The sequence below is a fragment of the Akebia trifoliata genome, chromosome 11 (genome assembly GCF_017979445.1).
Source record: "Akebia trifoliata isolate Shusen 1 chromosome 11, ASM1797944v1, whole genome shotgun sequence".
NCBI classification, from domain to species: domain Eukaryota; kingdom Viridiplantae; phylum Streptophyta; class Magnoliopsida; order Ranunculales; family Lardizabalaceae; genus Akebia; species Akebia trifoliata.
The window spans coordinates 48,952,688-49,024,776 of NC_141385.1; the positions used below are offsets into that span (position 1 = coordinate 48,952,688).

At 32.9% G+C, this 72,089-nt stretch overlaps 2 protein-coding genes, 2 long non-coding RNA genes and 2 pseudogenes across 12 annotated transcripts in view; 4 read left to right on the forward strand and 2 right to left on the reverse strand.

The window, feature by feature from the left end:
* The first annotated feature begins 16,716 nt into the window (after positions 1-16,716).
* LOC147392345 (putative LRR receptor-like serine/threonine-protein kinase At1g07650 pseudogene) lies at positions 16,717-17,324 on the forward strand (annotated as a pseudogene).
* Positions 17,325-19,210: 1,886 nt separating this feature from the next.
* On the reverse strand, positions 19,211-20,339 carry LOC147392346 (uncharacterized). The gene is made up of 2 exons (XR_015182989.1): positions 20,239-20,339; positions 19,211-19,528 (listed from the first exon to the last, which is right to left on the reverse strand). It is a non-coding gene; the product is annotated as an uncharacterized LOC147392346 (long non-coding RNA).
* Positions 20,340-20,343: 4 nt separating this feature from the next.
* Positions 20,344-25,601, reverse strand: LOC147392347 (uncharacterized). 6 transcript variants are annotated; one of them, XR_015182987.1, is made up of 8 exons: positions 25,004-25,601; positions 23,412-23,518; positions 22,067-23,235; positions 21,869-21,963; positions 21,184-21,300; positions 21,041-21,090; positions 20,857-20,943; positions 20,344-20,713 (listed from the first exon to the last, which is right to left on the reverse strand). It is a non-coding gene; the product is annotated as an uncharacterized LOC147392347 (long non-coding RNA). The 6 variants fall into 6 exon arrangements; XR_015182986.1 differs by having other exon boundaries at positions 20,857-20,960; XR_015182988.1 differs by having other exon boundaries at positions 20,857-20,960; positions 21,041-21,300; positions 23,166-23,235; positions 23,412-23,454.
* A 4,202-nt stretch (positions 25,602-29,803) lies between these two features.
* LOC147392348 (putative LRR receptor-like serine/threonine-protein kinase At1g07650) lies at positions 29,804-49,993 on the forward strand (annotated as a pseudogene). The gene is made up of 21 exons (XR_015182960.1): positions 29,804-30,164; positions 30,419-30,578; positions 34,445-34,516; positions 34,642-34,710; positions 34,801-34,872; positions 34,964-35,032; positions 35,159-35,230; positions 35,788-35,859; positions 35,959-36,030; positions 36,132-36,197; positions 36,283-36,354; positions 38,499-38,567; positions 38,691-38,751; positions 43,384-43,918; positions 43,994-44,206; positions 46,448-46,556; positions 47,387-47,507; positions 47,628-47,839; positions 47,945-48,186; positions 49,289-49,439; positions 49,593-49,993. The product of XR_015182960.1 is annotated as a putative LRR receptor-like serine/threonine-protein kinase At1g07650 (transcript).
* Positions 49,994-57,725: 7,732 nt separating this feature from the next.
* LOC147392349 (acetyl-CoA carboxylase 2-like) lies at positions 57,726-64,701 on the forward strand. 3 transcript variants are annotated; one of them, XR_015182982.1, is made up of 7 exons: positions 57,726-58,327; positions 58,446-58,797; positions 59,322-59,426; positions 60,491-60,775; positions 61,375-61,585; positions 62,786-62,845; positions 63,449-64,698. XR_015182982.1 is itself a non-coding variant. In XM_086459260.1 (7 exons), the coding sequence occupies exons 2-5, from the start codon at positions 58,714-58,716 to the stop codon at positions 61,382-61,384; spliced, it is 246 nt and encodes an 81-aa protein (XP_086315386.1). In that variant the 5' UTR covers positions 57,726-58,327; positions 58,446-58,713; the 3' UTR covers positions 61,385-61,585; positions 62,786-62,845; positions 63,449-64,700. The 3 variants fall into 3 exon arrangements, 2 of the variants coding, with proteins under 2 accessions (XP_086315386.1, XP_086315385.1); XM_086459260.1 differs by having other exon boundaries at positions 60,491-60,537; positions 63,449-64,700; XM_086459259.1 differs by having other exon boundaries at positions 60,491-61,585; positions 63,449-64,701.
* Positions 64,702-68,707: 4,006 nt separating this feature from the next.
* LOC147392350 (putative leucine-rich repeat receptor-like serine/threonine-protein kinase At3g14840) overlaps positions 68,708-72,089 on the forward strand; it is a 19,713-nt gene continuing 16,331 nt past the window's right edge. The window contains exons 1-2 of the mRNA XM_086459175.1: positions 68,708-68,954; positions 69,265-69,430. Coding sequence (XP_086315301.1) covers positions 68,858-68,954; positions 69,265-69,430 — 263 coding nt within the window. The 5' untranslated portion in view covers positions 68,708-68,857. The remainder of the gene's footprint in view (positions 68,955-69,264; positions 69,431-72,089) is intronic.

Sequence of the window (72,089 nt, forward strand, 5' to 3'; positions counted from 1 at the left end):
TAATCTCAGGGGTGTCATAGTCTTTTCGATTTTTATTTTTTATTTAATTGGTTTACTTTACACTTTACACTTTACAGTGGATGCTCTAAAACAAATAGCGAAAACGTTAGCAAAGAAGTGGGACTTCGACGTACCGGATGGGAGTGGTCTGATGATGAGAACGCCGTTACATGTAATTGCACGTTTCGTAACAGTGCCTTCTGTCACGTGGTCAGCATGTACATGAAGCTAAGAATTTTTCGCTGACTAATGATTTTTTAAGTCAACCTGACAGCACGACTCAAAACTCACTGACGTGTCATCCGCAAAGAACACAAGATTCTTTTGCTCATTGTACCTTGGGATACACCAGATGCCAGATCAGTCAGGTCGGATGTGTATCCCGAGGGACAGAATCTATGATTCTTTAACCATGCCACGTCAGTGAGTTTTTGAGTTTCCCTGTACTGGTTGAGTTCAAACTCAGCACTCGTTTTTTTGTTCACACCAATCTAAATTAAGGATGAGTAATGATTTTCTCACTCCTCCATGTGTCATATTAAAAAATACTCTCCACTGATGTGTCATGTGCTAGAATCATAGATATTTTTGTTGGGGATACACTCTCCTTATGTGACATGTGCAAATGTGTATCCCGAGGCATAAAATATATGGTTTTAGCACATGACACGTCAAGAGAGTATTTTGAATATGCTACCTGAAAGGAGTTCCATGTGCTATAGAGGATCCACTCCCCTTGTGTTTTCAAATTGATGACATACCACCTCTTATTGACCCTTTATTTGTAGAGTGCTGATTTTCTAACTCAACTTGATAGAATAACTCAAAAACTCACAGGTGTGAGATATACAAGAATCGTAGATTTTTTCCCTTGGGAAACATAATTGTATATGTTTTATGGGGATGTGCAATGTTCGGTGTAGATTATCAATAGAAATAGCAGAACAAAAATATATAAAATTCATAGTAAACAAGGATCAATCCACAAAGACAACGTCGATCCAGTAATTTTTCTTGTGACTTAAAACAATTAATTACGATTTTTAAAATATTTAAGAAAACTAATATAAAAACGAATCTAAGGTAAAAAAGAATGTGAGTCACAATGTTAAAACTAGATCAGTAAAAAAGAATGTGTTCCGCAATTAGTTAAATGCACTTAATTGTCTTCAATCTCTAGTCAAAACTCACTCCATTTTCTCTGAAAAAATTTAGTGTCTTCGAGTTATTAACGGTAAATTATTTTTAACCTATTCGATCTTTCTTACGTTCATGTCTTTAATGGATTGCTAAAAAAGTTCTCAATTTTTCTACACAAGCATCCATTCTTCTCCCTAAAAAAATCTATGTTATTTTTGTCATTTAAAGGTTGAAGGAAATAGAATCTTTAGTCTGAGGGTAATATTCTAATGTTAAAGATGACTGGTTTTGAAAAGAAATTCAAAGGAATTCAGCTCTAGATATTGAAGATGATGGTATTTAAGTCATTTTAATTAGTCACTTAGAGAAGGCACAGGTTAAGGGTAAATAATCACTTTGTTCGTCCGATGCTTAGTGTCCAATGTCGGTGTACCGTGGAAGAGCATAAACTATGATACCAATGTGAATGTCTTATATTAAAGTCGGAAGTGCTACGTGGAATATTCTTCCGGGCCGATCGATTTATGCATGTTTAGTACACCTTTCAGTGTAGACTAATCTTCGCAACTACGTGGCTGATCATAGTCGTTCAAATTTCGGGCACAATAGGATGAGTCAATCAACGTCCATATAATTATGGTCACTGAACAGTGAGACCACAAGATTATTCCACGTGGCACTTTAAAAATTTATCAAATACTCAAATTGCAAGGTCTATTAATTTTGATTTTGGTTTTGACGTTTAGTTTAATTTAAACAGAGATTGCAAGCCTATCTATTGCATCTTTTATTATAAAAAACTTTCTTATTTTATTAAATTTGTCACAAACAAATCTCATAGTGGGTCCCACAATCTTTTCAAAAGATTAAATACTTATAATACACCTAGTTCTTTTAATTGATACATGTTGTATCCTCTCTCTTATGGCCATTGAAAACATGATGAGGATATAAAAGGTATTTCATTAAAAGAATTGAGGGTATTATAGGTACTAAATGGAGACATGTGCAATTGCACATATATTAAAAAGGTATATTTGTAATTTAAATATTAATTAAAGAGGTTTTTGAAGATTGCATGATATAAGGGATGTTTTTGTAATTTACAAAATTAACTGAAATGATTATGGAATTGTATGATTGAAATTTTGTTAGTTAAAATAAAAAAATCCAATTATATAAAATTTAAATGTAAAGGTGGGGGGGCATTTGTGAGATTCAAATAACTCTCCCAGATTTATTAAGTAAGGGAAACACTTTCTTTACTAAGTAATTTTTATGATTAAATTTTAATTTTAAATATGAGAGTTCAGTAGCTCTTCATTTTTGACACCTTGGATCAAGTTTAAAAATAAAAAAAATAAAAAATAAAAAATTTCAATTATTATTTTTTTATATAAAAAAATTTAAGTTTTTCTTGAAATCTTGAAGGTTGTGGTGTTGGATTGCTAATATGATAATTCAGTGTGGGCCCAATGACTCTTAGTGTAATTTCAAATCTTACAAAGTTAGGCAAACTAGTCTGATTAAAAAAATAAGGTTTTTTTGATAATAAACTTAATAAAGTAAGGGAGTTTTTTTTAGTAAAAATTGAATAAATAGGTCTGCCATGGTAAAGCTCTGAAAACTAAAATGATGTTGAAATTACTCATAAACCCTCAAAATACAAGGAATTTCAATTGTTGAAATTATATAAATATATTTATTTTGGATAACCTGATGATAGCCATACAAAAACTCTTTGACTGTATCTAGCTGATTGTATCTAGAGTTTGTTTCTGATCTGAGTATGTCTAGGGATGCGTTGAAATTTGAGGCCTTCAAGAACCATTTTCAGCAAAACCAAAATCCAAGCACGAATGAGAGTCAGACCCAGAGTATGTTAGATGGTCCATGGAGTGGGTCTTCCACGTCGGTCAAAGATCTCTACCCCTACAATCCGGATTCCAATTATTGGAATAATCGAGAATAGAGCAATGTGCACTATTTTGATTGTCTTGTTTATATGTATACTTATACCACAATATAATAGAAGCCCAAATTTGACGGTCTTGGATTGTCAAATTTCATAAAATTAGATGGACGAAGAGGTCGGATTTTTCATTGTCAAATTTTTTTTTTTCAACTTACCAAAGCTATCGAATTAATGAAGGATGAGAGAAATCGACAGTTCTAAACCATCAAATCTGGGAACATCAAGAATTTTGACGATCTTAGACTGTCAAAATTCAATTTCTAAAATTCGTTGGGTCTTAGCCCGTCAATATTTTCTGTCTAAATTTCCAGTTTTCACGTAGTGTATGGACGTATTTATCCTTTTAATTATGCTCAACATGAATGTAAGTTTATGAAAACAAAGCTTTTATTTGAATAAAAGATACATGGTGTGATTGTGGGTTTGAACATTTTATCTCCCTATGAAGTTCACAATTAAAACAAGGGCTATTGGAGCTTTCTTACCATGGGGTACAGACGAACAAATCTATGGTTATAAGGCTTTGTTTTTTGTTGTTGTTGTTGTCATCATCATCGTTGATGGTTTCAGAGCATTCCATTAATGAATTTTGTGTTATACTAACCCTAATCTCTTTCCAATGCTAGGCCAAAATGGTGTAACTTCAACCTAATGTTTTAAAATCAAATTGATGGTTGCACCGAATTTTTTTCAAATTAGTCAGATCAACCACCATTGGATCTTGATTCAATCTTGTTGGATTAGTTTATAGTTACTAAAAATAAATAAATGTGTACACTGTTTTACTAAATTAACTTTATTTATTTTAATGTAATTTGAAGTTCAAAAGAATTGAGGATTCATTAATTGAACCAATTTTATTACAGAATCCAATGAAACACAAACAAACCAGCAATTGGAACTGATTTTGAAACACTGCTTCAACCTCTATTATAACTTATTTTTAAGCAATTCTATTTCATCTTCAACCAATTTTATTTTTTTTCAGAAAATCCTTTACTTTCTAGCCAAAAATCTAACTTTTGCTCCTTAAAAATCCTTATCCAACTTTTAAGAATTGAAGATAGAGGTGCAGTGACCAGGAAAATAAAGCCATGATCTATTTCATTTAAATATCATTATCGAATGAAAATATCAAATTATTACATGAATCAATATCCAAAATGGTGTTCCCGTTCCTATAGAATATGAATGGTGTCTACGTGGTACGTTTTGGACTCCTAATTATGCCGTTTGTTGGGATAGTAATCAAATAAATCTTCTTAAGGGCATTTTGTCCTAGACATTTGGGGGACTTTTTGGTATTTTTGTATATCTCTAGAGTGTGTTTCAAGAGAGGGTTTTTTAGAGTGAATGAGGGTTTTCTTGGTTGGGGTTTTATTTGTCTCAAATACATAGACATTGTTGAAACTCTTTGAGAGTGTTTTAATCTACAAACTTGTGGGAATAAAGTTGAAGCAAGAAGGTAGATGTATTTTGATGGCATGTGTTGGTATGGGAGGTTCTTGTTGATTTTCTCTCCATTGTAAGGCATTCTCTATAAACTAGGGTTGATGACAGATTAGGTGTGGGTCCAATTTGAAGCATACACACCCATACCCAAATTTTAGAATAATATCTAAATCCAAATTTTTACCCAAGTTTTAGGTAGATAACCCTACCCGATTCTTGGGTCACCCAAATTTTTACTCGTCTGAATTTTTTTTCCCTTTGTTAACAAAAATTATATAATAAATACTTAATTATTTACATATATTTATATATAGAATATGAAATTATACTTTTGTTGTCGGATGACGGGCAATCGGGTAGGATATGTATATTCATATCCGACCTTACAAAACTTTTGGGTAATAGGTATCGGGGTAATATTACCCGAATTCTTAATTGGGTAGAAAAATGTTGTCCATATCTGATTTATTCGGGTTAGATGAGTTGAGTAGATGGGTATTATATGACTCATTGTCAAGTACCCTAAGATAAAATCAATCTTGTAATTTTCTCCAAGATTGATAGTGATAATTTTCTAATTGGATTGCCCGTGGATGTAGTTTTTATTGGGTGAACCACGTAACTCTTTGTGTTGTGGTTGTTTTTCCTAATTTTCTCTTGCCTCAAGTAATTTCTCTCAAAGATATTTTGCTTGTTATTGATTTTGTGACATTTTAATATTATTGTTGTGGGAGTTCTTTACAACATATTTTTTTTCATTGCACACAGTCTGATATATTTACTTTAAGTAAAAAAATGTGCCACGTAGACACCATATTATGCTATAGAAACGGGACATCGTTTTGGTTCGTCACTCATTATTATATTACTTAAAAAGTTTCTAATTCCTAATTCCTGCCCTAGCAACTTGGTTCTAACAATCTGACTAGAAGAGTCATGCTACATAGACATCCTTAGGGTCGACTGAAGCATAACCAGTTAGGCAATTTCCTAAGACCTCACCATTGAACAAACCCCTAAATATTTTTTTCTCCAAGGTTATCTTGAAAATTTTACCCCATTTCATTTTTTTTCGTTCTTTTTTTTTTCTATGAAAGACCCTAGCCTAGGTTGAGAGAAAGACTCAAATAATGACTTTAACGGTGAAACCAATGGTTTCAAAACTCGTTCAAGATCGAGACGTATCGCCCCAGTCTTCTCGATATCAGGCATGGACGAGATGGACAGACAAATCAATGTATAAAACGAGATTTAAAATCACACATTCATTTTTTTTAATTGTTGAACAAGACATCTCAAACATATTGGAAAACTTGTTCGAGATGACTCGATATCTTGATGGACGAGAAGAGATGTGAAACCGAGTTTTTAAAACCATGGTGGAACCCCACTCCCCACTTATTGATGAATCCTTGCCCCATGTTAAACATTCTCCCCCCTCCCCTCCTTAAACAAATGAATTTTTTAATAGATTTCTTATTTGAAATTTAGACTTTAAAGAAAAACATGTTAATTAAGATCTCTTATAAGAAACTGATAGTTTCAAAGAAATCAAAAAAATCTTTAATTAAATCTCCATCCCCACCACTTTGAAATTTCAAGGATAAAAAATAAAATAATCAAAGGCCCTCTTTATCTTAAGAAATCTTACCCACATTAGATGACACATCCTACAACACTTTCAATGGCACTGTTTGTGCAAGAATCTTTATTCCTCGAGTTTTCTCCCCAATGATATTGTGTTTATTGGTCGGAATCGGGCACAATAAGCCACGTGGAGAGAAAAAACTATCCTCGACTTTTCTCCCCAATCGTATTGTGTTCATTGGTTAGAATCAAGCACAATAAGCCAGGGGGGAGAAAGATCTTTAAGTCGGGATAACCAAACTCCCCCACATGGCATACTCAAAGTACTCTCCTAACGTGGCATGTGCTAGAGTGAGAGATTGTATGTCCACACCTCTACCTGAATAAAGAATATCTATGGTTATGTGCGCAACTCCACGTCAGGAATGTGAGAATTGCAATAAATTCCAATGTCACCTCAGCATTACTCTTTAGATATTTGGTAAAGAATAATGTCTAAGTGACCTTAGACTGGAACCACATGTCGCACTTCTTGCGATGAAAGTGTATGGAAACTAAATGCTTTTAAAAAATTTAGTTGATTTGTGCAAGAATATGGCACATACCCATAAATCTTTTTTGTGTATCCCGAGGAAGGAAATCTATGGATCTATGCATAATCACATTAGGAGAGTAGAGGAGTTAGAAAATCCTGATTCTTCCTTCAAATTTCTACGATTTCACAGCGAATTTTAACTAAAACTGCTCAATTTAACCAACTTGATGGATCTAATACACGACTACTTGAATTCTCTAAAACTTAAAAAATTAATAAATAAAAAAACTGCAATTAAATACATTTAAACTAGGAGATTGAAAGCAACAGAGATGTTTAGCCATTTCAGTGAAAAACAGAGTTAAATGATGAATATCAGAAATTTTAGATTAAAATGATCTTAGAATATTTAAAAAAACGTATCTACGGGCATACGCGCACCACCACATCAAGATGTCCCCCACTGAGGTCACTCCAACATTAATCTTCATTTTTTTAGATTTCAAATCTTAAAAAGAGTCATTGGTCCCACATTCATCATCACATTATTGAGAATCCAACAACATAGTCTTTAGATTTCATAAAAATATTCATATTAAAAAAAAATATTATTTTTCGAGCTTGATCCAAGGTATCAAAAATGGACGACCAACGAGCACCCAAATTTAAAAATAAAATTCAACTGTAAAAATAACTATTTTTTTTTTTTAAATATAATTTTGTCCCCTACAATTCCATTGCATCAGATCATGTTTTTAAATGTCATAAGGTGATCAGATGATCAGATCAAAAAGTTTTTATGTTTTATGTTTTTTTTTTTTTTTTTTTTTCACTCTGGATAGGAGAGAGAGAAAGGGCGCCAGGAACTTGCACCAAAAACAACGTCATATTATCAAAATTCATATTTTTATTCATTTATATGTATGCCCTATTTGATTGTCTGCCAGAATAGTTATGGAATTTTTTTTTAACTCTTGTAATGAGAGAATGGGTTTCAACACCAAAATTTAAATTTCAAAAATGACCCTACCTTACCATTTAAACTTAATATAATCAGATCATTTTGATAATAAAAAAAAATCAAGAAAGTTGCATTCTCTCATCTTGAAAATTGCAGTTCCACATTTTAAAAATCACATTGGTTACTTTATAAAATATAAAAATATATTTTCTAACTATATAATCTTCAAAACCATCCTTTAATTAATATTTTAATTTACAAATGAATCTTTGAGAGACATGTACAGGCCACCTTCTAGTTTACTTTTATATATATATATATATATAAAAAAGGGATAAATGAAATTTGAAGATTTGTATGAATGTGTATTTTAATGGGAAAATCATTAGTAGTAACATAATCACAAAACTCATCAAACTTTTGGAATAAATTGAAAGTTTTTTGTAAAATAAGAGGTAAATCGATTTAACAGTTGAATAATTGATTAAAATGCTAATGCACTGATTATATCAGTGATTCAGCAATTATTTAAAAAAAGGCTGAAAAATTCATGTAGAGACTTTCACAAAGAGTGTAATTTTGTAGATCCACCGAGACCACATATTCCTATTACTCCACATATATTGAAGGACATCCCAAAATTACAAAAATACCTATGTTATTCACGGTAGGATGCCCTTCAATACAAATGGACCAATATTAAGAATGTGTGGTCTTGGTACAGTCTGTAAAATGTCTGTATCCAATATTCCCACAAAGTCCGCACTCGACGCAATGTAAAACAAACCATTCTATTTTCTTACACTTCTAACTCTAAACTTTTGAAATTATAAAGAAATTTTAGAAAATTCCTCAAGAATAAAGTTATTTTCTTGTCCATCCAAAATGTGAATGTACAAAGTATATGAATTCTATCTTGACTTGAACAAGTCAATCCTAAATAATTGGTCACAGTAAATTCCAATGTCACCTCAGCATTACTCTTTAGATATTTGTCAAAAATAATGCTGAAGTGACCTAAGACTGGAATCACATATCGCACTTCTTGACCTGAAAGTGTATGAAACCATAAATGCTTTTAAAAAGTTTAGTTGATTTGTGCAAGAATATGACACATACAAATAAATCTCTTTTTATGTATCACGAGGAAGAAAATCTATAATTCTATGCATAACCACGAGGAGAGTAGAGGGGGAATTAGAAAATCCTGATTCTTCCTTCAAATTTCTACAATTTCACAACGAATTTTAACTAAAACTGCTCAATTTAACCAACTCGATGGATCTAATACACGACTACTTGAATTCTCTAAAACTTAAAAAATTAATAAATTAAAAAACAGAGTTAACATGATGAATATCATAAATTTTAGATTAAAATGATCTTAGAATGTTTAAAAAAAACTGCCTCTTCTTCATTTTCATTTTCTTTTTTTTAAACAAATAAGATGGATCTAATACACGAAAATAAAATTATTGCGATTTCTGCAATTTTATCCATTTGAAGTAATATAAATTTAAAGAAAATTAAGATGTTTCGGAAGAAGAAGTGATGATGACTCCATGACAAATGCTTCAACTCTTCGAATTGTTTCTGTAAAAGGGTTTCCAAAGAATACAACGCAACAACCACAAGGAATTTAGAGAGATATCCGCAATTGATGTTGATTTTTGATATCTTAGAGAGAAGGAGATATTTGATGCTATAAATAGAAAAGATCATGAAAAGAAATCTGACACCAGGGAAAACTTCAACTAAAAATAGATAGATTTCGTGGAAAACTTCAGCAGTTTTAATTATTGGGGAAGTAGACAATAATTAAATAACAATTGTTGGGCTCGATGATAAAAATATTGAACTTAAAAATAAAAATTATCGACCTCGGCGATGTAAAATTTACCCGATTTCTTTTTTTTCAAGTTTTTCTAACAAAAATACATGGAAAAATTGACTTGAAACTTGACATAACGACTTGTGTAAATGATTTCAAATCAAAAGAACCAACTTTAAACGATTTTTATCCAAAAAAGAAGTAAAAGAATTAAAAAAAACCCTAATTTCATTGTTATTATAAAAAAACAATACATTTAAAAATTAAGAATGAGAAGTATATCATTTTCGTTCATCATTCACGATCAAACATTGTTGAAAATGATGTGAATCATTGTTGGAAAATCTATGTATGTGAAGAAGAAGAAAAAAGGGTAGTTTCAGTATTTCAAAAATATTATAACCGAAGATGAGGTAGAGGGACTGATTAGAAAAGAGAAATTTGCTAAATAGACTAATTAGCTCACCCCTAAAAGTCAAGGATTAATCAAGAAAAAAATGTTTGCATTAAGTAGATTTGAACATTGATATAAATCAATGATCCTTATAAAATGTCATCGATTGCAATCAAAAGCATATGGATGATGGAATTTAAAAAAAAAAAAAATTACTTTCAAACCCCTCGTGGAAGGGTATCTTTCTAAATAGTCCCTAAGCTTTTCTCATTAGCTCGAAAGGACATTTTGTAAACTTTTTTCTTTATTAATGGTTCTTTGTACTGTCGAGTTCATAATTTTTACTGTTGAACTCGACGCTTTTTTATTTAGTGTCGAGTTCACATTTTTTACTGTTGAACTCACCACTAACTACTATCAAGTTCTCCACTTTTTATTTACTGTTGAATGCGATGCTTTTGTAATTACTGTTGAGTTCACCATTTTTTTAAAATAAAAAGTGGTGAACTTGACACTGGTAAAACCCTCCCATTTTTTATTTTCAAGTTTTTTCGATTAAAATACATGGAAAGATTGACTAAAAACTCAAAATAACGATTTGCTTAAATGATTTCAACCCAAAAGAATCATTATTGATCGATTTTCATCCAAAAACTAAGAAGAAGAAAAAAACAATGAAAAATCCTAATTTTTTTACATAGATCTTCAAAATATTTGAAAAATCCTTAAAAATGACTTCTTCTTCTTTCTTAAATCATTTCTGACAAAATGGAGTCTCTAAAACTCGACTGAGTGGCCAAAAATTCAATTTTTGGATGAAAATAATGAATTTGAATTGTTAGAGCATGCAATCGTGATAAATGTGTGAGGGATGAGGTCCAAGGACCATTTAGAAAGAAAAAATTTACTAAATGTCATGCCAAGCAACCATTGATTCATTGAAAACTTAGGGACTATTTATAAAGAAGTCCCTCCATGAGGCTTCTTTTAAGTAATTTTTACCTCTTCTTTACCTTAACATCCATTCATTTGTCACATATTATATTATTTCAAAAACAAATACATGGCATGTACCGTTATTTTCTATGATTTTATTTTCAATTGCTTAAAGAATTCAGTGTTGTTTCTAACTTCCAATTGAGGAATTACAAGTTAAATTATTATATTTATTAATAATTTTCTATTTTATCGAATACTTGTTTTTTTTTTTTTCTTATTAAACAAATAATTATCTATCTTAATGGGTTCACGATGAGTACTTGATGATGAGTATCGGGTATTGAAGGGTAGGCTCTGGTTTAAAAGTTTTCATATATAGAATCAAAACCCATAGGACTTGAAACTGAAATTTTATTTTGGTCCGGCTATGGGTATATGTGGAACCAACCAAGGACCCCTACTCTCATTTTCGTTTAACATCATAGCTACCCAACAACAAATTCCCACTTGTTTGTGTACGCTACAATCGTACCTCATGAACTACTAAAAATATCGAGGGTTCAACTTTTGAATTAAGTAAATTTGACCATTGATGTAAGTCGATGGTCATTATAAAGAATCAACGGTTGCAATTAAAAGTATATGGATGATGATATTTTTTTCTTTCATGCAGGTGAGGAATCATTAATTGCATACGAACGTAAAAAGTCGTAATTGATGGATGAGCCCACAAACTTTAAGAGTTGGAGATACAGCTGATTGGTCTCTTTCTCCTTTGATTTGAATGACGCTCTTTATGTTTATGTTTAGATTACTGATAATATGACACGGTTTTTGCGCACACCTATGATGTGAACAAACGATTTGACATGTGGCACGAATGACATCAACAATAGAAAGACCTTATCTTTCTTGCCCTTTGCTCAAAGATTTAATTTTGAATCATGTTGAATCTCAGAGAAAATGCATCTATGGCATGCGTGCGTCACCATGTCAAGATGTCTCTCATTGAGGTCACTCTAGCATTAATCTTTATTTTTTTAGATTTCAAACCTTAAAAAAAAGTCATTGGTCCTACATTCATCATCACATTGAGAATTCAACGACATAGTCGTTTAGATTTCATAAAAATATTCATATTAAAAAAAAAAAATCATTTTTCGAACTTGATCCAAGGTATCGAAAATGAACGACCAACGAACACTCAAATTTAAAAATAAAATTCAACAGTGAAAAATAAGTCTTTTTTAAATATAGTTTTGTCATCTACAACTCCATTGCATCAGATAATATTTTTGAATGTCATAAGGTGATCAGATAAGAAAGTTTTCTTCTTCTTTTTTTTCACTCCAAACAAAAGAGAGAAAGAGAAAGAAAGGGGTGTCAAGAGCTTGCGCCAAAAACAATATCATATTACCAAAAGTCATATTTTTATTCATTTATTTATGCACTATTTGATTGTCGGCCAGAAAGTTATGGAATGTTTTTTAACTCATGTAATGAGAGAATGGGTTTCAACATCAACATTTAAATTTCAAAAATGCCCCTACTTTACCATTTAAACTTAATATAATCAAATCATTTTGATAAAAAATTAAGAAAGTTACAATCTCGCATCTTGAAAATTGCAGTTCCATATTTTATAAAGTAAAAAATCACGTTCGTTACTTTATAAAATATAAAAATATCTTTTTTTAACTATATAATCTTCAAAATCATTCTTTAATTAATATTTTAATTTACAAATAAATCTTTGAGAGACATGTACACGGCACCTTCTAGTTTACTTGAAAAAAACAACAGAAATGAAATTTGAAGATATGTATGAACATGTATTTTCATGGAAAAATCATTATTAGGAACATAATCACAAAATTCACCAAACTTTTGGAATAAATTGAAAGTTTTTTGTAAAATAAGAGATAACCCGATTTAACAGTTCAATAATTGATTAAAATGCTAATGCATTGATCATATCAGTGATTCACCGATTATTTAAAAAAAGTTTGAAAAATTCATGTAGAGACTTTCACAAAAAGTGTAATTTTGTAGATCCACCGAGATCACATATTCCTATTGATCCGTATATATTGAAGTACATCCCAAAATTACAAAAATATCCATGTTATTCAGGTTAGGATGCCCTTCAATACACGTGGACCAATATTAAGAATGTGTGGTCTCGGTCCAGTCTCTAAAATGTCTGTATCCAAAATCTTATTCCCACAAAGTCCGCAGCTGGGGCAATGTAAAACAAGCCATTCTATTTTCTTACACACTTAAACCTTCTAGGTTGTTATAATTACACTTCTACTTCTAAGCTTTTGAAATTATTAAAACATTATAAAGAAATTTTAGAAAATTCCTCAAGAATAAAGTTATTTTCTTGTCCATCCAAAATGTGAATTTACAAAGTATATGAATTCTAACTTGACTTGAACAAGTCAATCCTAAATAACTGGTCAAAAGACTCTTGAATCTTAATCATATAGTGACCAGTTGCCGAAATTTTCATGAAATTTTTTCTTTTCATTTTATTCGAATTAATCGAATCAACCCCTCACCAATTAATCGTTGAATCCGAACTTTGTTGCTATGATTAACAAAAAGGAAGACGATAGCCTCAATCGCTGGTTGTGGCTCTCTATGAAATAGATGACTGAGTTGTTAGGCATTCCCAAAAAAATGTAGTAATCGCCAAAAGATCGATACTAATCCCTACGAAATATGTGGTTTTTTTTCCCTTTCATCTCAACCGTTTGTTTAATGGGGAGCCTCATTAGTGGTTGAGGCTAAAAAAGTCCTAATAATTTTTTTCCCATCATATTGGTGAAAAGTTATCTTTGCATTTCATTCTTCAAGAAAATAATATCTCATTTCGAGTTGTTATTTACTCACAAATACTCACAATGTCTCATCTTCACGATATACTTATTCACAAATATCTATAGATTCTTATATCATAGATCTCAAAAAATATTATTTAATGGTCATGATATAGGCCAGGATGATGATGCAGAAACGTGGGACATCGCCAATTTCACATACATTTCTATTTTATTTTGCTTGGTGGGGTTACTAGTTAGTTTAAAAAGGGTTTTAAACCTACGACCTTGGGAACAACCTCCACAAGGTCTTACCACTTGGATAAGTGGTCTTTCTTTCCCTAATGTGACTTACATGACATGTGGTAGTAAAAGATGAGACATGTTATTTCAAGAGTTTGAATGATTTTCGTTGGAAGGGTCAAGATATTTTTAAATGTTTGAAAGCGTAGTTAAGTAAGATAAGGTCTTCTCCACATGGTATCGTTCATTGGACAGAATTGACCGCCGAAAGTTGTCTGTGAGGAAAAACTTTCCTGGACTTTTCTCCCTAATGATATTGACTGAAATTCTTGCTTTCTCATATCATGACATTTGTAGTTTTATAACAAAGAAAATTACCAAAACTCTTTGCTTTTTCTTCTAAAAATTAGGAACACTTAAGAAAAAAGTGCTCTAACTTTTGACAAATTTACGTTTCTTACTCACTGTTCATTTTAATTTCTAAAACGTAAACAATAAAACATCAAATTCGTTATCGTTCTGAATATTTACGTTTTGATAATTAAAACCAACAGTGAGCTGGAGTTGTAAATACCTCATTTTCAGCTCACAAAATGGTAATTCACCCAAAAATTAGTCCTCTTCAACCCAATGTTTTAAAAACTAAATCAATGATTGAGCTGTTTTTTTTTTTTTAAATTAATCGGACCATGGTTGAATCTTATTGGATCAATTTTTAGTTACAAAAATAAATATATATACACATTTTTTTTTTTAATTAGTGTCACTTATTTTTATAAAATATAAAATTCACAAAAGCCTATAAGTCATTAATTGAACTGATTTTATTAAAAAAATCGATTAGACATAATCAGACCAATTTGGTCTGATTTTTAAACAGTACTTCAACCTCTATGAAAAATAGTTTTTAACCTATTTTAACCTCTAGTAAATAATCTTTGATTTTGTTTCAAAAATCTATTTTCTAATTTTCAAAAATCCTATCTTATTCTTTTAAGATTTGGAGGTTGGTGGAGAAATATGATCTTTGGATCTATTAGAGGGTAGAAAAAATAATTTATCCTAAAAGACGAACATGATGCGTTCAGGAAGAAAAAAATGGAAGGGGGTTTTCTAGAGATTGAGATGAGGGCAGTAATATAATTTTCTACCAATATCTTAAGAAGGCCAAGGTCAAGGGTTATGTAGTGAATTTGAAAACGAGGGAACATTTCTAAAAAGAATCCAAAAATAAAATAAAATTTGTGCATGAAACAATCAATCAATTAAAATAATCAATCGAATTCCTATGAACCAATCACAAGACATTCCATATATTAACCTCAATTTATAAAAAAAATACTCATGTTTGAGAAGCTCTCCATACATGCATTGTCTTGCAATTGACCAATCGTGAATTATATAAAATTCAAGAATGACTTTTGTGTACTTTAAAATAATTCTTGTTCGTTATCTGTTTGATAACTCAGGGATGGATGTGGAAACCACCTTTGTAAAGTATCATATTAGTTGACGGAAATAATATCTGATTCCATTACATGTCATTCAAAGTCCATGGATTAATAGTTATTAGGACAGATTTTAACGATAAAAAATCTGCCACTATTGTACCCCACAATTTTTTTTCATTCTTTTGTTGGCCCCACACAATTATTTTTTTCACTTTTAGTTATTCTCACAAAATTTTTTTACTCTTAGTTGCTCCAATCCGAGCAAAATCCTGGCTCCGTTTTTGCTTGCACATCATTGTCATGGAATCAGTACTTTTGAGTAGGATCAGAGGCGGAGCCCACTCAATATTTTGACCATTTCAGAGACCCTTAAAATTTGATGATAATTTGAGATTACCCATGCATCATACACCCCCCCCCCCCCCCCTTCCCTTCCCTTCTATTTAATTTTTTTCACCACCACCACCATAGGGATTGATGAATATTTATTTGAAATACCCCCACCTGTCATTAAACTGATGGCATGCCCCCTTTAACCTTGCTGATCCCCTCCCTTTTAAATTTTTTGGACGATTGAGGCGTCCCTATATTAATTTGATGGATATTTTAGATATCCCTGGATTTCAAACTTTGACATGCCCCTTTTGACCTTGTTGTTTTTTTTCTTCCTCATCTAAACTGAAAAAAAAAAAAAAAAAATTCTAGATATCGTCATTTTCAATTTGCAATAAAAAAAATCATAAATTTTCTTACTAAAATAAATATCTTCAAACTCTCCTACCTCTTAGAAAATTAATTTTTATTTATTTAACTTCATCTTCCATCCATTGTTTTGAGCATCACCTAAATCACTTGTACAAAATCCTATTTTTTTTTATCAAAATTAAAATTCTCATCATCTTTTACTATAAAAAACCCTATCTTATGTAAGATTTGAAGATTAAAGTAGATTAATCTTAAGCTTTTATGATGATGATGAATTTGAAAAATCCTTCTTACCAGGGATGTTATAGATCTTCATTGCACCTAACCAGACCATCTCAACCGTATTTCTCTTAGTTCATCGCCTATTAGGACTACTACTACATTTTCATGAATGCATAGATTTCTAATTTTCTTTTTTGATCTTTTGCTACGCTTTAGACTTCCAACTCTAATTCGATGGGCTACATCCTCAAGTATCTCCATCTTTATGGAACTTTGACCCATTATGCAAAGCCACAGTTGAATTTTCAATAGATGAAAGCATAATAACTCAGTGTTACTAGCATAGATGTGATAATTTGATTGGTAGAGAGACTCATATTATAACTATTATGACTAGGTCTGAACTCAAGCACACCAAATGTAATACGTGATAATCTTGATTTTTTTAGTGGATATATGGCACCAGAGTATGTGTTGAGAGGCTACCTAACCGACAAAGCAGATGTCTACAGTTTTGGAGTTGTTGTCTTGGAAATTGTTAGTGGGAGGAGCAATACAAGTCATAGGTCATATAGAAGATGACATTTATCTACTCGATTGGGTAATTTAGATTTATAATCCTATTGTTATTTTATTTTTATTTTTTTGCTTATAGTTAATGAGCTTTGCATGATTGTACAATTGATGTCCTTTTTTTCTTTTTCTTTTTTGGATGGCGTTTTAGGCATTGGTTCTCAAGGAGAGCAAATTTAATTGAGTTGGTGGATCCGCATTTGGGATCTGAATTCAACAAGGAAGAGGTCTTGGGGATGATTAATGTGGCTCTCTTATGTACTACTGCATCTTCCATACTTTGCCCTACAGTGTCTGCGGTGGTGAGCATGCTCGAAGGTAGAACTGTTGTTCAAGAATTAGTTTCTGATCGAAGTATCACTTGTGATAATTCAAAATTTGATGCCATCAGAAACTATTTTCAACAAATCCAAAGTCCCAGAATGAATGAGAGTCAGACTCAGAGTATGTTAGATGGTCAGTGGACGCCTTCCCCATCGACCAAAGAATAGAGCAATGTGTGTGTGTACACACACATGGATGTATTTATCCTTTTCATTATGATGATTGTTGCTCAACATGAATGTAAGTTTATGAAAACCAAGCTTTTATTTGAATGAAAGATACATAGGATGCTTGCGGTTTTGAACATTTTGATCTCTCCCTATGAAGTTCACACCAATTCTAAAACATGGGCTATCGTGGCTTTCTTACCATGGTGTACTTGTTAGTTTAAAATTTTTCCATTTATTTTTTATTTAGTCCAAATATTCTTAAGGATTGTGTTTTATTTTTCCCTGCATTTTTTACTTTTATTTTAGAGTTCCACTCAATTCAAGGAGTGGAATTTTTTACTTATCTATAGCATATAATTATAATATAAATATTAGGGTAATTTATTAAAACCCCATGTGAAATGGGCTATGTTAGTATTCCCCCTTGAAAAATGCAAGATGAGGTCTATCCCTTGACTTTTGTTGATCCGGTCAAACCATTAACAAAAACAATAATTAGTTAATAGCGATAGTAAAATCTCAAAAATACCTTTATGTGTTGAAATTACGAAAATATCCTTCAATCAAATAACTCAACTGTATTCGATCTAATCATTCTAAAAACAATAACCTTGAATACCCTTTTTTGACCAATTTTTCATTGATCTAAACTTAAACTTTTGTTATTTTGAAATTTAGTCTCATCGTTTTTAACCCCTTCTCATTATTTTCAATTCAATTTCATATTTTTCAACTTAACATCAACGTGTTCATCACAATCTCATCATTTTCATCTCATCCCAAAGGCATTCTTTGACCAATATTACACTGAAAAAAAAAAAAAAAGAATAAAATAAAAAATTGTGAAAAAAATATGAAACAATGAAGAAAATAAAATAAGTAATATCCCTCTCCTATATATATGTATAGATGTTAATTCCTCCTGCCCTCCCTCTATGTGCACAGTAAAGAACGTACAACCAATGTTTTTTCACGGGAACTTATTTTTTGAGGACTAAATAGTTAAAAACAGCTCACATAAGAGTTCAAACCTCCACCCATTCCATGAAACATGAGATTTGTAACTTGATTAATCAAAATCTATCCTAAAATCGAAATCAAATTCGAAGATGCTAATGATAGGGTTTTAAAGTAATGAGTTTAAGGATTAGAAACCTAATACTCTTGAGAACATTATAACAAATATAAATCCTAACTAGCACTATGTGAAAAAAGCCCATATTTGACGGTCTTGGCCCGTCAAATTTTCAGAAATTTGACGGACCGTTCTGTCAAATATGCCCGTCAAATATTTTCTTGTAGAATTTTTTTTTTGACGGCCCTGAACTATCAAATTATTGGAGAATAAGCTATAAAAAAAATTTAAAAAAAAATCCAAAGAATATGACCGTCGGATATGGAGGTTTAACAAACAATAGAACGGTCCTCTAATTCACCAATCACAATAAACGAAATAATAAAAAAAAAATTAGAAAAACATAAAAAAAAACAAAACAAAAATCATAAAACAAGCTCCAAATTAAACTAAACAACTTAAAATTCATATTATATATTGAAATTTCATTACTAAACAAGCTCTAATGGAAGCAATTGGGCACTAAATATGAAATTGTGTCACATATATAATTACTTAGAAATAAAACATAATAAAAAACAAAAGGCCGTGATGTCTTTAATCTCTTCTGGCTCTCTCTGCTCTATCGTGTCCTCTTATTTTCCTCAAGGTTTGTATTTCCCCTACATTGTCACTGTTCTAGACTTGCACCTTTTCAATATCAGGAAACTCTTCAAAATCTTCTCAAACATTGCTTGCTTCTCTGGCATCAATTGCTGAATCCATGGCAATCCTAGTGTCAGTCTTTGTCATTTTCCCACAGTCAGCATTTCTCTTCCTTTCTCTGTTCTACGATGTTTTCCTTCTTCATTGTGCAACTCTTTTCTTTGACCTTATCTCTCATCCTATAAAAGATGTCACTATTGTTACTGCATGTTCCTCGCTGCCACATCCGCTTCTTTTTTCCTTCTTTTTTTTTTTTTTTTTTTCGCCGCAACTCCAACTGTTTAACTTTTTTCTTGCTTGAGTTTTGCTCTCTCCATCTTTGTTGCCTCTTTCTTCATTTTCCGATCATTATCCTTCTTCTCTTCAATACGTTTTGCAGCCTCAACAGCTTCCAAGGCTTTCACTTTAACATCTCTTTTCCCTATTGGACAAGACAAGAAGTGACAAAGCAAAATATCATATTAACATTAGGGCTTTCTCATTTCGTTCTGTAATGACAGGCCAGGCCAAATTCCAACCCATTGACAGCCTTAGTACAAAGTAATTGCAAATCATGCAATAGGCTATTTATGCTCTTACAACTATAGTTTGTGGTTCAAAAACAACAATATCCATATTCTGAACAAAGATTATTAGTATGCATGCATTGTGGTTTTATAGTCAACTAAACTGTGAATAAATTAAAACCTATAAAAATTGAGAATATAATTACAACTATAGAAGATTAGTGTTGGCAAAGAAACTAGAGAAGGAATAAATTCAGTATCAGACCACCTTAGAAACTAAGATTTTTAAGATAGGTAGAACCATGTAAGGACACTCATAAGGATGAGATGCTAGCTAAGATTGATAAGCGAGACATACCCTAAAATAGATTTAACACAAATTTAGTAGGGAGACTCATAAGTCCCAACCCCATGAGGTAACACCAATCAAACAGACCCTTTTAAACCTGGGTTATATTACACTATAACATCACATTATGGGGCAAGCTGAAAATTATGACTTTACCAAATAATATGGGAGAAGCATCAACTACATCTCAGCAAAAATACATGTATATGTTACACTACCAAGGAAGAAATGAAAAAAAAAATATTATGAAAATAAGGAAACTAAAACATTAATAACCTTAAGTCAAGCTTTCTGAACTGAAAACTCCACGATAAATTCTTTGATTTCATAGTTGGCAGCTCTATCAAGTGCAGTCCTTCCATCTGCATCTTTAAAATGGGTAGGCAATACATTAAAGGAAAAGAAATATTAAACTTATTCTCATTCATTAGTCCATATGTAAAAAAAAACTTGAGCATTAGATAATGAAAAAGGCTTCATGAAAGGACATAGTAAATGATATGTTACCAATTGTTTAAGTACAAAAAAGCCATAGAATATCTGTAATCATATTAATATAGAGAAAGAAATCACTTACACTATCAACCACAATAACCGCTATAGTCCACTTCTAGCCAGGGTATCAACAATACTTAATAAATTTTCAGCAGAATCTGACACCATGAAATAAGCAGATTTTCAGTGTCTACACCTATTGACTCTACAAGTGATGGATCCATTGCATTCTCCACATCAAGATAAGCACAATATCCTACAAAATAGAAATAGAACTCTTCAATTTTTCTGATTTTTTTATTACCTCCACATAACAATAATACATAAGCTACACATTTATCAAACCAAAAGAATGCATTCAATAAATCAGCTCGTTCAAGTGTATGTGGTATTAGATACCTCTTCAGCATCATCATTTTCATACATGTTGTATCTAAAGGACCGACTCAAGCTATTTGCTTCACAAGGCTTAGAGTTATCCAAAGACTGTAAAGGAAACACTACTGCATGCCAGTTAGAAACCATAAAAGGAGCAAATTCTTGATGGATCTGATAAAAAATAAAGAGTTATTCTTCAGCTCACCACAATGTTAGCTTTAGCATTCTTTTTCTTCCCCTTGAATGGATGAATTCCTGTTTTCACGTAAAATTTCACCTCTTTCAATGACTTAAATTGATGGTCTTCAATTGGACTTCCAATCACATTTGTAGACAGTTTAATGTCACCTTTCTTCTCATCTCCTTTAGAAAGCTATGATAGATTCGAAGAAGCATCTTTATGACCTCATTATCACTCACTACTTTGCTTTGCAAACCTTTTCTAGTGCATCTTCTTTTCTTTATCTGAAATTGCAAATATTCATAAATAAATTAAAACAGAGAAGTTAATATTACATAGGACTAATGCAAAATATACATATGAAAACAGACATAATCGGCCCCAAACACCCACACATTATATCATGAAATCGGTCCCAAATAATAGCCTTTGGGGCTATTGTACCCCAAACAGTTTCCAAGGTTCAATTTTGTAATAAAAACAACAACCCAAAACAAGGACATCTAGAACTGGAATCATCATATTTTACCAGTTTTGATTCTTTTCAATTCTTATTTTCTAAACATGATGCTTTAGAAAAAGAATCAGGATCATGTAAGATGTCCAATCCCTATAGAATAGGAATGGTGTGTCTATGCGTCATGTTTTTGTTGGAGTTTAAAACACGGTCCTGAACAAACCGTTTTCTACAAGGCACACAACTGAATGTGTTTAGTCTCCAATTGAAATAGGTGCCACGTAGACACTGTATGTTGTTGTAAGAACATAACACAATTTTGAATCGCAACTCTCAGAAAAAAACTAAAGTGAACCAAACTACTACAACTGCCTTTGAATGAGGCATAATTGTACCTTTTGAATGAATCATTAGCGCTTGGAACCCATTGGGTTGGGTGCAATTGACAACTGCCTTGTGCCCAGGAAATGTTGTAAAAAATTTGGGCTTTCTGCAAACAAAAAAAGGGGAAAAAATTCTTCATTACCGCAAAAGAGATTCTAAACCGTACAAAGCAAGATGAAAGGAAGCTTTGAACAATACTTGTTGCTCACATTCACATAAGATGTAGAGGCAGATGTAATTCACAAAAGTAATGATTTTCTGACTTCCACATGTGGCATACTCAAAATACTCTCCTGATGTGGCATGTGCTAGCACATGCCACGTCAGGAGAGTATTTTTTAGTATGCCACGTGGGGGAGTCATATTATCATGACAATTCAAAATGTCCGATGTACTATATAAGAAATTAAGTTTCATTCAAAATACTCGAAATAATAATAATAATAATAATAATAATAATAAACAAACAGACAAAAACAAGTAGATAGAAATGTAAAACCTGGGCAGTGGCAAGCATGTTCGCCTTTGGATAAGAATCTAAGCTAATATGAAGGTGGCAGATAATCAGGCATTTGTGTGTGCACGCATGCGTGACGTGATATTGATTTGAAAGCAAAAAAGTACTCTCCCCTTAGGGCATCATGAAAATTTTGACTTTCTTATATGCCTTCACGAGTCACTTTGTCTTTGAAGATCCTAGATTGCCTTTCCACTGGCTTCAAATGGCAGGGAATGACCTTCTCTCTATAAAATGCTACCTCTAGAATACGACTCACTGCCTACCAAATGTATCAATTTAAATTGCCACTTTGAACAAATCATAAGTTGACTAATAAATTTTCAATTATAATTTATTTACAACAGGTATCTCCTTTAAGTGTATGCCTAACTTCTCTAAGAGAGCATATATTAGCACACCAACTTTTACTTATAACACACCAAGTAAAAGTTTATTGGTGTGTTAAAGTAAAAGTTGGTGTACCAATAGAATCTCACTTTAGGGTAAGAGATGATAATATGAAAGGAGTCAACATAACAATAGAACTCTGGAGAGATGTTTTGGAGTCCAAAGGTTTTAGAATAAATAGAATCAAAGACAAAGTATATTGAGTGAAGCTTTATAGACTAAACTTCTATTTACTAAAAGGGGAGACAGATGGACCCTTTACACTTAAGAATGACAATATAAGAACTTCATTCTACGGGCAAACGAAGCATAAACCTTTTTTACTGAATTATATGTGGTAATTAAAAGAAAAATTATCTTAAATTTTCAGATTTCAGCCCGAGACATTCATAGAACAGTACCAGTCATGAACCGATGATTCAATACAGCTTCTGCAATTGGCTGTTTACGGAAGTCAGGATTCAGCATTGCCTGGTCCAAGAGCACAATTAACGTTAAAGAACTAAACAATAATAAACTGTTTCAGCATTGTAGGGCATTGAACTGTATGGTCAAGTAGATGGGTAGTTGAGTTGTCCTATAAATAGTAAACGAGTTGTAGCATGGGAGAAATATTAATAATTATAAATTGCAGGTTATGGGCTCACCTGGAGTAACTCCCAGCCAGCATCAGCACCGAGATCCAGAAACCTGACAGCACTTCTAATTTCTTAGTTGCTCATAACTTCTCCAAAAAACATACCCAGTATCACACCTTCATATGTACAAATCAATGTTTTATGTCTAAACATCAAGCACTATATAGTGCAATATATCTTATTATCTTAGTAATCGAGTGTTGACAATTATCTTTTAAGATATAGTGCAATATGTCTTATGGACGGTCATATCGATCTTGTAAAAAAATGGAGAAAAAATTATTAACAATTCTCTTTTATTTGAATAAAAATAACTACAAAATGACTTTGCCAAAGCATTGTTTCTAGCACAAACTCCTCAAAATCTTATTAGGTATCATGTACATATATACAATATAAAAAAATTTAAACACCAACTATTACTATGTAAATTAAAATCTGCAAGATAAATATCAAAGTATAGGATACCAATATATAAGAACAAATGCAACCTATCAACATAAATAACTCCACAAACTATCATAGTATCAAACTTAAAAATCACTCCAAAATTGTAGAAAAAAATTATAATACAAAATTAAGATAACAAACAAATAAAACTCTAGATTTTCATTTCAATACAAAAAAAAAAAAAAAAAAAATATCAGCACTCACTCCCTCAGAAGCAAACTACCCAGGTTTGTGGGATGTCATGTTAATAAAGGAAGTATCCATTCAAAGAGTAAACATCACTGATAAACGTTGTTGATGTCAAGAAATACTGATCCTGAATGCATTAGTACATATAAGACTTCATATTTCAAACGAATTGGTGAAATATTAGTTCTAGAGCACCCCTCCAAAGTGCAATGGAGGTCGCTAACATAGGCCATGGACCTTCTTGATCATCCATTGACATTGTCCATGTAAGTATGTTTTAAACCTTCTCTTCAATACTTTTTTTATACATCAGAACTTTCTTCACCTTTCTTATAGGTTTCCGATACAAGACTAAAAACTAAAGCACCTACAACCTTAAGCTACCCCCACTCCCCACAAGTGTAGGATAAAAAATGAGAGCTGCTATTTGCACCCCAAAATGAGAGATGATTTGGGATCCATGGAAACAAGAAAACAAAACTCTAAGAATCACATAATCCTGACTGTTGAAACACAAAATCTAATGGTAAGGATATATCTTAGAGCACAAAATTCAAAGAACTCTGAAATATCAAAAAGATACTTTTTTATTATGGATAATGTAGAATTCTGTGCCCTTCCATTTTCGAAGTCTTTCATTAGTAAATTCTTTTATTGTATTTTAAACTTGAATGATTGAGGTATCATTTGGGCCATTGTGACAATATATACAGGATCCAAATTTTTGAGTTTAGTGGCAATCCGTTTTCTAAGTCTCTAATTTGGCATAATTTTATTTAATAATGTTTTTTAACTAATCTAAAACGTGAATCATACAAAACTGAGATCTGAAATAAGAAAATCCTACAAAACCTAAATTTCAACTATTTTTCTACTAAAATTCAATGAAACTCAATCCGATTTATACGATACAAACCCTAGAAGACATGAATCAAATAGGAAAAAAGAGATTTCGAACATACCTTGAGGATTAGATGTGAAATTCAATTTTTCCAGACAAATCGTCATGAATCTGCCATACCTGATCTCAAATGATGTGAAATTCAAGCTTTCGATCCTCGATTAGCAGAGAATCCAAGAACATAGAGATTTCTATAAAGAAATTCGAAGGGAAGTTAGTGATGGAGGAGTGTTCGGATCAACTATAAAGAAATTCGACTTCGTTTGAAATGGAGATAGAGATTTCTTCGCGTGGCTATGATTGAAATCCGTTCGATTTCGAGATGTGCAATCGAAAGAGATGCAACTTCGTCAACAATGGAGATAAAGAGTTCTTCGCAAAGTTTCCATCGAGAAGAATTGTGCTTCACCTTCAATGGAGAGGTCGATCGATTGAGTGAGAGAGAGAGAGATAAACAGTGAGAGAGTGAGGCAGAGAGTGAGAGGTCGATCGATCGACTATGAGAGAGAGGCAGAGAGAAAGAGAAACAGTGAGAGAGAGAGAGGCAGAGAGTGAGAGTGATTGTCGAAAAACGTGGACCAAAGGCCGCGGAGTTTTGGGTTTAAAATTTGACGGGCCAAGCCCAACAAATTTTTTTAGATAAATTGAGGATTTTCACGTAGTGTAGTGAGATATGGTAAAAGCCTAATTTCATCTTCATCTTCATCTTCTTCAAAAAGATGAAGTTGGGTTGTCTTTTAATCCAATGGTGTGAAATATTATAATTCAACGGTTAAGATTTGATTAGAATTTTCAATTAAAACAATGGCATTTTAATAATTTAAATGGTACAAGGGTAATTTGGGTATTCACACTGTAAAAACATCACTAGAATAAATGTTAGTAACAGTTTGACCAGGTCAGCAAATGTTTATTGAGTAGACCCCATCTTGCATTTTCGGGAAAGGGTGTAACACTAATTCGGCCTATTTCATAGGGGTGTTACTAAAATACCCTACAAATTAATTCTTTTTTTAAGGAAATTTATGAAAAAAAGATTATTTAGACTTTGTGATATTAAAATTGCAATAAAACATAACTTTTGATTAGTAGAAACTGAAAAAGGAGAAAAGAGAATGTTAATGAAATAAAAAAAGATTAAGTCCTTATTAAGCGAGATACCAAAGTGGATATAGAGTCCCTGATAAGCAGTAGACCAAAGAGTCATTTGTTAAGTTATCCGCTACTTGATTGTTAGATAAGATTGGTTAAGATCTCTTAAGATAGAGATCATTCTTTTGTAATGTTTATCTACTTTGTACTTAAGTCTATTAATAAGAAATCTTGGAACTCGTCAATTTACTATGAGATTTTACAAAAATTATGTTATGTTTCAGAAAAGAATGTTAGATGATTTTTATGAAGAAAAAAAATGATAAAAGAGTTGTTAACACATATTGATTGGGATCTATAAAAAAGACTTACCTTTCACTTAGGGAAATTAAATAAAAGCAATACTAACGGGACTCTCATTAATCTTTAGGCGTTTCATTATGGAGAGTCATTTTTTATATTCAAAAGGTATGCATTCCAACCCGTCTATTCAAAATGGCTCTCCATAAAGTTACAACCAAAGGTCATCTTCATTTATCACCATAAGGTAGAGAGAGAATCTAACTCTTCTTTTTTGGCCTATTAAAAAGTTTCTCTCCAAACTATTTTAAAATATGTAGAAGTCAAATATTATATGCTGAGTGTGCTAAAGTTCCCCTCTAACTCTTCTAAATGGAAGTTGGGAGAAGTGGGAGACCGAGCCTAAGTGCGATTGGAGTTGTTCTAAGTGGTGTGCATTTTGCATTTTAATAAACACATGGCATATCATATTGATTTAATAGCTTAACATCGTCACTCCTTAACAAAAAATTCTCATTTGTTTAAGAACATTACAATCGTACCTTAGAAACTGCTAGAACGATTGAAGATTCAAGTTTTGAATAAAGTAGAGAGATTTACCCGACGGACCCAACTGTTGCATTTTTATTACAAAAACTCCCTTGGAGTTTTGACAACTCCCAGGGGATCTTAATTTATCAAGTTTGTTATGCATCAAACCTTACTTTATCAAGTTTGTTATCGAGCAAGTCTTAGAGTGGGGATTTGCACGTCTTAAAATTCAAATTTATGATGTTAATTTGTTATAACTTGTAGTGGATTCTAATCGCATCAATTTGTGGCATCCAAAAATGCAATCTGATGCCACAAGATTTAAAAGATAAAATTCTAAGAACTTAAAAATATATATATTAATTTTCATCGTTAAACTTTAATTTTAAATTTGAAAGTTCGGTAGTCATTCATTTTCAATATCTCAATCAAGCTCAAAAAGAGTATTTTTTTTTAATCTAAATTTTTTCATAAAACCTAAAAGACTGTATTATTGGATTGCTAATTTGATTATCCATGTGGGCATAGTAAATTTTAAAATCTTATTATGTAAGTCATAATAGCATGATTAGAAAAGTAAGGTTTGTTCAAACTAACAAACTTGATAAAGTATGATTCCTATCCACTTTCACCAGCCTGAGATGCCTCCAGCACGATTCAATAAAATTGCACGATAAATTTCTAATAAAGTAAATTTGACTGTTGAGATTAAGTCAATTGTCGCAATCATGAGCATGCGGGTGATGGAAAAAATGTTTTGCATGGGACGTCAGACATCAATAATTGCATACAGACGTAAAAAGTCATGATTGATGGCTGGACCCACACACTTTAAAAGAGCTTGAGATTACAGATGATTGGCATCTTTCCTTTTGACTCCAATGACTCTCTTTATTAGTGGCAGAGATTTACCGACCTGACTCTGGTACTTCTATTAAAAAATTGCCTTTTTTTTCAAATTTGTGTTTCTCTATTAAATCTAAAAGGATGTATTGTTGGATTGCTAATTTGATTATCAATGTGGGCTCTACGACTTTTAGTAAGATTTGAAATCTTAACAAGTTAGTCATGGTAGTGAAATTCATAAAGTAAGATTTGTGTATGTAACATACGCACAAAGTGTATAAAGTAAGGGAGTTTATGTAAAAAAAAATTGCAACATATAGGTCTGCCAGGTAAATCTCTCTATTTTTTATTCATTAATGGGTTGTTTGATTGTTGATAGAAAATTGATGAAAAAGAAATATTTTTTTTCTATGAAAAATGAGTTTTGAAGGTACATGAATGCGTATTTTCATGGAAAAAAACTAGGGATGTGCCCAAGATAAATGTAACCCTAGAGAAAAATTGTATTTACTTAGGTAATGTCAGTATTGATATGTGGTTTTTACCTCTCATCTCAACCATCTAACTAATGGAGAGTCTCATCCATGAGTTAAGGTTAGAAAAGTTTTAGTAATTTTCTTTCATCTCGATGAAAAATAATTTTTTGGTTCAATTCTTTTTATAAAAAATTGATTTTTTCTCATTTCCAGATGTTATTCATTCAGAAATACCAACAATATCTCATCTCCAGATGATATTCACTCACAAGTATCTATAAATTCATATTTCATAGATATCAAAATAAAAATTTATTATTCAATGGTTATGATTTAGGGATGACAAGGTGGACACACAAACAACATTGCCAACGTCACATAGATGATATGTGATACTTAAAGAGGAGACATGTTCTTTCAAGAGTTTTAATGGGTATTTTTTTCTTGGAATAAGGTATCTCTGAGTCTAACAGGCTGATCATGATCTATTGGGCTTCGTCCAACCCATGGGACAACCTTATTCATTAGAATTAATTTATGAGTGTCACGCTCCATCTAACACCTATCATGTAACATCATTTAAGTAGCCATATTACAGTGGAGGGGAATATAAAGACTTGAAGTCAGAACTTGTAGAGTATACCCAGTCCCTCCTTACCATCTTAGCTACCCCCAGTAGATAGTTTTAATGGTTTTCGTTGAAGGGATCTAAATATTTTTAAATGTTTGAAAGCGTTGTTAAGTAAGTCAAGGTCTTTTCCACATAACATCATTCATTGGTCGGAATCCTAGAAAGTCATGAGAGGAGAAATAATTAACTTTTAGACTTTTCTCCCTAATGATAATGTCCAATGGTTTCTATGTACAAATCTCTAGAATAAGCAGGGGTGCATACTAGGCTACTAAGTTGTTTTTTTATATTGAAATTCTTACCTTCTCATGTGAAAAAACAAAAGTACCCAATGGATCCATTTGGTAACTTCTTACTGAATCCATTCATAGCAAATCGACAACTTATTGCTAGTTTGTTGTAAATGAAATTTTGTAAGAGAAGAGATAGTTAACTGAATGGACTTATTCGAAATTTTCATTTATTTTTAGTGGGTGTGTTTTGAAAATGATGGGATGGGAGGGACAACAAGTGTCAATCTTAATTTTCATAGTTTCTCCATTGGGAAAAATATCGAGTATGAATGTTTTAGAGTCGTGCTGGAGTAATATGGAAATGTGCATTGAGGGGGAGATTTCTAACGTGGATGTATGTTAGAACCATAGATGTTTGTCATCGAGATACGAGTGAGAATGATTCAAAAGAAAACACATGATCCCAACCGTTAAGATGAGATAATTTTCAATATTTCAAAATTAATAATTATATTTATTTTTAATGGGTTGGGATCCATTGACTCATAAGAAAATACATAATTCCAACTGTTTAGATACAAAATCCAACAGTTGGGATTCATGCGTACCTTTATAACACATCTTGGAGATACTTATCCGGAGGATAAAGCTCAAAACCATTGGATTTTGTGTTTTTTTTTTTGGAGTAATTCTTCATGAGTCAAGGTATTCCGACCCATTTTTTATTTGATAACCCATCTAACTCGGTAGAGCTGCGTACATTCTGGAGTTTTGTCTTGAATTGGTGAGTTGGGTCAATGTGTCATAAATAGAAGCTGCCTGGCAGTGCACTGAGAAATTATCATCTCATCCTTTATATGAGCCTAGCGTTTTAGTCTCGTCTCCGCCACTCGTTTCCTCTCCTTTCTTCCATTCTCGAACAAATCTCTCTACAAAACAAACCCATTTCGCACCACCCCATAGAATCCGACGGTCTGATTTACATCATTGGAATTCTCTCCAATCAAACGAGGAATCTAAAGATGTACGTTGGGCAATTTTTCTTTTTTTGGATCATTTGGCTTAGTTTCATCGAGCCATTAGCGTTTGGAGCGACTCTTGCCTCAAGTGAAGGTAAGGCAAATTTCTCAAATTATTTGTGACTAAAATCTCCCTGCAGTCTGCAGATAGCCAAACTTACACTCAAAATAGTGTGGGTATTTTCGGTATTTCATAAAATTTCTCAGTCTACTGCTGATCTACGTGAAGAAGACAAATTGAGTGACTGAACCTACCCTTCTCGTGTTCGATCCTTAGGAAGATTTCCTTCTTCGGTTTTGATAAATAAGGGGTGTTATAGTCTTTTTTTTATCCACTTTTGGTTACAGTAAAGGCTTTAGAAGGCATAGCGAAGACCTTGGGGAAGAAGGACTGGAACTTCAACGTAGATCCATGCACAGGTCAGGCAGGATGGAGGCTAAATCAAGAGAACGCCGTTACATGCAATTGCACGTTCACTCACGATACCGTTTGCCACGTCATCAGCATGTACGTCAAGCCTTCGTAATTTCTTGGTAAATTAAACTTTGACCCCACCCCATAGTTTGGCATAAATCCATGTTGACCCACTAATGTTTTGATAATTGCACTTACCTCCCCTTTCACTATCGTTGTTAAAATTCAGATGTTATTTTACTATTTTACCTTTTTATTTTTAAAAAATAAAACTTTTAAAGCGATAATTAAAACACCCACTTTTACGCATGAAACCATTTTTTTCGTAGGGGTATTTTGGTTTGTCAAGAAAAATAAAATTAAAAAAAAAAAAAAGTAAAATGATCTTTATAAAAATATAAATTATTTTTTAGATGTTTGGTTGGCGATAAGTAGGTGGAAGAGGGGATAAATGAGATCTCAAATAATTATAAGGGATGTAATTGCAATTATCAAAAAGTTGGAGGTGAACATGGAATTTTACCAAATTATAGGAGGTCAAAGTATAATTTACCCTAATTTGTTTAAGTTTAAGAAGGGAAATGTTGACCGACTTTCTTCGACACTGAGTTCAACACTACTGACGTGGCAGTGCATAGAGGGCAATAGATTTTTTTTTCCCGCTTTGTGCACTAGCACGACAGTGCAGCGTTCACCCCAATATCAGAGGAAGTCAATATAGAAACGACCCGTGTACAACGTTATAGTGTTGTACGCACAACATTGATTGAACGGATGAGATGAAAAGAGATTTGCTAGAGATTCTAATGTGAAATTAATCACCAAGATATAGATCTCTCTTTCGTTGGGTGATCAAGACAGGTACCCCTACACGTTGTGATCAATTTTTGAGATTTCGGCCCTATTAAATCTTCAAATTAATGACATGCGTCCCTATCTTCAATCTCTAGCCAACACCTCTTCGATATTTTTTTTAAAAAAAATCTATTATCTTTAAATTGTTAATGCAAAATTATTTTTAGCCTATTTGATCTTTCTTGAATCCATGTCTTCGATTGATTGTGAAAAAAACCCTTGATTTTTCTACTCTAGCATTCATTTTTCTCCCAAAAGAATTTATGTTGTTCGTGAGGCTTGAAAGGAAATAGTATCTTAAGATTCAAGACAAGGGTAATACCCTAATCTTGAAGATGATTGATTTTTGAGAGAAAATCAATAGACTTCTAAATCCAAAGATTGAAGATGAAGGTCTGTAGGTTATTTAATTATATTAATTTCTTGGAGAAGGTATACCATCAATTTGAAAATAGGGAACGGATCTACTAAATTAGTAGTTTTGAGCAGTTCAAATATCGTCACATCAACAAAACACTAAATCTACACTCTTTAAATTGTGGTTTATTTTTTTATTTATTATTTTTTTTGTGAATTTTTCTTTTTTAAATATGATCTATGCTTGAAAAACTAGAGGACTTGAGTGTTATTGAATTTAAAATTGATCGAATCAAGATCGCAGAAAAATCACTATAGGGAATTGTTCAAATAATTACTAGAGGATTCGCTTCCTTAAAATATAACGATATCTCATAATAAGTTTTTTGCAAGAGCGGATCCTCTATATTAGTTTTCCTCTATAGTTCCCTATAGTGCAATTATACGATTAAGAGAACATCATGTGTCAGAGATATCAAAATCTTTTCGTTGAATATTTGGACTTCATTGATCGTTCGTTTTCAATGCCCTTGATTAGGTTTAAAAAGGATTTTTTTTTTCTTAATTTTTTTAAAGATGATGTAAAACATGATTCTTACATGCTTGATGGGTTAATTTTTATTTATTCCAACTAGCCTTACTACCATAGTGAGCAAAAAATCTATAGTTTTGCGCACTACCACATTAGGAGCATCATTAAGAGTATTAATTTTAGAGAGTCAATTTATCATGACTCTTAGTAAGTCGTGCTACACTACCTGTGTTGGACACTAGGTTCAACACTGAGTTGACCTGGCAATACACATATAACTATAGATTTATTTTCTCGAGATACAAATTAAAAAATCAACAATTCTCTTATGCACTGCCAGGTAGAAAATCAATGCTTTATTGAGTTGGACACCGGAACCAACACTGAGTTGACATGGCAATGTATGGAGAATCGTTGATCTTCTAACTTGTATCTCGAGTAAATAAATCTATGGTCATCTATGCATTGTCAGGTCAACTTAGTGTTGGACCCAGTCTCCAATCTAGGCAGTGTAGCACGACTCCAATTAGTAAATAAGAGTCGAAGGAACCTATGTTGATTATCCCTCTTCATGATGAGGTGGGCTCCACTTTACAAGAGAAGAAAGTTGTAAAGTTTCCTATAGTTGTGGCATTGAAACTAATAAACTTTAATCGATTTAGACCTGAGTTCAATTCCCACTAGCAACCAGTTAGTGAACTCATTAAAAAAAAATCGTCAATTAAAGAAAAAAAGAGGGCTTTTATTGCCAAACTAACTTTTGTTAACACCACCCCAAATGTGTGTTAATTCTTTGATGATTTACTTATGAATTGGAGTGGTGTTAGCAAAAGTTGGTGTGGCAATAAAATCTCTCTCAAAAAAAAAAAAGTTGGTACCTTCTCTCACGAAGTTGGGTTCTAGGTTGGAGCTCCAATTTTTTTTTTTCTTAAGAGATTTACACTCATAGACCTATTTGTTGCTACTCCAATCCAATCCGAACAGATTAATAAATATGTGAACCGAATCCAATCCGTTTCATTTCATTTCATCCTTATTCCAAAACCGATCCGAACACATGCCTTATTTTCAAATTATCAATGTTAAAAATTTTAAAAAACCTGCTTTCCTACTAGAGATATAGAGTGAAATTAAAAAGACTAAAACATTCTATCTATATGTGTTTATATGAAATTAAGAATATAAAAAAATTATTGAAGTATGTTCGGATCGGATTGAGGTAGATCCGAAATTATCTCAGATCTAAGATTTCAATCCGAATCCGATCTGAAACTCCGATTTTTCATGTTTTTTTGGATCGAATCGGACCGATTTGGACATCAAATATATTTCAGATCATTACTAGTCCTATCTATTGCAATTATATTACAAAAACTTACTTTAGCAAGTTTCTTACTACCTTACTTTATGAATTAGGCTATCATGACTATCTTACGAAGGCTTGTTTGGACTCACATGAATTATCAAATTAGCAAATCCAACAACACAACCTTCTATATTTCATGGAAAAACTCATAAGGGGATGAAAAAAAATTCAAAAAAATAAAAATAAAAATAAAGTTTGGAGCTTGATCATAGGTGTTGAAAATGGATGGCTATCAAACTTCCAAATTTAAAATTAAAATTCAACGACGAAAATTAACTTTTTTTCGATTTTTGTTTTTGTATAATTCTTAGAATTTTTTTTCTTTATAGCCCATATGGCATCCAATCATGTTTTTAGATACTACAAATTGATGCTGTTAGAATCCATTTTAGCGTATGTTAAAGTAACAAATTAAATCTCATAAATTTGAATTTTATGATGTGGATCCCACCCCAAGGTTTGTAGCGTAACAAACAATATAAAATGAGGTTTGATGGGTAACAAACTTCATAAGTAAGGTTCCCATGGAATAGTCCAAAGTCCAAGGGAGTTTTCGTAATAAAAATGTAACAGTTACATCAATCAGATATCTCTCTCTATTTTCTTTTGTTTTGTTGGGTATGTAAAGTGATTAGGAGTCATGGTGAAAGTGAATTCAATGAGATTTGGACATAGGTGTGGGATTAACCCTCCACACGTTTTTACCAACTTAGCTGAGTTGACACCTTGCTGCTGTCATTTGTGGCACATGTCATTGGCTGTTGAGCTCTGAGGGCTAAAAATATAATCCACAAACAGACCCTATTGTTAATTTGGGGAAAATTTTCACAATTTTCTTTTGGAGTTCAGAGTGCTCCAAAGTCAGGATCTGTTAGGAGTGCCCCCACCAGAGCTGGTCAAGCTTCAGTACCTCGAAGAAATGTAAGACCTCTTCCATACACCCCCTAGCTCACTTTAGCTTTTCCTTGCATTATTTCCTTAAATTACGCCAAATTTAAAAAGAAAGGTTGTTTACTATTCTTCTTCTTCCTCACACTCCTCCACAGTGATCTCGCCCTCACTTACCTCAAAGGTACAATACCAAAAGAATGGGGTTCCATGAAATTAATAAATATGTAAGCTGTCCCACTCTCTTAAACCCTTCTCCAATCCCCATAATTGTTTTTCTTCTAAAAGTTAAAATTAACAGAGAATTATGGTTTCAGCTCCCTTACAGGAAATGGGCTATCGGGTATGATCCCGAACGAACTAGCGAACATCTCCACTCTCAAAAAATTGTAATTTTTTTATTTTTTAACTTCTTGTCATCTATTTTATTACACCAAAGTCTTTTAAGAGTTTCTTCTAAATGGAAATTCAAAATTTCAGGGTCTTGGATATGAACCAACTCTCCGGAATTTCTCCAAAGCTTGGAAATCTGGTTGGCATAGAGATACTGTAAGGTTTTTTTATATTTGTTTTGGGATTTTTTGAATATGGGTATTTGTTAAATTGGCGTGTTTTGAAGAATTTTATCAATTTTCAAAATACAATGGATTGATTGTTGTGGTTTTGTTATTGTAGACATCTTAGCTCCAACAATTTTACTGGGGAGTTGCCAAAGACATTTGCTAACCTGACCAACTTGAAGGACTTGTAAGTTTTTTTTTCTTCTTTTTAATCAAAATTTCTTTGAGTATTTGAGTTCAATATTAGGTTGAATTACCATTTCGTGAGCTGAAAATGAGTTATTTATGATTCCGGCTAACTATTCATTTTAATTACCAAAACGTGAATGAACACATTTTTTGTTTTTTTTTTTGTTTTTTGTTTTTTTCTTTTTAATCAAAATTTCTTTGAGTATTTGAGTTCAATATTAGGTTGAATTACCATTTCGTGAGCTGAAAATGAGTTATTTATGATTCTAGCTAACTGTTCATTTTAATTACCAAAACATGAATGAACAAATTTTTTGTGCCCTTGCCATGACAGACGCGTACCCAACCGAGTACCAAAACTGCGTGCATTCATCATTATTCATTTCAAACTAGTCACTTTAAACCAACGAAATTGTCACTTTAAAAACCTTCGATTTCATTATCGTTCACGTTTTGGTAATTAAAATGAACAGTGAGCCGGAATCGTAAATTCGTCAAAATTTGATCACTTTTTTGTAAATATCCTTCAATATTATCCATGTTACTATTATACAGTCGGATAAATGATAATCACTTCACTGGAAGGCTACCTGATTTTATACAGAACTGGACAAAGCTTGATAGATTGTAAGAGTTTTAATTAACAATTTTGTGTGCCTTTCAATCTTAAAAATCCCATATTTTCAATAACTTGTGATGCATTTCATTGAATTTCGTTAATGGCAGAGAGATAATGGCAAGCGGTTTTGAAGGTCCCATTCCTTCTGGTATTTCTCTTTTGACAAAATTAACTAACTTGTGAGTAAACCCTCCCTTATTTCATCTTTTTTTAATGTTTTGTGAATTTGTGTTTTTTTTGGTGATCTTTGATTAAAACTTGGTGGAATTTCTATGTGAAGGAGGGTCAGTGACACAAATCTAACAAACTTCCCACCACTAAATACCTTGACACAAATGAGGACACTGTGAGTTAAATGCTTCTTATGTGTCTCATAATATAAAGTGTTAAACAATTTAAATTGACATAAATTGGATTGGGTTGGGTTGCAGAATATTGAGGAATTGTAATATTACTGGAGTGATACCGGATTATCTCGGGGGTATGGCAAACTTGAAAATGTTGTAAGTATAGGCGATCCTTTTTTGCTTCAAATATGATTTTTAAAGAGTTCTTTACTAGATGTTGAGATGCTTATCTATCACAAACTAGATTTTGGAGACCGATACCCATAGTCTAACTCATAATCTGAAAACCTAGGTGATGAAGAATATTTAGTCTAATTGGACCCTATGCTTCACGAACCATTTCAAATCTTTGAGATTTTTTCAATCTGATACCTATAGAAGATTCAAGAAGATGATCATGTTGGTTTGGGAAAATTTTAATTACCCCAAGGTTTTGAATCATTTATTATCTTATTATTGTTATTATTTTGAAAGATCATTTTCAAATAGGTTTTTTCTTTTTCGGAAAATACTAAGCTTTCATTTGCAAGTGTGGAATGTCCCCACTGTGTGGCCCGAGGAAGACCAACCACCTAAGGTGTAAAATACTTACATGCCCTTGATTAATTACCCCTCAATCCAAAGGGAATTGTACTAGTTCTGTTTTCCTTAGTAATGCCCTCCACATGTTGGCTATGCTGGATCCCTTTAAAATGAAATAATGGATGCCACACACTTATGATAGTTAAAAAGATAACTAACTAAAGAATAGGGTTCACTTGGACCCATAATTTGGGTCAGGGCATTACATTATCCAAGGCCAAGATTGATAGTCTTGCATAAATGACTAGTGCATATTTGTTTCAGTTCATTGTGAGGCATGAGGTTTCCTTACACTATTGAATCGTTGTTGATAGAATTGAAGATGATGTAAATATCTAATACAATTGATCTCTAGTGAGATAGTATTAAATAGAGAAAGTAGGTATCTATAGCTGCATAATTACCCTAACTACGTACACCTTAGTACCTTAACTAGATGATCTAATCCTAATTAACATAAAATATGATTTGGTATGTCTTCATACACCTTAGTACAATGCAAGAAAAACTCATACTCTAATGATGAGGAAACGAAGGGGAAGATCACCATCTTCCTATTATGATAAGAACCTTGAATCTACAAGGAAAAAAATCTACGGTTCTTGCACCTGCCACGTCAGTGAGTTTTTAAGTTACCCTGTCAGGTTGAGTTACAAAATCAGCACTCTTTGACTCCACTTCTACTGCAATTGTATGTATCCAAAATATCTAGAAAAACTTAAAGTCGACATTGTAAACTTGCCAAACTAGTAAAAAATTCTAATTCGAATAAAATGTCATTATTAACCTTGAAATACCTAATAATGATCTTCTAAAACAATTTCATACCCAAAATACCCCAAAATATCCCAAAATATGCTAAAATGAAAATTACTAAAACAGAAAGTGTAACCCAAAAAGTCTGTTTTGACCTCTATTATAGTATTTTTTTTCCGTGATCCTAAAATGTGCCTAACAACACAAGGTTGTTGTCCATGTTGTAGAGCTAGTCATAAGCTTTCCAAACTGGTATAATAGTAGTTGTATTGATTTACGGTTGCAAAGTTATGTTTGTTTGAAGCTAAGGTGTGTGCTTAGCCTTTCAAGCCATCTTCTTTTGATCATGTCGTTCCATATAGTCTTTTACAGCTTATCCTACATCATTTTCATAACTTATCCAAATTGAGTTTGAACACTTAATTTAAGATATTTGAAAAGGATCAGGACCCGTGGACTCATGAGAAGTGAACTCATATGTTCACACATAGTCCCAGTCGTGTATATGTGAGATCCAACGGTTGGGATATAAGATGTATCCCAAGAATATATTACAGATCTCTAAGATAAATCTCAACCATTGAATCTCACATATACGGTTGAGATTGTTTTTGAACATATGAGTTCACTTTCACGAGTCTACATATCCCAACCCATTTGAAATTTAGGACACCTCATTTTCTCCACTCATATGAACAAATAAATCAAGCATTTAATATATATTGAGCAAATCTTAAACTGGATATCGATTCATTGGGGTTCAAGGAATAAGGTGAATACATGGTAAAGTAATAAACTATTTCAAAATGACCAAGTTGACTCCTAAAGAATGAATAGATGATCACAGATCTAAGATGTGTTATTCTAGCTCAAAATAACATATAGGAAGTAAGTAACATGATTGTTAACATCTAGGATGCAACATTTTTCTTCTCTCTCTGCTGGTGTTGTGTTTTTTGTAGAGACCTCAGCTTTAATAAGCTAGTAGGACAAATTCCAGACAGCTTTAAAAATCTGCGTTTAGAGTTTGTGTAAGTGATCTAATTATCAAATTTTTCTTACGAAATTTTTTAGTATTAGCTGTTTCCAATGCTAGTGTGGTATAGATAACAAGTCAACGATCTGAACTGAATTAATGAGAGAGCATTGATTAGGTACTTGACTCAAAATTCGCTGAATGGAACTGTGCAAGATTGGATGAAGCAGAAAAAACTAGTAAGTTCTTCATGAATGCTTAACGTTTATCTTACCATTACAGTTTTCTAATAAACTCAATCTTAGTTAAGGAAAATCCAATTGTGAAGCAAAATGAATATTGTAAAATGGTAATAACATGTTTCTTCTCTTGGTGCTTTCTTCATCATTCTTCATGCATTGTTTTTTGTTGGTTTAGGTAGCATATTTTCTAGTTTGAATTGAAGGTTAAGAGATGTTGAAGTTAGGGTTGGATTAGGAAGAGGGGAAAGAAATGAAAAATGAGAAAAGAAGAAGATTGAAAAAGTAGAGAAGATAAAATTAGGTTTCTGATGCAAGACGGGAATGAGGAATGAAGAAGATGAAATAAGGGTAAGGGATCTAGTTTTGGGTTTGGATTAAGGATTTAGATAACTATAGGATTACTATAAAGGTTTATTTTTTGTTATGATGTTTTTCTATTTTGTTAGGGATGGATTTAAGTTTTTAAAGATAAAGAAATGATTAAGGACTGAGGGAAAGGAGGTTTCAAGAAAAGGTTTTATTGGCCATTGTGAAAGGTTTCAACAAAGGCCCATTGGGTATTAAATACAAAATTTTGTAATTAAAATATTTTGCAATAGGGTGTTGATGTAGTTAGGTTTAGGGGTATGAAATAAGGTTGGGTAAAATAAAATAGGATAGATTTGGAGAAGAGTTTAATGATATAGGTGTTTATGGTTTAGGAAGGATTTGGTGGGTTTCTTGATGAGGTAGGAGATTCTTGATGAGTTCTTGATAGATTCTTGATGGGGTCAAAACATGACAAAAAAATAAAAATAAATAAATAAGATTAAAAAGAAATATGATAAATTACCTTGGAATCACCCCAATGACATCAATGGCATCACCAAGTTTTGGATCTTCAATAACTGTCCCATCAGGTTTTCTAATTCTTTTAATCGAGTTTCTCATTGTTCGAATCTTAGTAGACATGTGAAAAAATTTTGTATTCCTATCACCTTTCTGGAGCCAAGAGACTCTAGACTTCTGCTTCCAAAAAGACTCCTTGTTGCTTGCCCATGTAGCATACTCCATCTTGGATTTTTGACACTCCATATATAGGTTTTGATCCCAACTTTGAGTAGCAAGTAAGTTTTCATATTCTTGGACTTTGTTTTCTACTTCCTTCAGCTTCATTTAAACATTACCCACAACCTCCTTGTTCCAAACATTTAAAACAATTTTCAATCTCTTGAGTGTTGAAAAGAACCGATACAAAGGAGACCCTTCCGCCCTTGGAACCCAAGAGTTCGTCACAATTTGTAAGAAGTCATCCCTCTCAGTCCAGAAATCAAAGAATCTAAATTGTTTGGGCCCCAATAAAGATTTAAATAGCTGAACATGAAAAGGGTTGTGATTAGATGACAGTCTAGGCAGATGAGAAACAATAGGCGAGCCCAATTCTGAAACCCAGGATGAAGAAACTAAGGCTCTATCCAATCTACCCTAAATACGATAACTCTCTTTCTGATTATTACACCATGTGAATTTATTTCCAGAGAAGCCAGTATCAACTAAGTTCAGTGCTCCAATCAAGTCTCCTAGGTCCTCCATTGAAGCACGGTTTGGATACCTCCCACCCTTCTTTCATCGGGATAGAAGACGATATTGAAGTCCCCCACAATTATTACATTACCTTTGGCATTTAGCGAACCTTTTGAATTCATGCGAAAGATCCCGACGCTCTTGAGATAACCATGAAGCTCTAAAAATACAAAGAACGACCTGTTTCTAGTCCACTATGGCTTCAATAAGGATATATTGAGGCGATTGATGCAACACTCTAAAGTTCAAAGGGTTTCCGAACCAAAATGCCCAAATTGACCCATGGTTATTAATGACAACATTTGAAATCGCAGCCTAGGATTTAAAAGGAAGAGAAATATTGGATTCCTCTAATATTCTAGATTAGAGCTAACATTAAAAAAACAATTGTTTAGATATTTTTCTTCGATCTAGTCCTTTTAGGAGGACCCAGATTAAACCACGATTGACGTCTTCGAATTCTCAATTTCTTGACTCTATCACTTCCAAGATCAGAAGAATAATCAAGTTCTTTAGGATTGCTAGTCCAGAATTCATCTTCATTCTCTTCTGACGCTTCATCATCAACTGCATCATTAGGAAGAAGTTGGATTTCTAAGTTCAACGGCTGGGATCCATTACTCAGCATCTTCGGTGCTACCTGTGTTCTTTCCATTAAAGACGATAAGGAGCCATATTTGGGAGTGGATTGTTCTAGCGGAGAAGATTCCCCCAAATCTTGCTCGAGAATCTCTCCCTCTTTAAGTTGGCGATTCTCCACGATAGGATCCAAGGCGGTTTCCTTGTTTGGCTCCAACAACATCTCCAATATCGGAAATATTGGACTGGGCGTGGGGATCATCTCAGAAGCAGGCATCAGATCTTTTTGAATTTGAAATTCAAAATATGTTTGCTCTAACAGTTCCACCTCAGCTGCCACATCACATGCCACTTTGGATTTTGAAGTCTCACCTCTCTCCACATCAGCATTAGTGGCTGCCATATCACTATCCTCCTCAATCGAAGACTGGGGAATTGCAGGAGCTTTTCCTTTGCCATTAACGGGTTGATCATTCTCCTTTAGTTTTGGACCATCATGAATAACCAACGGCCTATTGGATTTGAAAACACTAGATCCAATTTTCTTTGATTTCTCTCTACATTCCTTTCCTACATTTGTTATATTTTGCTTCTCCACTACCTTTGTTCCTGGGACAATTGCTTTGATAGGTCCTTCTTTGAGCTTGCAGTTTTTATCATGATGAGCAAGCTTCAAGCAGTTGGTACAGTAAAGAGGGATTGACTCATAAGATATTTGTTGCCACAAACTATGCTGCCCATGAGTGATCCTACTTGCGATTATCTTTGAGTAGATCTAAGAGTACGCAAACTCTTACCCCATTAAGACAGGTGCCATGACTGGTTGCCCTATCAATTGCCAAGACTCTTCCAACCACTGAGGCTAAGCTTCAAAGGTTTGCATCCTCGTAGCAAAAAAATGGAATGTTCGGAAAAGAGATCCAAGTCGAAATGGAGGCAGCATCCCTCTCCGAAGGAGGGAAGAGAGGAGTCCAGTTAAAAAATCTCATCACATAGCCATCGATCGAAATCCACTCCTTTAACCATATCGAAATCATATCTGATTTGATAGAAAAGTTAAGGAGAATGTGACGAAAATCCAGCGTTAAAGCTTCACAAATCCCAGCAAGCTTCCATGATCGAACTTACTTTCTTATACTTTCCACCTTGGATGAAATTGCTTTCCTCCATTTTTTGGCTTGGCAAACTTTGCTACTAGAGCAAACTTAAATTTCTCCAATCCAGCCTTCACATCTTCATCCCAGAATGAGATAGAAGGTTCTCCAAGCCAAAGCGATGGCTTCTTTAGAGATCTCATAAAAGAATCATTCTTCGAAGGAGGATCTCCCTCTGTGTTGTCTCTTGATCTGGCCACTACTTCCGCAAAGGAGTGAGATCCTATTCTCAAAGGATTTTTGTTCTCCATCCTAGATTCCTTGTTGATAATAGCTTAGCTTTTATGGATGCTGAATTAAAAAAGAAAATATTGACTTATCTTATATAACAAAAATTTACTATTTTAGTCAAGAAGATGATTTTTTTTCATGTTACATTGTCGGCATACAGTGATCTTTCCTACACCAACTACTCAGCAGGAAGCTTAGGGGAATCTGGATGTCAGCTAAACAACTTGTACGAATACTTTTGTTCAATTTTGGCTTTTTTATAATTCTAGCTTAATATGATTAAATATTTTCTTACTAATACTATACTTTTCACATTGTATTATTTTCTTCAGAAACCTTTTTAAAAAGCTCTTCTCTAGGGAACACTTGTAAGTCACTAATATCTTCTTCATTTTTTAAAATTACATCATAAAGTTTGTACATAATCACCCATTTACTCCATTCATTTATTTATCAAATACAAATGCATTCAATCTAATCTCTTAATGCTAACATGCCCGTGACCTTCTATTGATTGAGAAGTGAAGTTGCTCCATGCTTGAACAGCTGCCGAAAGAGTAAGTCTGATTTTTTGGAATGAGAAAGTTTTTTTTTCCTTCTCAAATTTTAAAAGCTTATCTTTCTTTGTATTAGTAACCATCATTAACCATACCATTTTATTTTAATCTAGAATTCCAATAACCAACCTTTTGTAGGGGATAGGATGGGTCTACCATCTGTCCGAGCTATAAATTAGGGATTCCCCATTTTTCTTCCCTTTTTAATATAATCTAACTTAGCAAAAAAAAAAAAAAAACCCCTTTTAATTTCATTTGTTATTTCTATACTATGTGAAAAGAAGTAATTATTAATTTTGTATTTCTTTTTTTTTTTTCATCAACACCCATCTAGCATTTCTTTCTATTAATCAACATTTGAAAAAACAAAGAAAAATATCGTAAGTAATATCATTTATGAACGTCACGTGCACAACATGTTGTATATGAATTCCTTAGGTAGACGATCATGGAAAAATGAATTCCGTTCTTTGATTGCACCAAGGAAAATGTTGAGAAGAGTGTTGGTTTTTTTTAGTTTTGGGGGATTGGGTTAATTGTGAAAGAATAACATTAAGAGGTGGGAAAATCATTTTCACGTCCATTTTCCATGTGCAATCATACAGACCCTAAAACTAAATGAAAGAGAAGGATTAAACCAATTTGAGGGGCCTATGATCAAAATTAAGTTTCCTATTTGGAGCATTAATACGTTACTTCTTTTTGTGCCAGAGCGGTATTCATTTCATATAAATTGTGGAGGAGCAAAATTTGATGATGGAAAAATGAAATATGATGGAGATGAAGACAATGCTTCTCCTTCAAAGTTTTTCCAAAGTCAATCTAATTGGGCAATTAGCAGCACTGGAAACTTCTTGGATATTAATGGCGAAAGCAGCTATACAGGAGAAAATAAAACCATCCTCTCGATGAAAAACAATCAATTATACACAAAAGCCCGCCTTTCACCCCTTTCTCTAACGTATTTGGATTTTTTTGGAAAATGGGAACTACACCGTGTATCTTCACTTTGCGGAGATAATGTTTACAAATGACAATTATAGCAGTTTCGGAACGCGCTTATTTGATGTTTACATTCAGGTGGTTAATGAAATTATGTGTTCATAATTAGTATATAAATGTCAGCTGGTTTAATTTTAGATTAATTTATTGCAGGGGAAACAAGAACTGAAGGATTTCAATATCGTGGATGAAGCAGGTGGTATTGGTAAGGAAACAATTAAAAATTTTACTGCAGTTGTGAATACTAGTGGGACACTAGAGATCCGATTCTATTGGGCTGGGAAAGGAACAACAGGGATCCCTATTAGAGGAACGTATGGTCCTCTTGTGTCCGCTATTTCTGTGAAATCTAGTAAGTCGTCAAATGTTTTTTTTTTAAATATTAATTAAGCTTCATAAATGCTTATATAAGGTAGTGTGAGCAATGATGTTTATATCAGGCATTTCTTATCATTGAACAAATAAATTTAAATTATATGAATTCGATCTTTTCTTGATTCTTGTTGATAATTAATTCACCTATATTTCAAGTGTGCAAATTGTGGAATTTTTGGAGAAAATAAAGTGAATGGACATATAATTTAAAAAGATGGAAGAAATACGAGTTATATTGGCATGCCACAAAAAATTTTGGGCATTCCGTGTTGTGGATTTTAGACTAAAATTAAATTTTTTAACGGCACGCCATTATTTTTCTTCTTCCTCATCTTCTTTTTCTTGATTCTTGTTGATAATTAATTCACCTATATTTCAAGAATGCAAATTGTGGAATTTTTGGAGAAAATAAAGTGAATGGACATATAATTTAAAATGATGGAAGAAACACGAGTTATATTGGCATGCCACAAAATTTTAGGGCATTCCGTGTTGTGGATTTTAAACTAAAATTAAATTTTTTTAATGGCACGCCATATTTTTCTTCTTCCTCATCTTCTCTCTACTGCAACTCTCTCCTCTTTCTTCTTCAAGGGTTATGTAGACCCAAAAACATGATCGGACACCACAGGCTTAGATTACTTTTAAACTTTGAATTTGAGAGTTCAGTGGCCGTCCATTTCCAAAGTCTTAGATTAGGGGAAAAATTAATTTTTTTAAAATCTAATCTACAACATGAACTCTACATCCATGTGTCGTCCGGTCATCTTCGTGATATAATTTGCTTGGAAGAAAGATAAAATTTTTAATAAAAACATATAATAGACCCCTTTATACCAAAAAATATTCCTTATTTTTTCCATACCATACTTTTGCTATGCTAAAATATCATATCCGTTATCATCATCATCATCATCAATATTAGAGCGTTATTCCAAAATTTGGGATCGACTAGTGAATCTTGTTCTTCATTCCGTCTAAAGCCATGTCTTACATTAATCCAAGTATGTTGATATCCTGTCTCACTACCTAAATCCATGTTATGTTTGTCTTCCTCTCACTCTTTATCTAAGCTTGGGATTGACAGCGTAATATAAAAGAAATTTTACTCGTAATATAAAAAGGTATTTTAGAAAACCAAGTAAACTTGCCCTTAACGCTTAGAATATATATTAAATACCTTTAGATGTACCACTTTTTAGTCATAAATCTTTATTGGATTATATCTCTTTCTAGATTGTTGTTCCCTATTTCTCTGACCAAAATTTCAGCGATGGCAAACCCAATCGAATATACTTGAAAAACATTTCTTTGCATATACTTTGAAAACATTTCTTTGCCATATTTTTTATATCATGCAGGTTCTTGATTGTGTCTGTAACAAAAATGTCTGACAAATGAATTCCAAATTAAAGGGTAAATTACATTCGCTAATTTCTTAAATATGAAAACATTAAGAACAAGGTCATAAATTTTGGTTTCGGTATAATATTTAAGTCAGCTTGTAAATTGAGATGTTTTTTTTATTATAAACATTTTGACTAGCATAGAATAATACAGTTTTTCACAGAAATAATGGAAATGCTATATTACTTTAGGTAATATAAAAACTGACATGAAACACACACCTATAGGCCATCATACTGCGGTAAACAACCATGTGGAGTGAAAATAAAGATTAATAATGATTTCACTTTGCATTAGCATTGGTATTTGAGAGCTTGACAAAACAACAATATTCTACATAGAAATGAGAATAATAATGTCATTTAAATGATTCGACTGGAATATTCTTGCATGAAAATTTTTATTTTAAGTAAATTTGATTATTTCAATCGAAATTTACCATTCATTGAACTATTTTGCAAAATGAACACTCCGGAATATGTACAAAAGGAAAATGATGGTTAAATTTTGTGTCGAACCTTGTGAAAATAGAAATATTTTGGTATATTTCATATAAATATGTCAAAGTCTAATATAACAATTAAGAATGAGTAAGTACAAAAGAAAAGAAATCTGACATGAAAGTGATTTTGTTTTGTTGATTTGAACTAATTGAATTATATTTATTGATGCATAGTCTTCAAATTTCTCTTTTAAATCAGCCAAGTGGACTTAAGTTCTGACAATTCTTGGGTCTATGCATTTTTTAGTGTATCAATGGATGTATGTCTGTCTAATAATTGGGGATAAGTGCAGTTTTCGATCCTCCTTCAAAGTTATCTACAGCTGGCTGTGGTTGGAATTGTTGTGGCTTCAGTTTCATGCGCTATTTTTGTGATTATTGGTACTCTTTGGTGGAAAGGATGCCTTGGACGAAAGAGCACAATTGACGAAGGTGGGAAATCTTCCAAATGAATTACTTAATCCTCCTACTAAAGGGAAAAAAATAAATAATAACCCACTTAAAAAAAAATTTAAAAACGAAGGGAAATTACAGAAATGGCATGAATGATTTGGTTTTTCTTTACCAGGATGGTATCTGCTGTATGGTCTTTTACTTAATTTACTTTATACCTTTGTTTGGATTCTTAAAATGAACTTATTTTTCTCCAAAAAGGTAAGAGTGTTAAACTAAAAAAAATCATGACTGAACAACAGATACACATTTTTGGTAAAAATTAAACACCAAAGTGGGTATATGAACTTTTTGACAAATATTTTTAAAATGTCTGCCAGGGAAGATAATTTAGAAAAATATACCCTCCCATTTTGGTAAAACAACCAAAAAAGAAATAGGCAAGAATTTTTTCTCCTTTCAAAGATCTATTTTGAATTCACCTTACACTTATTGATGGTCTACTTTTAATATTAATTCATGTCTCTATTAACATGTCTTGGGATCATGGTTTTTCAATCTCGTTCGAGACTGAGACGACTCGTATGATATGTCTTGGTATCGTCCACCAATGAGACGGATAGATAAGTCAAACATATCAGACGAGATAAAAACCATGGTTCATTTGTTGTATAGTTAAAAGACAAAACATATTGGAAATCTCGTCTGAGACAACTCATTCTTGTTCATGAACGAGACGTCAAATGAATTTAAAAATGCCATGTTTGGACTGCTTGGACAGCAGGACTACATATCACCATGTGAAAAATGAAACAATGAATGTCTGAACTTCAGGATGCACACCTTTTCTAACATATCTTTCTGGACAGATCTGAGAGGTCTAGACCTACAAACTGGTTCCTTCACACTAAGACAAATTAAAGCTGCCACAAACAACTTTGATATTGAAAACAAGATTGGAGAAGGGGGGTGTTGGGCCAGTTTTACAAGGTATTGTATATAGGGAATCATTTTTCTCGAACCCCCATCCATCACTGTTGATCCAAATATATGCATGTCATCCCTATTATGGTTATATAATTGAAACTTTGCATTCTTACTTAAATGCAGGGTCATCTAGTAGATGGTACTATAATTGCAGTGAAACAGCTTTCTTCTAAATCAAAGCAAGGTAACCGTGAATTTGTTAATGAAATTGGAATGATTTCTGCTCTTCAACATCCCAATCTTGTAAGGCTTTATGGATGTTTGTATCGAAGGAAGACAACTATTGCTAATATATGAATACATGGAAAATAACAGTCTAGCCCGTGCTTTGTTTGGTAAGTGCAGCTTCATTTGCCTTTTCAATAATTGGTCCGTCTAGTAGGATAGGTAATATTGTTTAGATTGAAATCTTTAATTTTTGTGGAGTTGATGATCTAAAGGTTCAGAAGAATATCAACTGAAGTTGGACTGGCTGACCAGACACAAGATTTGTGTTGGTATAGCAAGAGGTCTAGCCTATCGCCATCGAACGAATCGACAACTGAAGATTGTTCACAGAGACATCAAGGCTACTAATGTCCGCCTTGATAAGGATCTTGAACCCAAGATAAGCTGACTTTGGTTTGGCCAAACTTGATGAAGAGGATAACACCCATATCAGCACTCGAATTGCTGGAACTCTGTGAGGCATCATGCTTATATTGCTCTTAATATATTCTGACTTCTATTATTTATTTTTATTCCTCTACCTCAAAGACTCTTCTAGTAATTTTTTTTTTTTCATAATTTTATGTTCTACTACTAAAAAGAGATAGTGCACTACATCAAAACTGGAATTTTGACAAGAAAAGTTGATGGGCCAAGGCCCACGAATTTAGAAATCGAATTTCGATGGTCCATGGCTGTCGAAATTCTTGATGTTCGCATATTCGACACGGTGTAGAGCCATCGAATTTCTCCCTGCTCATTATTTTGATGGTTTCGACACGACGAAAAAAGAAATTCGACCTTCAGTCCATCAAATTTTATGAAATTCGATGGCCTTGAGCCATCGAATATGGGCTTTTTTTGATGTTGCAGTCTCTCTCTCTCTCTCGTCTCTCTCTATATATATATATATATATATATATATAGAAATGCTAACGTCCAAGATCTCATGGGGACATTAGCATTATCCACCATATTCAATTTCCAATATTACCCCTTATCTTTCTTTTTGTCTTTTGTAAAAAAGACAAAGGTATGTTGGTCTTTTACATTATAAATGCATGTATCACCTAACAATACGAAGGACATTTTAGTCATTGGATTTCAATACCTTATTTGCAATAAATTAATGCTTTGACAATCAATGCCAACATAACAAAGGCATTTATTATGTAAAATATATACAGTATATATACCCTTATCTTTTCCACTAAAAAAGATAAAATGGAGAGGGTATTATTGAAAAGTAAATATAGCGGAGAATGCCAACATCCCTATGAAGTCTTGGACATTAGCATTCCCTTATATATATTTCATATCTATGGGCTTCATCTTCAAATCTCTCCACATTTATGGAACTTTGATCCATTGTGCAAAATCATAATTGATTTTTCAATAAAGGCAAGCATAATAACTCAGTGTTACTGGTTAAGTAGTATAAAATGTTCCCTCTGTAAATATACGAGTAAGTGACAATGAATAATTTGATTGGTAGAGGTACGCATATACAACTATTATGACTAGGTCTGAACTCATGCACACAATTGTAATATGTGATAATCTTGATTTTTTTTCAGTGGATATATGGCACCAGAGTATGCCTTAAGAGGTTACCTAACTGACAAAGCAGACGTCTACAGTTTTGGAGTTGTCACCATGGAAATTGTCAGTGGGAGGAGCAATACAAGTCCTACATCAAAAGAAGATGGCATTTAGCTTCTCGATTGGGTAATTTAGATCTAGAATCCTACTGTTATATTATTTTTTGCTTATAGTTAATGAGCTTTATATGATTGGACTTGATTTCCTGATAAGCAACTCCTTTACCACCTTTTTCGTTTTTCCTCAAATAAATTTTTTTTTTTTGGGAGGCCATTTTAGGCATTGGTTCTCAAGGAGAAAGGAAATTTAATGGAGTTGGTGGATCCAAGGTTGGGAACTGAATTCAACAAGGAAGAGGTCCTGAGGATGATTAATGTGGCTTTCTTATGCACTAACGCATCTTCGATACTTAGGCCTACAATGTCTGCGGTGGTGAGCATGCTCGAAGGTAGACAAATTGTTCAAGAGTTGTTTCTGATCTGAGTATGTCTAGGGATGAGTTGAAATTTGAGGCCTTCAGGAAATTTTCAGCAATACCAAAATCCGAGCACAAATGAGAGTCAGATCCAGAGTGAGAGTCAGAACCCAGAGTATGTTAGATGGTCCAATGGAGTGGGTCTTCCACGTCGGCCAAAGATCTCTAAATCCCCTACAATCCAGATTCTAGTTTATTGGAATAAACCGAGAATAGAGCAATGTGCACTATTTTGATTGTCTTGTTTTATATGTGTACTGTTACGGACGTATTTATCCTTTTCATTATGCTCAACATGAATGTAAGTTTATGAAAACAAAGCTTTTATTGAATAAAAGATACATGTGTGATTGTGGGTTTGAGCATTTTGATCTCCCTAGGAAGTTCACAATTAAAACATGGGCTACTGGAGCTTTTCTTACCATGGGGTAACAGACAACAAATCTATGGCTAGAAGGCTTTGTTTGTTGTTGTTGTTGTGGTTGGGTTTCAGAGCATTCCATAATGAATTTTGTGTTATACCAACCCTAATCTGTTTCCAATGCTAGGCCGAAAATGGTGTAACTTCAACCTAATGTTTTAAAATCAAATTGATGGTTGCACCGAATTTTTTTCAAATTAGTCAGACCAACCACCATTGGATCTTGATTCAATCTTGTTGTAGTAGTTTGTAGTTACTAAAAATAGTTGTAGTTACTATTTTAATGCAATTTGAAGTTCAAAAGAATTGATGATTCATTCATTGAACCAATTTTATTACAAAATCCAATGAAACACAAACAAACCAGCAATTGGAACTGATTTTGAAACACTGCTTCAACCTCTATTATAATTATTTTTAAGCAATTCTACTTCATCTTCAACCTTTTTGTTTTTTTTTTTTTTTTGATTTCAGAATATCCTTTACTCTCTAGCCAAAAATCTCTTCAAAAAAATCCTATCTAACTTTTAAGACTTGAAGATAGAGGTGCAGTGACCAGGAAAATAAAGTCATGATCTATTTCATTTAAATATTATTTTCGAATGAAAATATCAAATTATTACATGAATCAGTATCCAAAATGGTGTTCCTGTTCCGATAGAATATGAATGGCGTCTACGTGGTATGTTTTGGTAGGAGTTTAAAACAAGTTGGACTCCTAATTACGCCTTTTGTTGGATAGTAATCAAATCAATCACCTTAAGGGCATTTTAGTCCTAGACATTTGGGGGGCTTTTTGGTGTTTTTTGTATTTTTCTAGATAGAGCCTTTTATGGGTTTGATCTCTACAATGTGTGTTCCTAGAGAGTTTTCTAAGAGGGTTTTTAAGATTGAATGAGGGTTTTCTTAGTGGGGGATTTTCTTTGTCTCAAATACATGGACATTGTTGAAACTCTTTGAGAGGGCTTTGATCTACAAGCTTGTGGGAACAAAGTTGAAGCAAGAAGGTAGTGTGTTTGATAACATGTGTTGGTATGGAAGGTTCTTCTTATTTTTCTCTCCATTGTAAGGCATTCTCTATAAACTAGGGCTGATAACGGGTCAAGTGTGGGTCGGGTAAGACTTCTACCGATTCCGTGCCCGAATTGAAATATACACACCCATACCTAAATTTTAGAATAATGCCTGAATCCAAATTTTTACCCTAGTTTTAAGTAGATATCCATACCCGATTCTTGGGTCACCCAAATTTTTAATCTTGTCTAAAATTTTTATTTTTTTATTTTTATTTTATTTTACTTTATTAACAAAAATATATAATAAAAAATTAATTATTTACATATATTTATATAGAATATGAAATTATGCTTCTGTTGTCGGATAACGAGTAATCGGGTAGGATATGTATATTCATACTCGACCCTACAAAACTTTTAGGTAAATGAGTATCGGGGTAATATTACCCGAATTCTTAATTGGGTAGAAAAATATTGTCCATATTTGATTTATTTGGGTCGGATGAGTGGAGTAGATAGGTATTATCTGACTCATTGTCAAGTACCCTACTATAAACTCAAACTTGTAATTTTCTCCATGATTGATAGTGATAATTTTCTAGTCGGATTGCCTGTGCACGCAACTCTTTGTATTGTGGTTGTTTTTCCTAATTTTCTCTTGCTTCAAGTAATTTCTCTCAAAGATATTTTGCTTGTTATTGTTTTTGAGACATTTTTTATATTATTGTTGTGGGAGTTCTTGACAACATTATTTTCTTCATTAATTGCACGCAGTTTGATGTTTTTTACTTTAAGTAAAAAATGTGCCACATAGACACCATATTTTGCTACAGGAACAAGACATTGTTTTGGATCGTCACTCATTATTATATTATGTAAAAGTTTATAGTTCCTACATCTTGCCTAGCAACTTTGTTTAACAATCTGACTAGAAGAGTCATGCTACATAGACAGGGTTGGTTGAAGCATAAGGCCACTTAGGCAATTTCCTAAAGTCTCACCATTAGACAAGGCCCCCAAATATTTTTTCTCAAATGTTATCATGAAAATTTCACCCCTTCTTTTCTTTTCTTCTTTTCTTTTTTTATATGAAGGACCATAGCTTAGAATTAAAGAATGACACAAATAAAGACTTTAATGGTGGAATCAATGGTTTAAAAAGTTGTCCTAGACCAAGATGTATTATCCCAGTCGTCTCGATATCAGGTATGGACGAGACGGACAGACAAGTCAATGTATCAGATGAGATTTAAAACCCCACATTTATTTTTCCCATTGTTGAATAAGACATCTCAACCATATTGGAAAACTCGTTTGAGATGACTCAATATCTTGTATGTACGAGACAAGATGTGAAACCGAGTTTTTAAAACCATAGTGGAACCCCGATCCCCACTTATTGATGAATCCTTGCTCCATGTTAAACATTCTCCTCCCTCCCCTCCTTAAAAAATTAACTTTTTTAATAGATTCTTATTTGAAATTTAAACTTTAAAGAAAAACATGTTAATTAAGATCTCTTATAAGAAATTTGATAGTTTCAAAGAAATCAAAAAAATCTTTAATTAAATCTCAATTCCCACCGCATTGAAATTTCAAGGTTAAAAAATAAAATAATCAAAGGCCTCTTTCCCACATTAGATGACACATCCTACAACACTTTCAATGGCACTGTTGTGAAAGAATCTTTGACCTCGAGTGTACAAATTTGAATCTCAAGGAAAAGCATCTATGGCTCTGTGCATACCGTAGGGTGCTGTGGGGAGGAAATCGGTGGTAGCATTTTCCGACCACAAATGCTTTTTAGAGGGCTTCGTGGCCTTTCATCAGTGGATCATTTAAATTTTCAAATGTGGTGACGTGGATCATGACATCAATCTCTGTATTTATGAGATAATTGTCCAATTTTTTATTTATTTATATTAAATTAAAAAAATAATTTTAACAATAACGTTTCACATTGTGTTTTTGACATTTATAAGTAGGTTTAGTCCAGCGTTTTGGTTTTGCATTTAATGGGTCCCAACGTCAAATCATAGAATTGAACATTCTTGATGGTTTAACCGTGGAATTTTAATTTTTTCAAATTTTCTTTAAATACCCAAATTACTAGATTAACCGATCCTTGGAATCATAGACGATCATCTTATTCAAGGACTAGGTCGGAACACGTGCAATGCCCGCACATCACACGCACCAAGTGAGGGTGCACCTTTACGGATGATTCCTGAGAAATTAAGATTTATATTGGACATCAAACTCACAACCTACGAGCATTACCTAATCTTGCATTTTGCAAGAGGGTATATTGAATGTCATCAATTTTACAAAGATGTGTTTTAAATATCTTATAAAAAATTGTACTTATCCATGTAATGTCAGTATTGTTGTTTAGGAAATTTGTATTTTTTTTTTCCTCTCATGTCAAACATCTTATTAATGGAGATTTTCATCCACGAGTTGATGTTAGAAAAGTTTTAGTACTTTTTTTTTTTTTCATCTGATGAAAACTATTTTTTTTTGTCCAATTCTTAAACAAAAACAAAATACAAAATGATTTCTCATTTCTAGATGTCTTTCTTTCATAAATACCCACGATATCTCATCTTCAGATGATCTTCACTTTGAATTATCTATAAATTCATATTTCATAGATTTCAAAAAATATTATTCCATGGTCATAATTTAGTGATGATGTAGACACTTGTACGACATTGACACCGCCAACGTGGCATAAATGATATATGGTACTTAAAGAAGAGACAATCTTTCAAGAATTGGAATGGCATTCGTTGGAGGGGTCAAGATATTTTAAAATGTTTGAAAGTGTAGTTAGGTAAATCAAGATCTTTGACATGGCATCACTCATAGCAAGTCGTCAGCATGTGGTGGGGGAAGTATCCCCGACTGTTCTCCCTGATGATATTGTGTTCATTGGTCGAAATCGGGCACAGTAAACTACGTGGAGAGAAATAACTATCCTCGACTTTTCTCCCTAATGGTATTGTGTTCCTTGGTCGGAATCAGGCACAATAAATTAGGGGGGAGAAAAAACTTTGAGTCGTGATAATTTAACTCCCCCACATGGCATACTCAAAGTACTCTCCTGACGTGGCATGTGCTAGAGCGATAGATTTTGTCTCAAGATACACATATGCACATCCCCACAAATATGTGTAGTTGTGTATCTTGAGGAGTAAAGAATTCGATTCTAAGACATGCAAGGTCAGGAGAGTATTTTGAGTTTGTGCCACGTGGGAGTCAGAAAATCATCATTAAAAAACTTTCCCTGACTTTTCTCCCTAACAATATTGTCCAATAGTTTCTATTTGTGAATTTCTAAAAGAGTCCTGATTTTCTAAGTCACCTTTGACAGACTCCCCCTAACTCTCCTAACATGGCAAGTACAAGAATCATAGATTTTTCTCTTTCGGATACACATCCCCATAAACATGTGCAATTGTGTACACCCAAGAAAATAAATCTATGATTCTTACACATGCCACGTCAAGAGAGTTAGTAGGGGAATTCGTGAGAGGTGAGTTAGAAAATCATTATCTAAAAAGGAAGAATTTTAATTTGGGAGGCTTCTCCCTTAATTATATAGAATTACATATACAAATCTTACTACGTGGCTGCCTCAAGATCTATGTTGAGGGTACGAATGAATGATCCCGAGGATAATAAATTTGTATCCCTCCACAATTTAGTCTGATTTTTATACACGACTTCAATTTCTATTATAATTTATTTTAATATATTTTACCTCATCTTCACCTCACTCTTATTGATAATATGTTGATATTCTTTCAAAATCTATCTTCTATGTTTCAAGAATCCTATCTTTTCTCTTTAAGGCTTGAAGATTGAGGGAAATATGATCTCTGGATTCATTTGAGGGTTGGAGAAAAAGTTACTCCTAACGGTTAAACATGATGATTAGGAAATAAAACGGAGGGAGTTTTTTTTATAGATTGAGATGAACGATTAGGTAGACGGTGCAAAAATACAAAATCACACATCTTTTTCCTATATAACCCATTGAAAAAGATCTATGAGTCTGTGCCCTTGCTACATCATCCGCATACCAAAATCGCAAGCATTCACTACAATTCAATTTTAAGATAAGGGCATATTTTTTAAGAAAAAAATTGTGCATAAAAAAATCGGATTTCACGTAATCCAGGTTAACAAATTGCAAGATGTTTGAGAAGTCTTCAATAAACGCAACATTTATTATTAGTGTAGATCTTATTAACTCGTGTCTCGAAGGCACACATTAAAAGGCAATAAATAGATTTGGAAAATTGGATTTTGTATAAAATAAATACCCTTAAAAAATTTATTTTTTAACAAAATACCCTCAGATTCCAATTTCCACACCTTAAAGTGCAATAAACACACATTGAAAATTGCATTTCTTTAAAAGTTTGAAGGAGACATCTTCAAAGTTGTACTTATCCAAAATAAAGAATTTCCATTACCACACCAACTTTTCATTATTATATACCAAAGCGATTTTTATTATTTATATTATTTATTTATTTTTGGATGTTAAAAGAATGAAAAGTTGATTCATAACATGAATCATTCTCATTTGGCTGGCAAGATGGCATTGAATATGATGTGATGGTCAGTCCAACATTTTGGTTTTCCATTAATTACTGGGTCCCTCACTCGCCACATCAAATCATAGTACAGTAAGTATGATTGGACGTTTAATGACTATCGTAATCAGATTGACTGACCACCAAGGCATTTGTAGATCATCAATCCAATGGTCAATCAAACATACGTGCTTACGATTCATCAAGCAAGAAAAAATGATTGGAGGGGCTATATTTTTTTATAGAGAAATTCTATTTGGCACACCAACTTTTACTTAGAACACAACAATCCTTTTGAAATTAAACTTGTATTTATAAGTAGAAGTTGGTGTATTTATATAAACTCTTTATATATATATATATATATATATATATATATATATATATATGGGGCGGTTCAAGGGCCATATGAGAAAACATATGAAAAAACTTTGTTTTTCAAAATAAGAGTTAGAGGTTTTGGATTGAGCTGATTTTTTGCAAGGATGGTCACTATGATGAAAAGATCATCCTCACAAAAAATCAACTCAATCAAAAACTTCTAATCCATCAAAAGTGATTTACAAATTAGTGATAAAAATTAGTAAAAAGTCGACGGTCCACATTCTAAATCAGTTTTAATGGGGTTAGAAGTTTCAGATTGGGATGATTTTTTTTTTTTTTTGAATGATCTTCCCATCATAAAGATCATCCTCACAGAAAATCAGCTCAATCCAAAATTTCTAACCCATATTTTAAAATTTTATTAAAAATGAAAGTTTTTACATATGTTTTCTCATATGACCCTTGAACCTGATCCTATATATAGGGGGCGTTCAATGGCAAACTTTTTAGCAAACTTTTTGGCAAAACATTTTTCAAAATGAGTTAGAAGTTTTGGAATACGCTGATTTTTTGTGAAGATGATCGATACGGTGAGGAGATCATCCTCACCAAAAATCAGCTCATTCCAAAACTTCTACACTACAACATTTTTGGTCTACAGCGACTGTTTTTAACAGCGGATATTTTTATCCGCCTCTATAGATGACTTTATTGTAGCGGATACTTTTATCCGCCTCTAGAAATCTGGTTTTTTGCAGCTCATAATTCTACCCGCCGTTATAGGGATTACCATACACCCGCTTTACTTATTTAGTGCATATAGCTGCGGATTATATTCTCCGCCACTATAAAATCACTTTTTTTTAAATAATTCTGGTTCATATAGCTGCGGATTATATTGTCCGCCACTATAAAATCCCTTTTTTTAAATAATAACTTATATAGTTCTGGTTCATATAGCTGCGGATTAAATTGTCCGCCCCTATAAAATCACTTTTTTTTAAATAATAACTTATATTTAGTGATGAGGTTTGGCGCGGAAGTTTTTTCAAATTATCATATAGCGGCGGATAAGGTTTTCCGCCACTATAAACATTCTCGATTTTTCGTTTAAACAATTTTAAAAATGAATAGAGCGGCGGATTATTTTATCCGCCACTATAAAAATCAAAATTTTAACTAAAGACTTTTTAAATTCAACTATAGCAGCGGATAGTTTTATCCGCTACTATAGACCTTTAATTTAAAAAAATTGAAAATTGAATTTAGTAGCGGATTACTATATCCGCTAGCATAAAAAATCAAATTTTTTAAATAAAATTATAATATCGCAGCGGATTATTTGAACCGCCACTAGAAACATCCAATTTTTTCGAGAATATAGCAGTTGATGATTTTATCCGCCACTATAAAATCAAAATTTTAAATAAAACTTATATTTAGTGGTGAATTTTGTTTATCATTTTTTTTTAATTAACATATAGCAGCGGATAAATTATTCCGCCACTATAAATATTCAATTTTTTTAAATAAAAAATTTGATTTAAAAGGTAATATAGCAGCGGAAATTTGTATCCGCCACTATAAAAGAAAAATCGATTTTAAAAAATAAAAGCTTCAATTTCTTTGGTTGGTTCTTTTTATCAAATTTTATTTTTTAAATTGTAATATAGCAGCGCATTGTGGGTTCCGCAGCTATAGAGAAAAAAACCCACTAATCGCCAATCAATTGGCGCAAAATTTTCGCGGGAAGCTCAAAACTCGATCCGTCTGTCATTTTTCTTCTCTTCTTTTCTTCTTCTCATTCTCTCTCTCTCTGAAATCAGAAGCTCAAAAGTCCGTCACATTCTCTATCATTTTTTCTTATCTTCTTCTCATTCTCTCTCTCTCTTTGAAATCCCTAAAACTTGGTGTTTCAACGATTTTTTCTTCATCGGTTTAAGTTCGGATTGGAGTTTCAGCTGACCCTTCCGTTTAGAAGCTTGGTTCGGCCCCTGATTTCCAACCTATTGTGTAGCACTTGCTTTGTGGTCGCTGTGGTGAGTTGACGCGGGGGATTCCTATCTCACCTGTACTGCTAGGAGTGGAAGGAAGGATTTGAACCCTCAACCTTAGAACTTATGCTTGCAATGAATGAAAATGGGATCTCTGGAAATCTGCAGAATGAAATGGTGAAAGAATTTTTTTTCTGTTAACTGTTCCTGCTTACAATCATCATCATATCATCACTATTTTTTGTTTGTTATCAATGAAATCTGACTTTATTTATTGTGTCCTGATGTTTGGTAGGTGCAAATCTATCTCTCTGAAGTACTTGATTTGTATGAAGATCTGAAGGCTCAGAAAAAGTGGGATGAGAAAGTTCATTCCCCAACCCGGAAGAAGTTATTATCTGCTTTAGAGAATATATCAGAATATAACTCGGAGGGTTTGTTAAAGCGTCTCCCAGCAGATGCTTTATATGAGGAGCGAGCGATTTTGTTGGGGAAATTGAACCAGCACCAGCTTGCCTTATCTCTATATCGCTAGGTGCCCGGATCCAGACTATGCTGAGAAAATGATTGCTGCCATTGATGATGTCCGAGTGAAAGGGGACTCTATCGGTGGAGGTGTGACATGTGTTGTGAGGAATGTCCACTGTGTAAGTATAAATTTGATTGCATTTTCTTCTATCATGCACATATATGAGATTCATGAAGATGACACCAAATTAGACACATTAAGATGACACATGCTTATGAGATATACATAGAGACCTTTCAATGGCTGATTTTAGATTTTGCATTTCCTTGAGTTGTTTCTTTTGATTTTAGATTTCCTATATTTGATAATAAGTGACTATTGATCACTGGAACTTCAAAAGGGGATTTGTTATATTTAATGGGATCAAGTTTGGGCTGTAACTGAGTTACCATTCAATCCTTCACTACGTCATATTGCGTTTTTGGCGACACTACCATTGCGCTAAAAACGACTGAATCATGATTTATTTACTAAGGTTCAAACAAATTTGTATGCCTCTGCAGCAATGCTTTCTAGAAGAGCTGGAGAGGACAGTAGATACAAAGTGTTATAATTCATTTTTATCATTTTCAAGAGTGCTAAAGATTTTCAGTTCATGAAACTTTTTAGTGCTTCACTTACTCTGTGGAATGGTGTCCTTAGATTGACATGGTAAGGGGAGGACCAAGAAGCAATAGATTGAGGATTAAGCAATCTAAGATCGAAGCAGAAATACATACTTTGTGGGGTGGTGGTCTTCTAATGCAAGTAAGCATTTGTTTTCTCCTATTCTCTCATGTAAAAATACCACTACAATTTTTAGGATATTTGCCGATACGATAATAATGGAAGTTGTTATAAATGTGACTGCTTTATAAATGTAACTACTTGTGGGCCTCACCAAATAATTACAGCTCCAAAATATTGTAACTATGCCCAGCATCAAGGGGAGAATCTGTAATGAAGTTCTCAACTTCAGTGGAGAAACAAATATACATACTTGGTACATATATCATCATAACAAAAGTCTTATTCGTACATTTCACAACTTCACATTATCTTTCAAACGTCCAAAAGAATGCAGAGGACTAAATGGATTATGTAGTTAACAATCCACACAATGATTTTTGATCTTAGAAATCTCCATGGTGTGAATCCTTCACTTCCACCAGGGAGTTCTGTCCCTTTGGCAAGTGATTCTAGGTAGTCGTCTGATCTTACAATACTTAAAACACACTCAAAATTACTTAAAACTTGTAACTAATAGGTTCGATGCAACTAAATAACAGAACAGCTACTAATAACAGGTATCATGTGTTCTTCGGCCTTGAGAAATGAACGATTGCTGGATTGGGTACTATTAACAAAACCAAGTATCTTTATGGCCTTCTTTCCACACTCCCCACTTCCATCTAATCCTAGAACAATCATGCATAAAGTGGGGACTACTTTATAACTGTAGCCTTTCTTGGGTTATTGGAGTGGTCATGTGGGACTGCTTTATAAATGTGACTACTTGTGGGCCTCTTCATTATAAATAATACATAACATAACCCCCCACTCTCACTGCATCCAATCTTTTATTTAAGATATTATTTGAAGGTAGGGCATCACCATCAAAATGGTGCCTCTGTTGCAACTAAGAATAACAACATAATGTAGCTAAAGCTAATTGTGTGTGCTGGTATAGGTTCTTAATCAGAATGAAACACCTTTACTGTACAGCAAAAAGTTGTTGAATGGCCCAGAATTATCCAACCTGACCGACCCGAATCAAGTAATTTGGTAGGGTCAGATCCGGATCTAAGGCGTTTCTTCTTTTTCTCTTGCAGGTTGGTCTACTTAGTGCGTATATTATCAAAAAGTTGTACTTCGGCAGGTTGGTTAATGAAATCACTCTTACACTTTCATAATGTTTATTGTTGTGTAAATTTTCTGAATTTGGAAACTTTTTCTAATTACGAACTCAACTACTGCTCTCTGTCCATCTAGTCTCATAACAGTAAAATGAAAGTTGGTTGGTTTCTCCACACCCCTTTTCCTTCTTCCGAAATACATAGGACACTTCCATCTCGATCAGATTTACTGAGATCTGTACTTGCATCTGATTTAATTGGGTAAGACATGATTCCTCTCACAATACAATTTTTGAATCATACATGCATTAATTCACATTGATTGACATGGCCAAAACCACTAGAATGGTACACTTTGACTCTGAAGGGACTGAATGTGTCGACAATGGGCTTAGTCTGTACCCCATGGCCCTCCCCTCCCTTTCCCACGTATGGTCTCTAGTGTAAAATGTCATAGCAATCCTAGCCCTTAACCAGAAACTTGACTCATTGCCTTCCATACTCAAATTAAAAGAAAAATAAGTTCTAAATATAGGTTGATCACTAGAATAACGACGAATGGTTAGCAATCACCTAGGTGGGACATGTTTTTACACTAAACTGATTTTGTAAATATTTTTGGGCCTATGGATTGGTTGAGTTTTGTTTATTTCCATTCTTTGAGGTTATAATGCACCATTTGAGCTTACATGGTGTGCTTATATTATTTGTCATGTTAATCTTTGCAAGGGGGGAATATCTAATTGGGAAGTCATAAACATGAGAATAACTTTCAAGCCAACATTTACAATTGGAGTAAGTTTGGTCACAACTCATGACTATCTGACCTTTATACCTTTATTGTGCATCTTTTGCCACAGCCCAACTTGAAACTGAGGTCAACGCTTGGTACAACACTTTTTTCAACCTTGTCAAATTTCAACGTCATTAAGTAGGGGTGCACAACAGGTGGGTCTAACTCTCTAATTACCTTGTGGTTCACCAACTACAAATTTCCTGACAAGGTATTCATTTGGCGTCCAAACCCTCTATGAAGAATGACAGCTCGCACAAGAGAAGTTTCCTGACAAGGTATTCATTGACACAGATTTCTGATCTCTTTCCTACCACATCAACTTATTAGTTATTTCTAGTACTGCTCAATCTTTTTCAATCGTTTATATTGAGGCTTTTTGTATTGAAAATAAACCTACTAAAGATGTTGGACATGCCCTGCAATTCTTGGAATTCTGCAATGCTTTTGGACAAGTAAATTCAATTTTGGTTTTGTTAATTACATTTAGACCACTGGTTGTATTAGAGACCAATGATATATCACTGCATTGAAGTTTAGAAATCATGTCCTCAAACTAGGTGAACATTTGTTAGTGGTTATTCTTTAACCAACAACAATGAGGAGAAAATAAATAATTCATGCCCAGTGACACTAAAAAGATCACACTAGGTAACAATCCAGAAATCTTGGGCAGGTGGGAACAGGTTTGTAAAATTAATTTTGAATAGATTTGGGTGGTCTGTTTTCTTTTCTTCTTGTCTTTATGCTGGTCATCTCGACCAACTACTCTTATTCTTGTATATGTAGCTTATATCTATAATAGGTAACCGATGTACTCGATTTTTGGAAATATGGTCAGACTAGGGAGTTTTTTTTGGTATATTGGTACAGGGTTCTTCAAAGCAAAACATTTTGCTTTAACTCTTGGTAGTTTCTTGCACGTACATGGTAGTTACCTGATGTGGTTCTATAGGTGTAATTGATAGGTGTGATTTGTTTAGACCACATGTATTTTATTAAAAATATTAATGTAGGTTATATTGTTGGAGAAGTTCTTGGTATTCTTCATGCAGTTATTCTTTAGTTAGATTTTGAATAGAATCCTTATGACAACAATTGGATCCCAATCTCCACTAATGCTTGCTTAGTCATAAAGGATAAACGTAAATGGACATGTCACTTAGTTATAGAATATGGTAGCTGAAGCGCAATGCACTCGCACTTGAATTAACAAAAAGACATGGTTTTAGACAGAATTGAAAGAAACTTTGATGATAATGACGATCATACAAGACATTAGCCCCCCTTATGTATAACAACATGCTCTAAATATTCTATGCTCGTACTTCATTTCTTACATTGGCAATTGTATGCCACTTGGGTTGTTATGGTTAGATTATGTTGCTTGGAAGATCAAATATTATCCATAACCATTCTTCCCCTTGCTATTATAGTGAGATTTCTTAAACTTTGCACCTCATGAATTATCGCTGTAGGAAGGTTTCATTGAATAAAAATTGGAGAAAAGGCTGCCAATATTTCCCTTGACGATCTAAGTAAGCTCATGTCCTCTGTTTTTATTATATTTATAATGTTTTATTTATTCTTTACTTGTTTGATAGTCTTAATGCACTCATCTGTTACTAGCAGAGGATGGATTATTCTAATCACAGAAAGCATTAGCACATTGTGATTATTCTAATCATAGAGTATTACCCCATGTTAGAACCACCATAATGGATAAAAATAGTTTAGATAGTTTAATGGTAGTGGCACCAAGATCATAAAAAAGTTGAACGTGTCTCGTAAATCTCGGTCAAAAAATGAGTTGGTCTCGTTCAGCTTTGATACCGAGTTAACTTGGACGATACGTCTCGGTCTCGGAAAAGTTTAAAAACCATACCTATTAGTTGGTCTAACATTTCTTACCATCTCCATAAGGTCAAGCTACCATTCCTTCCATTCTTGTAGGTGCTCTTACCTGAAGTATATATCTTTTGCATGTTTGCACGAGCAATCATGAGTTTTTCTCAACCTCTTAGGCCTCACATATGAAGTTTATACCATTCCTTCCATATGGGTGTACTTTTTTTTTTGTCTCCATTTTGTCTCTATTTATTTATGAGAGTTACTATTGACACACCAACTTTTACTAACAGATGAGACTTATTACAAGGTTTCTTCTTGGATTTATGGATGGTCTAGTTGGTACAATAAAGGTATGTGTACGTGCATGCGTGAGACTATATATTGTTGAGTGTATATTTTCTACCCCTCTTCGACAGATTGGTCTTTTGGAATGGTTGGTTGGTTTTAATCTTTGGCCAAGTGAGAACTGTAACAACTCTTCTCAACTTTCTAATTACATTTTGTGTTGTATTTCTGTGTCATTGCACTTTTGATGTGCCATCTGATGATTTGTTCCTAATTTCTCCTTTGTGTCTAATTTGAAAATTATGCAATTTCATCTCTTGATCTAGAGTTTATCATTATTTGATAATTGTCCTGTCCTGTAAATGGAATTCATGTTATATGGATCTTCTCGATCTTGAACACCAATTGTGGATTTGTGATGGATATGGTATTGGTGACGATTCGAGATTCTGAGTCTAACCCTGATACCTATCATAGAGTGTTCCCAATTTAGTAACTTATGACATTATGCAATGGCAATGATTAGAGTGATTGTGCAGGACACTGCGTTCGACACTGAATTGACGTCGTGGTTTGCACATAACCCATAGATGCTTTCACTCATATCTCGAAAATGAGCATGGTTCTGAAACCTTATATGTATCCAAACTTTTTTTTGTAAATTTCACTTAATTACACTTACTTTTGGCTTCTTCATTACTTGGTTGATCACATTTACTTCAATCTCTGTTCAACTTTAACATCAACTATTGTTTTTCCCTTCACACCGCTTGAAATGGATGGACATTGTATGTTCAATTATAATATAACATCTGCATAGTGTGAATTCCCACTCTAATCTTAGTCGGGACGATCTTCGACGACATCATCTAAGAAGATGACCCATCATTCTTTATTCAGTACAAACATTGGGTTTAGCATAAATAGACCATTTCATGCTTACCTTAGTAACAAAGATCCGAACAGCAATCTGACTGATACTACTGGACTGCATCAAAATTCACAGAAATCATAAAAGATGTCTATTACATGCATAGAGGAACTACATGAAGAGTACTTCTCGTAACTGAATTCTTAATGTAGTTTTGAATTTTGATTAGTAGAAGTTCTCATACGTTGATGCCCTCAAGAAAATCCAAATGAAGTCACATTAGCCAACAGTTGTTTTCGATGCAGTTGAATATATCACTGTTTGAGTACTTCTGAGCTTAGATAATCCAACTACATACAGTATGTAACCTGACCATCTTTGTCAAAAATAATTTCTTTGCTGCAGTTAATTTCTGCAAAGTTCCATCTGGTCTTCATTTGAAGTAAATGTGGATGTATGCTTCTCAGTTCTTACTCATTTGGTTGTTTAATCAACATTGAGATGGCTTATTTAGAGACTAAAGTAGTTTTCGACTTTCTTTTTCTGTATTTTTTTCTCATGAAGTTTTCCCTGTTTTATTTGAATAACCAGAGTTAGCGAAAATCATGGACCACAAGTCATGGCTTTGGAGGAAATAATCTTCAGAGAAGACAATTGCCGTAAGTGATAAAGTCAACCTCTCAGTAATTGGCAACGGTGAAGAGGTAACTGAAGCTCCTCGTACAATTATTCACACAATTTATATAAGAAAAATATGACAATTTTATTAATTATTCAATTCCATAACAATACATTGTAATTTCACTAAGAATGGTCAAATATATGTAGGTGATTGTTAAATGGTGTGATCATAAAGAATTGATTGTTTCAGACAATGCTCTTTGATAAGGCACAAAATGTTCTTAAATGGGCATTCTACACCTGGTTCTAAACTTCCTGCTATGCAGAAGTAGATGTGAGCTTTTTGTAATTCAATCTAGCATAGGCATTTGTTAGCTAATCACCCATGGTGGACTTTCACAAATGAAAGATGTTATAAGACCTATGGCTGGATATTGGCATAAATACTTGAATCTTGAATTTTTTCCATTTCTCTATGGTTGGTTTCTACCTACTTTACGTACCCTCTGTCGAAGAGGGGTAAGACCAAAAGAATGTTGATTGAAGTAGAAAGAGCTAATGAACACACTTGAATTAACAGAAGACATAGTCTTAGATAAAATTGAATGGAGGAACATAATTCATTCAACTGACCCCAAATTGTTGGGATATGGTTTTAATGACGATGGTGGGTTAGATGGTGTTTGTTTAGATTTTTTATTTCCATTACCTGTGTTTCTCCTATACATATTTAAGCTTCTCTATTTGACTGTATTTAAGGCATATGCTTGCGAAGTTTCCCGAGTAGAAGATCAAGCTTTGGGGCTGTCACTTGTAAGAACATTTTCTTTGTATTCATTTATCAGAATATCAGAATTTTCTTCTTTAATAAAAGCATGAAAAACACTACAAGTTATGCTTCAATTTTAAATGTTTCAGATTTTTAAACTATATGTATATAGGAACTTACCCCAACCACACTTTCATTATATAAATTATTTGTTTAAAAGCATTTAAATAACACTTCAAAAAGAAAAAAAAAAAAAAATACTCCAATAGTCTTGCTTCCAAAAATTAATGAGTGTGGGTATGGTTAGTTATTAGTTGTTTATAACTCCAAGCTTTGTCCTTATGAATGGTGCCGATTATTTTCTATTGTGAAATCTTCTAATCCTATAATCAGTTACATGTAATATGCACTTGTTTTATGTTTAGTGTTGGTCTTTTGTGCTATTGTAAGTAGCTTAGTAATGGTCGGCTGATGGGTTTGGCTGGCTCAATACTTAATGTTTTGATTTTCTTCCTATAGGTGTACAGTGACCCCGTCTGTTGACCATTTCAAGACGTTCCTCTTGAATGTCCCAGCTGCTGTCATTGCACTGATACTGTGAGTAACATTATTATGTCCACATTAAAATAGTTGTAGACATTAGAACCTTTATAACCATTTAAATAATGGAAATTTGAAACCCAATATTATTGTTATTATCATTTCATATTTATGTTTGTACATAAAATTGAAGAATCTGCTACTATTTGGTTCCTTGGCTTAATATATGAAATTCACCCATTATTTCGTGGCATATTTATTGACATTTAGTGTGGCAATATCATCTCTTTTATTATTTATTTGTTTTCAATGTATGCAGGTTGGAGGACATAGGTTATATATATATATATATATATGAAAAAGAAACTTACAGCAGCGGATATTAAGTTTCGCCACTATATAGTATATCTTATGGATTTTAACAATTATTCTATTGCAGCGGATACCATAATCCGCCTCTATATATTTCATATTTAATTAATTGAAATTTGACATATTGCAGCGGATTTGAGGCTCCGCCTCTATTTTATTTTGATTAAAACTATCCTATAGCAGCGGATAATAATATCTGCCGCTATATGTTATATTTTTTTTATTAATTATTTTTCCTATTGCAGCGGATGGTAATTACCGCCGCTATAAGTTGTATATAATGTTAATTAAAATTTGGCCTATGGCAGCGGATATGAGGAACCGCCGCTAATGGTATTACCCTACTACAGCGGAAAGTATTATCCGCCGCTGAATTTAGCGACGGAGGAAGCACCGCCGGATCTTGCTTCCGCTGCTCACCGCCGCAAAAATCTTTTACAGGCGGATAAATAACATATAGCGGCGAAAATTTCCGCCGTTGTAGACTAAAAATGTTGTAGTGCTAACACCATCAAAAATAGTTTACAAAAAATGGACGGTCCACAATTTTTCAACTGGTAAACATGGGTTAGAAGTTTTGGAATGGGCTAATTTTTGGTGAGGATGATCTACTCACCGTAGAGATCATCCTCACCAAAAATCAGCCCATTCCAAAACCTCTAACCCATGTATATATATATATATATATATATATATATATATATAGAGAGAGAGAGAGAGAGAGAGAGAGAGAGAGAGAGAGGATGATGTTCATACCAAGGTACAAGAAAGATATCTTCGAGAGCTTCTCAAGAACGAACTTCAATGAAGGAGAATAAAGAAAATAATGGTTTCGATTGACCTTCGCATGCAACTTCAAACTTCACACGAACAAGCTTCAATTGAAAATGATGAAAAAGATAGTGTGAGAGAGAGTGAGAGAGAGAGAGCTATAAAAGCAGAAAGTGAGAAGATTTGTTTGTGAATTTTTTTTGCTTTACAGATATCAAAACAATATGTTGGAGATTTTTTTTAAATAAAATTTATTTGTTGAGGGAGGTATTTGAAAATATTATAAAAGTATCAAAGCAAACAATGGAAGACAACTATAAACCATGTTTTAGTTTGAAAACAAGATCTGACTGTCCAAATGTATTGAATTTTATGGCCTTCAAACATCATTTTTGAGTATGCTTTCAAGTATGTCCAAGGATCTGCCCATATATATATATAATAAACACAATTGAATTGAAACAATTGTATGTAACACAAACCTTTAATCAATTATAATGTTTTGAGAAACAAATCTCCCCATCATTTATAGTTTTGTGGGTTAAACCTCTCATTATGTTATAATGTCATGGGACCTACTTTATTTTTTTTTTATTCTTCACTTCCTCTTATTTACTATATTTTCTCTTCTAAATCTTTAATTGATTTTAATATTTTTTGTCTTTTATCCTTTTAATCTTAATTTTTTTAATAATACCTCTCCAACTTTTTTTTTTTCACTTGTACCCCTTCTTAATCTGAAAGATGATGTCCCTCTAATTTTACTATATTTTTTCTTTTGTCCATTTAATCTACTTTATTAATTTTCATCTCTTATCTATTTAATCTCGATTTTTTTAATAATACCCTTTCATTAAGTTATATGTTTTTGGGATCCACTTTATTTTATTTATTCTTTACCTTCCTAAATTTTATAATGTTTCATCTTTTATTCCTTTAATCCACTTTATTATTTTTTTTCATTTTTTATCTCTTTAATTTCAATTCTTTTATAAAAATACCTATCCAACTTTGTTTTTTTTTCTTTCACCCACCCTTTAAAATAATTTTCAATATTTTAAAATTGATAATCATATTTATTTTTACTTTTATTTTCTAAACAAATCCGGCTAACTCAGTAAGAGTTCTAATTTAACTAGGTACATTGTTACATTTCCGTGATATTGCCGAGTTTTATATTGAACAGATGAGTTGATTGAACTTATTTTAATTATTGACGTGTTATAAATGTCAGTTGGGGTGGCGATGATAGCAGCTTTTATATATTAGCCTAATATGCTTGGTAGATTAGATGATAGCAGCTTTTAGTCTCGTCTCTGCCTCTTGTTTCTTCTTCTCCAATCCTCCATCCTCCATCCTCAAAAAAACCTCTCCACAAAATAAACCCATTTTGCACCACATCATACAATCCAGCGGTCTGATTTACATCATCAGAATTCTCTCCAATCAAATCAGAGTTCGAATCTAATGATGTACGTTGGACTGTTTTTGTTTATTTGGATCATTATTGGGTTCAGTCACTTCGAACCATTAGCACTTGGAGAGACGACTCTTGTTCAAAGTGAAGGTAAGACAAGTTTTCCTTTTAAAAAAAAAAAAAAAAACACTTGTCAAATTATTTGTGATTAAAAATCTCCCTGAAAATTGCCAAACTTAACTTACCTTCATACGTTTGTGGGTACTTTCGGTATTTCTGAAATTTTCTCAGTATACCCTTCCCCTTTGATTCTTGGCAAGGCTTACTTTCGGTATTTCTGAAATTTTCTCAGTATACCCTTCCCCTTTGATTCTTAGCAAGGCTTCTTTATTGTGTCTGGAGTAATCAGGATTTTTATAGTCTTTTCGATTTTTATCTTTTATTTTGGTTTACTTTACAGTGGATACTCTAAAACAAATAGCGAAAACGTTGGGAAAGAAGTGGAACTTCTCCGTAGATCCATGCAGTAAACGAGAGGGATGGGTGTTGGAGAAGGATCGGGTAACAGAATCAGAGAGCAACGTTACTTGCAATTGCACGTTACGCTTCTGTCACGTGGTCCAAATGTACGTGAAGCCAATAATTTTTCTTCCAATCCAAGGTCGTATGCACCCACACCTCAACACATGCCACATAAGCCACAATCCAAAGGATTAAGGATTGATGCATGTGTTGAGGTGTGGGAAGAGAGTTTCAATCCCTCCGCACTGGGTGCATAAGGATCTGGACTCTCTCTCTCTTTCTTTCTTTCACACGAATGTCAATTTGGGATCTCATATAAGAAGAATAAGAGTCGTCCATCATAGAACTGTAGTCTCGGGATACACAAGAAAAAAATTTATGGTATTATGTGTCCCGAGGTAAATGGCCTACAGTTCTGTGATTTGGGGGGATGGGGACGTTAGGAAATCATTACACTACAAAGAATGAGTAGAGCATCACGTGAAAATTGAAAAATCGATAGAAAAATTGACGGGAAAGGCCACGAATTTTAGAAACTGAATTTTGACAGTTTAGGACCACCAAAATTCTTGATGTTCCCAGATTTGACGGTTTAAAATTGTCGAATTTCTTCCTTCCTTCATTAATTTAATAATTTCGACCGGTCAAAAATAAAAATTTGACAATGAAAAATTCGACTCCTTTGTTTATCAAATTTTATGAAATTTGATGACTCATAACAGTCAAATTTAGACTTTTTTCACATAGTGAAGTTCGGAGGCCCTAAAGAGACTCAAACATTGTGGCAAACAATTTTTTAATATGGATTATCTATACAAAATGACGGTCCATTTCAAAATTTCTAATCCCTATTTTGAAAAGATTTGGCACAATGTTTGACTTTCTTACGGTCTCTAAACGCTTCCCAAGAAGAATAATAAATCTTAAAAAGTAAATCTGTGAGTAGTGGCCAAGAGAAAAATTCTTTATTGCATGTCATTCAGGGTGCATGCGCCAAAAAAACACGTCATATTATCAGCACTCCACTAAGAATAATGATAAATTGATTAAAAAAGTCACTTCAAATTTACTCAATTGCTTAGAACCATATATATTTTGTTGTGTATCCCGATGAAAAAAAAAATCTATGGTTCTGTGTACATAGCACGTCAGTTGAGTGTTTTTTTAGTCAATTAATTACATAATATGCCAATAGACCAATCATACAACACCTTGCATGGATAGTTTTGTACATTCGGCCATTTAGGATTATATTAACACTAATGCTGGGGTGACATTAGATTTATTGTGATTCTTACATTTCTGACGTGGACGTGTGCACATAAGCATAGATGTTTTTTACTCGTATCTTGAGAAAGATATCTATAGTTGCATGGGCACCCCAAGTCAAAAATGTGAGAATCACAATAAATCCCAATGTCCCCCTAGCACAACTCTTATATTAATCTTGGATCAACTTTAGAGCAATTTTGTTTTTTTTTTCAAACCTTCTTTAAATTCTTTAAGTTTAAGAGCAATTTTATTGTCCAATGAGTATAAATTGAATGGATGAGATGGAAAGAGATTTACTAGAGATTCTCATGTGGAAATGATCACTAGAAAATCTTTCTGTCTTTTGTTGAGTGACTTAGACACGTACGCTCCAAGTTTTGATCAATATTGTAGATTTTAACTCTTGTGTTTTCGAATTGATGACATATAGCCTACTCTTGACTCAGTTTTTGTAGGAGAGACTAACCAAAATGAGTTAGAGTCCGACTAACCTTACTAAGTAAGGATTTCACTCTTAGTAAGGGTCCTTCGGCTCACCTTGTGACATAAAAAAAACCTAACCTGATACTTCAACGTTTTAGAGGACAAAATTCTATGAATTTGAAAAAGAAAATCTAAAAAATGTTATTTTTCAATGTTGAATTTCAAATTTAAGTTTGAGAATCATGGAACTTTGATAGCCATTCATTTTCAAAACCTTGGATCAAGTTCAAGAAAAAAAATTTTGATTTTTTTTTATTGGATTTGAGATTTTTGATGAAACTTAAGAGGGCTGTCGTGTTGGATTGCTGATGTGCTAATCCATTTTTTATTATTATTTAATTTTGGATAATCATATTTAGGATCAGTAATTTATTTTTATTTGTAAATTACTCATAAGGATATGAAATAGTTTAATCATATATTAATCAATGAGGTGGGTAGAAAAAAATTGTATGGACTTTTAATTTTCATTTTCTTTTTACATAGACCTCCGTTTATATTTCTTATTCCTTCTCAATCTTAACCACAAACAATGACTTAGATCTTATTATTCTAAGATTTTCTTTTCAAAGTTTGAGTTGCTGAAAAATTCGGAATTAGTATAATTATTAAGTGAGGAAATACATGTTAATCATTTCGTTTTCATTAAAAAATAATTATCTAAGAAGTACTTGTATTTTCGGTTCTAATTTCATACCAAAAAAATAAAAAAATCTGATACGACTTAGAACCAATTTTTTTCTCTAGGTTTCAATTCTGGCTTTATATGGAATCAAACTGAAACTTATCAACTTTAGTTTGTATTTCTCCCTCTCTTTTTCTAATTTCTACAAACCATTTAAATGAGAGGGTAAGGTAATTTTCCTAATTTTTTTCTTATTAATTTTTCGCATTCTCATCATGTACTGTTATTTTTTTTCTTAATTTGATTTCTTTCTTCTTTTTTTTTTTTTTTTTTTACGTTCTCAGAAATAATGATAGAAATAGGACATATTGATGCTGATTCTT

Excerpts from the sequence above, each read along its gene's own strand:
- LOC147392349 (XM_086459259.1), top strand. The coding sequence starts at position 58,714 with ATGATTGCTGCCATTGATGATGTCCGAGTGAAAGGGGACTCTATCGGT. Across the intron at positions 58,798-59,321 it reads TTGTGAGGAATGTCCACTGT|ATTGACATGGTAAGGGGAGG; the intron begins GTAAGTATAAAT and ends TGGTGTCCTTAG. Across the intron at positions 59,427-60,490 it reads GTGGTGGTCTTCTAATGCAA|GTTGGTCTACTTAGTGCGTA; the intron begins GTAAGCATTTGT and ends TTTCTCTTGCAG.